This window comes from Leuresthes tenuis, unplaced genomic scaffold (assembly GCF_036924035.1).
Source record: "Leuresthes tenuis unplaced genomic scaffold, fLeuTen1.0.hap1 SCAF_15, whole genome shotgun sequence".
Lineage (NCBI taxonomy): Eukaryota > Metazoa > Chordata > Actinopteri > Atheriniformes > Atherinopsidae > Leuresthes > Leuresthes tenuis.
Window position 1 is genome coordinate 32992022 of NW_027325369.1, and position 63866 is coordinate 33055887.

General features: G+C 45.5%; 3 protein-coding genes and 1 long non-coding RNA gene across 5 annotated transcripts in view; 3 read left to right on the forward strand and 1 right to left on the reverse strand.

Moving 5' to 3' along the window:
- Window positions 1-6691, reverse strand: part of dio2 (iodothyronine deiodinase 2) — an 8448-nt gene extending 1757 nt beyond the window's left edge. Inside the window, exons 1-3 of one of the 2 annotated variants that reach the window (XM_072365434.1) lie at window positions 5552-5926; window positions 4674-4939; window positions 1-2472 (exon numbers count right to left, since the gene is read on the reverse strand). The exon at window positions 1-2472 is cut by the window's left edge and continues 1757 nt beyond it. In XM_072365434.1, coding sequence (XP_072221535.1) covers window positions 1882-2472; window positions 4674-4817 — 735 coding nt within the window. In that variant the 5' untranslated portion in view covers window positions 4818-4939; window positions 5552-5926 and the 3' untranslated portion in view covers window positions 1-1881. Of the gene's footprint in view, window positions 2473-4673; window positions 4940-5551; window positions 5927-6149 lie in introns of those variants that run through there. The other variant, XM_072365433.1, reaches the window with a different exon arrangement.
- On the forward strand, window positions 4375-6727 carry LOC140270302 (uncharacterized). The gene is made up of 2 exons (XR_011907700.1): window positions 4375-4908; window positions 5509-6727. It is a non-coding gene; the product is annotated as an uncharacterized lncRNA (long non-coding RNA).
- Window positions 6728-24950: 18223 nt separating this feature from the next.
- setd3 (SET domain containing 3, actin histidine methyltransferase) lies at window positions 24951-44945 on the forward strand. The gene is given in 14 exon segments (XM_072365182.1): window positions 24951-25057; window positions 30822-30945; window positions 31334-31426; window positions 31529-31677; window positions 31846-31918; window positions 33502-33758; window positions 37611-37669; window positions 37969-38041; window positions 38043-38084; window positions 39314-39388; window positions 40043-40209; window positions 42328-42413; window positions 44025-44185; window positions 44264-44945. Coding segments are annotated over 13 exon segments (1785 nt in total). The 5' UTR covers window positions 24951-25057; window positions 30822-30842; the 3' UTR covers window positions 44711-44945.
- Window positions 44946-45706: 761 nt separating this feature from the next.
- LOC140270096 (uncharacterized) lies at window positions 45707-47185 on the forward strand. Its single transcript, XM_072365183.1, has 2 exons — window positions 45707-46222; window positions 46292-47185. Exons 1-2 carry the CDS (start codon window positions 45726-45728, stop codon window positions 46509-46511), a joined length of 717 nt encoding a protein of 238 aa, XP_072221284.1. The 5' UTR covers window positions 45707-45725; the 3' UTR covers window positions 46512-47185.
- Window positions 47186-63866: the final 16681 nt, after the last annotated feature.

Genomic DNA, 63866 nt, shown 5'->3' on the forward strand with positions numbered 1-63866 from the left:
AGTTATGGAAGCTGTTTTCATTCAAATGTCCTGCCAGGAACAGCAGGCTGCCTGCATCTGTGATCCGTCTGTGTCTAAAGAAACGATGGTTAACCACACAGTCTAAACTCGATAGAAAAAGCCGGGAATGCGTTCTCCTGTGGCCGATTATCTGTCCAGGACACGATGAAGATGGGACCAACTCCCTGTAAACAGGTGCAACAATGCACCTGCACCTGAAGAGGTCACCTGCTGTTATCCAAGAAAGGAGATGGGCTGCAGAGAGAGCTGTGACCTCATCTCACAGCTGCTTTAAAACTTTGCACTGAGCTCAGTGTTGGACCACTTAATGTACTCAGAAACCCTTAATGGGACACATTAAAGCTGAGAGATTTCAAATGAATGCTCAGAATGGGAGGAGACGTCTGCACACGTTACTGTTCAGCAGTGAGCTGCGGTCTGGGCAGCACCAACCCAATTAACACGAGTCAAATGGCCCGGGGCAACAGGTTCGCTGCACCCAGACTGTTCCTTTCCACTGATCTGGAGCCAAAGCACAGCAAAGCGAGGCTCCAAGCAAAGGTAAATCACACCTGATTCAGCAGAGGTGCGTACAGGCTCAGGGAAAAAGCTGTCATTCAGTAGTTTAGCAGCTGTTATGTTCCAGTATTCAACCTCAGAAACAGAAAGTCAAAGGACTTTAAAATGTATTCTGCAGCTTTCTGCACTTCCAGGGTCACCGAGGAGTCAAATGCTTGCAGTAAACGATCCCACACTACAAGTTAAGATGAGTAACACTATCTGTAATCATTCAGAGGGTTCTCCATGTCTAATGAAGTGAGAATGTTGCGGCTCTGCAGAAGCTTCTGGGAGGAATAAAGCCTGTGGCTCCTGCTTTACTCCAACAGTGGAAGCAGAGTGTGACACAGCCGTAAATGTTCAGAGTAATGAGAGAGACAGGGCTGCCCCTAACAAAGACAAAGCTCTTCTGAGGAAACTCACATGACATCTGGGATGAAGTATGACAGAAACTATGTATGTGTTGTCTTAGTCAGCTGGAGGATGGGTTTATGGGCCTGATGGGACAACAACCGAGCTTTCTGTCTGTAGGAATAAAGGTCAAGTCAGCTGGAGACCAAATAATGCTCATCAGAAAACACGATGTCACCGTGAAGCTGAAGGGTGGCAGCAGGTTTGTGAGAGAGACCCTCAAAGGAAACGTATCAGCTGTTGGATTCTCCAAGCATGGAGTCAGAGCAACAATATCAGTGCTGAGCAAAGCCAGAGAGCAGGTTGCAGGTTGGTGGGTCTGAAAAAGCTGAAGAATCTTTACTAAAACGGTCAGTTAGCAACAAGTGAAGAGCTCTGCACAAGTCCCCCAAAAGCTGCAAAAGGCCCACATTCAGTCCACTTTGATTCCATGTTAAAAACAGAAAGCTGGAGCACAAATTCTACATGAATGAACCCAAAAGGAAAGAAGAAGCAGTTCAGAGTTGCATCAGCACTTATGGTCAGTGTGTAGATCAGGTCCAAAAATAAACCACGAACTCCTCACTTTATCAAGTAGGCTATTTCTAAATTGGGTTGCTGTGGTTCTTTATTTGAATTTCGTTTGCAGATCATGTAAAACGTGATTTTTGCAGTAAAAACAGATGAAGCTCACACACTGCCAGCTTCATTTGTTCCATCTGATTAACTCGCCGTCCTGTGGACGCGGATCATCAGATTCGGGTTGCAGAAAGCTGACGTCACCGGCAAAAATAAGTCACTCTGCAGTTCCAGAAGATCATTGTTTGCAGCTTGATGGCAGATGAAACGTCACCACGACACAGCTTTTATATCTGGGCTCCAGCCTGAAAACAAAAAGCCACGTGTCCTCCTCTGTGCGCGACCCGACTGCTCCTACCGTCCACCGTAGCTCTGTTCCAACCACTGGCGCACATCCTTCAGGTTGTAAAAAAAGGGTCCCTTCCCCCCCAGGTAGGAAATCTTTCTTTGGTGCACTATGCACACGCGCTCATTGGACACACCGTAGGCCACATTAGCGTTGTTGTCCATGCAGTCAGCCACTAACTGGCACTGAGGCGGCAGGGAAAAGTGCTCGATGAGTTTGCGCGCCGCGCCCATTCTTTCCTCCAGGTTCTGGTGTTTCCGGAAGCTGAAAGAGCAAGGGCCCATCGGAGGGGCCACCCAGCCGTCGGACGGGTGAGCCTCGTCAATGTACACTAACAGGAAATCGGCCACGTCACAAAAGTCTTCCACTAGCCGCCGAAAAGCTGGCAGGTGGCTGACGAAGGGGGGTCAGGTGGCAGAGCCAAAGTTGACCACCAGAGGGCGATCTGATGACTCAAAATCCAGAAGGTGACACTCGTCCCCAGTTGGGGTCCTGGCTCCTCGTGCGCCATTAGACATATTACTGATAGTGCTGCTCCACCGGGGCCCATCGGGAACCTTCACCACCTTGGAGTTTGGTGCCTCACAGCCAAGTTTCACCTGAGGAAGTAAAAATACTGACGTTTACTTCTCATGGTCTCAGACAAAGAATGATAATAATAATCCCAACAGGCTTCGACATGTGCTGAGATCAAAGGAGCGACATCAGGCTAATTTATCCGATAGATTCCAGTTTGTTTACTGGAACAAACTGGAATCTATCTATGAAACCAGCCTTCTTTACACACAAGAGATCAATGGAGCACCCCAGGGCTCTGTGCTTGGGCTGATATTTTCCACTTTGTGCATGCCTCCATGCTTAGATCATATCACGAGGCAGCATGGTATAGATTTCCATCACTCCTGCATAGTTATGAAACCATGTGGTTTGGCTTGTCTCAAAGACGGAAATTCCTTTTTATCCTAAATCCAGACAAAACTGAGCTTATTGTCTTTGACATCTAACCATGTAGTCACCCTGGAAGGCATCACTTTGGCCTCCAGTACAACTGTGAAGTTATCTATAAATAAACCGTTTTTAGGAGCACCTTTTTTCTGAGTAATGTTGAAAATAATTTGGACCATCCTGCCTCAGATTAACGTAAAACTGTAATGTCGTAAAGTTATACACATCTATGAGTGGGAAGCTGTGGCAGCATCAAGCCTGAGAGCTTTTATTACAGCTGCAGAAAGTAGATCCGACTTTAAACAGATCAGAAACTGTCCACAGGTCATTTCAATGAAATAAAATCTATTGTCCATCTATTAGTGGCACACAACCCTCCTCTGTGGATGTGTTTATCTTTCAGTTATCACCATAAACTCTGACAAGCAACCGTTAACATACAGGCAGCAGAATTGGATTTGCAGAGTTTAAGTGGCGGATGGTTTTTTGGAGGAGGCTGTGGTCATCAGGCCTCCGTACTGGACTGCAGCCGCTGTGACATGCAGAAGGTTTATGGATGCTCCCTGAGTTATAACAGAGGATTTATGGATCACACAAGAGAAGCAACGGGTCCACAACTAAAAATCATCCCATCTGGTCTGGTTTAATTTCAAGATCACCGGCATGAGAGAGAGAAGGAAAAGAGCCACAATAACCCAACCCAAACACTGAGGTGTTGGGGAGGAACTGGCAGAATGTGCAGATCTCCTCCAAGACTCTGACAGCCTCAGAAAGCCGAAGCAAAAGGCAACGCTTCACTGAATCTGACATTCTGCACGGCTTCATGAATTTGTGTTTTCTGTTCATCTGAGCTTCATGTTTGATTTGGCTGCAAATGCAGAACAACGGGCTCCTCGGAATCAGTCAATCGGAATCACTTAAAGAATAAGAAAATATTGACTTTGGACGTGAACAAAGGACAGCGTCTATCAAGAAACTGCTTGGGGGGGGGGGCTAGCTGGAAATATGTCACACAAGTAAAGACTCGATTACAGAGAAGTACTGTCTGTGGATTTCTGAGATCAAACTTCCCAGAAGTGACCTGCAGGCTGGACTAATGTGAAATAATGCGCCCCTCCCTGCTCCTTCTCCTGCTCCATCATCTGTTTCACACTCAGAGGAAGCCCCCCATGTTCATAAAGTAGTTAAGCTTTAAAATGTACCGAATCGGTCCATCCAGGTGCAGTAAAATCAGAAAAAACAAGCACCGGGGGGGTTTAAAGTCACTTAAAAACACGTAACTGGCATGAAAAAGACAATAAAACTTTGGCAGTCGCTGCAGACGTTTTGGGTTTTTTCTACAGAGTAAATAAATCTGAACGTCTGAATCAAATCAGTTAATGATTTCAAACCCAGAAGCAGATGTTGCATTAAGTGCAACTGGTGCCAGATTGTGTGGAAAGAATTAAACTCTGGTGCAAAAGGTTAAATCCAAAGTTAAACAGTGCATGTGGTGCTGTAATAATTTACCAGTAGGACTTTCTGACTCTTTCTGCAAAAGAAGAGGAAATCTGAGTGAGCGGGTAATAAATCTGCAGATCAAACGACGTCAAGGCCTCAGCTTTTGTGCAGTTTTAATAGAACAAAGACAAAATATTACGCGTTGACAGGCAGAAAATCAGCTTTTTGTCTTCAATAAAACTCCTCTCACTTTGAATTAAAGGTCAGTTACACGGCTGCAAATAAAAAGGCATCAGAGTCCTCCTAAAGAGAAGGTCTCCCACCAGTTTCTCAGCATAAAATGATGATTTATTGACTTCATTATCAGATTATTGTGTCACTGAAACAGCCTCAAAGCTGTGCATTAGAAACAGACCTGATCATGTGGTGAAATCCCTGACTGGACCTCCTGCATCACCATCAGATCCATGGGATGATAACAGAATGAAACTGATTCCCAGAAGCTCTTTTTCTCGTATCTTGGACTCAGACTGGCAACAAATGGAGTCCAGTGGAACATTCCTTCGGCTCGGCTCCATAAAAGATGGAGTTTTACACCTTTAAGCTCTCTGCTTTAGGATCACAGGTCATGCCTTCAGCTCTTTCTACAGGTGATGCTCAGCAGAAATACTGTTTGCTTATCTGGAAGCAGAAAAAGGGATTCTGGAGCTGTGGTTGTGGTTATTCTGTATAAAACTGGAATTATCAGTCAAGATTATTCATTTTACAAATAACTGTGATGAATTATTTGTTCATTTTTATACTGTAAACCTGCTGATAATCTAATAAATATCATCTTATAATAGAATCATATAAATTAGTATGTGAACATTAGTCTATTTGCCTTTTAAGCTTGCTTAAATGAAAAGTTACGTGGCATTTGTGACATTCTGTGTCGAGTCAAAGCTACGAAATAGAAGAAAACAAAGTAAAAGTTTGACATTTTATCAGTTTCAGCCACCTGTTTTCTTATAGGTGGAAAAAGGTGATGACAGTTCAGCCTCACTGGGATGACAGGATTAAGTGTGACAGGTCTATCTGTGCCTGACCTGCCTTTATTGATTAGATGAAAGATCTCTGCTGTTTCGGTCCACATTTGCATGTTGTTAGCTTAGCATGGACTTATTGTTTAGTAGTTTTTATGTTTATAGCTGTAAATATGTGTGTTTTCACACGTAATTTGAAAGAAATGCTCATCCCTGCCTCCACAGTTAAAACGCTGCCGAGCTGGGTTGAGGTGAAGTGAAAACTGACCAATCACAGCCCATGGATGCTGTGTTCTCCAGGCTGAAGCCTTAAAGCACCTGTGCTGGTATGGATGTGTTTTATCCGGGCATCTCTGAAGCAGAAGGACTTTATTTCAAACCCTCTTCTGCTCTATAAATGCATCCCCCTGCAGAGAAAAACCTGAGAACCAGAAACAATCTGGAGCATCGTGGTTATTCAGCTGTTTAAGTCAGAGCTGATGCACCTCAGCAGTAAACTTTTGAGCTTTATCTACATTATTTTTAATTGTACCGACAGTGTAACATTTTAATAAAGTGCACAACCTTGAACAGAATGCGATCTGATTCATCTCATAAAGTAAATGCATGAATATGAATCAGTCAACGTGAGGGACAGACGGATTCTCCAAGAGGACACTTGCTGCTGCCGGCGGAGATGTGCGCAGGTGGTGGAGACTGCACCTACAGTCCTGGCACAGATTACCGTGCTGCGCCACTGTGCCCCCCTCCCACTCACAAAGTACGAACTGGTTACAACAAGTTCTGCTCTGTGAAATAACGCAGGACTTCTGGCCAAAGCGGGCTGCATCGTGCGTCCAACAAACGGACCGGCGGCGGAACCTTACCTGCTTGTAGGCGTCCAGGAGGAAGCTGTTCCAGATGGAGCGCAGCCCGGCGGAGGTCAGCATGCGGCGCCACTCTCCGCAGCCGGCGGACCGCGAGCAGCTGAGCAGCGACACGACGCGCTTCACCAGCACCACGGAGTCGTACAGCGCCAGGAACAGACAGTTGGAGAAGAAGCCGGGCAGGATCTGGAGTGTAACGAGCAGGTCTTCACTCGCCGTTCGCATTTTCACTGCCTGCGTTTAAACGACGATTCAGTAGAGAACCTTCACTATCCTCAGCGCTGTTTCATGCAGCTTATTTGCTGCCTTCATAGTACTTGATCTGCTTCGAGAATTGCGCCAGACATTGACCATGCACTGAAAGTGCGTGAAATGTGTCCAGTTTTCTGCGCCGTGCCACCCTTCGGCCCAAGATGTCCACGGATTAGCACTTATCTGTGAAAAGGATGGTCTCTGTAGTTAATGTTAAGCCTCACTGCTTATCTTTGCAACAAGATCCTGACGTCAGATGTGAGGCATACTCTCTGTCTCCTCCTTTATCTCCTCCCTCAGCTGAGTGCACGCCGACTTTATGAAGACACAAATCAATGTTTTCCCTCCTTTGTCCCCGCGGTATGAACAGAAAAATAAAGGAAGAGAAGAAATGAAACTGTGCTTTTTCTGTCTTTTCTGAGTTTAACTTTACAGTCTCAGGTTGGATGATATAACATCCACCTGATTTTTGCTCGATCCCACAGTAATCCCTTGTCCACGTGCTTCTATCAGCTGCTGATGAATGACGGTTCTTGATGCAGCGTCTGAGGGGTCAGAGGTCACGGGGTCCAGCTTAGGCTTGCTCCCTCGTCCTTTACACTGAAACTCCTCCAGATTCCCTGAATGCTTTAATGATATTCTGCTCTGTAGAGGCAGAAATATGCAGATCCCTTCCAGTCTTTCTCTGAGGAACATTGTTTTAAACACAAACTGGAGCTCCTCTGAACATCTTTGCCTTCATGGAGGCTGCTTTAGGACTAGATCATGATGACATCACCTGTTTAAAATAACATTATTATTCTGTTTGTACCTGATTATTAGCTCTAAATCCCTTCCATGCCAACTTTTAGAAGGTGTTGGAGCTCTGAAATGCTTAAAGAGGTGTTTCGTAACAGATGAAATGAGACAACTCATGAAATATTTTGTGTTCCTACTGTCTGACGCTGCTGCTCCATCAGGAACCTTCACCCCCTCAGGAGGAAGTAGAAATACTGACGATGTCTCAGACGATGAATGATAATAATAATCAGAAAAAGGAGAACCTGTGTAATCTCACTGCAGACATTCATATGGAGCAAGGGCATGAAATCAAGGCATCATACCTTCAAATGGAAAGAACGAATATTGGAATTTTCCATCATAATCATATGATTGGTTATGGCTGTCACAGATTTGATTTGATCATAACTCATGCATATTTTCCTCCAAACTGTATTAAGATATACTATTCATAGAATATGAAAATAATATGTCAGGTTTTCTGAGAATGGAATATATATATAATCCATTTTAAACAAGGAAAATCAACTCTATTGAGACAAATATAGAAATGTAGCAACATTTTTATGTTAATAACAGAGATTATCTTGTTATAGTTTAATTGGTCAAGGATTGGAATATATTGGGTTGGAGGTAAATATGATTTATTGGAAGCTGTGAGGAGTGGAGACCAGACTGTCCTGGTTAAAAGAAAATAAAACGGTCTCAGAAGAAGGTTAAAAGAAAAAGAAAATGGACGGTTTTCCTGTGGGGTGCAAATAGAAACTCCAAATCAAATAAAACGGTCTCAGAAGAAGGTTGCTGCACGAATTCTGCAGCACTTGAGCCATGTTTATCAGTGATTTGCACGTTTCTGAAGCTCACTGTTCAATGATGGACGGATCTATAGTTGAACTGAGGTGGGGACGTTGTCCAGCTGTCAGGTTTCAGCTACAATCTGATTTCCTGCTGAAATATAATCCTGGTCCTGAAAAGGATTATTTTGGAGGGGTCTTACGTCTGATTTCTGAGGCCTTTTAGCTGAGTTCAGACCTTCTTTTTATGGGAATCTGTGTTGCAGTGATGGATTCATACAGTGAGGAAGACACTTTCAGCATCTTTCATTCAGCTTAAACTCTGCCAGTGTTGAATGGACTTAATCTGGAGTAAATATTTCAACATACAGACCTACTTCCAGAACAATTCGGCATGCTGTTTAATATGTAAATCTGAACAGAGCATCTCATTCTTGGGTGACTGTACCTGCTGAACAGTTTGAGCCAGCTGGTGTCGTGCGTTTCATTTCGTTTTAATGATTCCGGTCGACTTCGGGAGGCTTTGTTTCCACAGAGCCTGCATTTGTGATATGTGCAGAATCTGTTTTCTGTTACTTCATTAATACGCCAAGGGGCGGAGCCAGAAGACCACATGCTCAGTGGAGGTGGAAATATGTCGGTGTTCCCCCCACAGAAGTAGTGGAGGTGGTGGCTTCAGAAAGGGAGCCCAGACCCAGTTAAGCAGGATGGATGGATGGATTAATGGATTAATCGATCGATGGATGGATTAATGGATTAATGAATGGATGGATGGATTAATGGATGGATTAATGGATGAATGGATTGATTAGGATGGATTAATGGATGGATGGATGGGTGGATTAATTAATGGATTAATGAATGGATGGATGGATTAATGGATGAATGGATGGATAAATGGATTGATTAGGATGGATTAATGGATGGATGGATGGGTGGATTAATTAATGGATTAATGGATTAATGAATGGATGGATGGATTAATGGATGAATGGATGGATAAATGGATTAATTAATGGATTAATGGATCGATGGATGGATTAATGAATGGATGGATGGATGGATGAATGGGTTAATAAATGGATGGATGGATTAATGGATGGATTAATGGATGAATGGATTGATTAATGATGGATGGATGAATGGATGGATTGATTAATGGATGTATTAATGGATGAATGGATTGATTAATGATGGATGGATGGATGGATTAATGGATGGATGGATGGGTGGATGGATTAATGGATTAATGGATGGACTGATGGATTAATGGATTGATTAGGATGGATGAATGGATGATGGATTGATTAATGGATGGATGGATGGATTAATGGATGGATTAATGGATTAATGGATGGATTAATGGATGGATGGATGGATGGATGGATGGATGGATGGATGGATGGATGGATGGATGGATGGATGGATGGATGGATGGGTGGATTAATTAATGGATTAATGGATTAATGAATGGATGGATGGATTAATGGATGAATGGATGGATAAATGGATTAATTAATGGATTAATGGATCGATGGATGGATTAATGAATGGATAGATGGATGGATGAATGGATTAATAAATGGATGGATTAATGGATGGATTAATGGATGAATGGATTGATTAATGATGGATGGATGAATGGATGGATTGATTAATGGATGGATGGATTGATTAGGATGTATTAATGGATGAATGGATTGATTAATGATGGATGGATGGATGGATGGATTAATGGATGGATGGATGGGTGGATGGATTAATGGATTAATGGATGGATTAATGGATGGATTAGGATGGATGAATGGATGATGGATTGATTAATGGATGGATGGATGGATTAATGGATGGATTAATGGATGGATTAATGGATGGATTAATGGATTAATGGATGGATTAATGGATGGATTAATGGATGGATGGATGGATGGATGGATGGATGGATGGATGGATGGATGGATGGATGATGGAAGGATGGAAGGATGGATGATGGATGGATGGATGATGGATGGATGATGGATGGATGGATGGATGATGGATGATGGATGGAAGGATGGATGGGTGATGTTTGGAAGGATAGATGATGGATGGATGGATGGATGGATGGATGGATGATGGATGGATGGATGGATGGATGGATTAATGGATGGATGGATGGATGATGGATGGATGGATGGATTAATGGATGGATGGATGGATGGATGGATGGATTAATGGATGGATGGATGGATGATGGATGGATGGATGGATTAATGGATGGATGGATGGATGGATGGATGGATGGATGGATGGATTAATGGATGGATGGATTGGGGTCTGTTGTTTCAGGGTCACTATGAATGCATATGTATGTCTTCACCAGCATAAAAAGTATTTCCTGCTTTTCATAAAAAGTGTAGTCATTGACATTATAAAGTAAAACTGGGACTGATATTATCTGACATGCTGAGCTCCAACAGGCCAGGAGAGCCTCACCTTGTCATAACCCCCAGATACTCTAACATCACACCTCACCTGCGGGATGAATAGTTTACTAACGTTCTGGCTTTTTGCTCTCCTGTAAAACATGTTATCATACCTTCAGGCATATTCATATTCAATAGATACAGCTAACCTACCTGAATCATCCTTAAATCAATCATTTAAAATTCAGTTTCTTCGATATTCTGCTCAAACCACTTTAATAAAGCTGAAAGTTTAACCCCATTCTGTAAGTGACTTGCTGTCAGGTCAGATAAGCAAAGCTGGAATAACACGAGTTCCACAGGTTGCTGAGTTCAACATGTGGCCTAGATTAGATCAGAAATTACACATGAGGAAAAGCAGGAGCTAGTTTACTGCTAATTCGTGTTTACTGAATAAGTTTCTACAATTTAACAATAACTGAAGAAGAACGCTATGCTCCAAGGCTCTCTGTGACACTTTAGAGTTGATGTTCCAGGCTGGATTAAAGGTTCTGTGCACCGTTTGATTTTAGTTAACATCTTTAGTTTATTCAAGAGTGGTTTTTACGTTAAATAAAAGAGATAGTGAGAGAAGTACAACAAACACCTTTGGAAATAGCATGTGTCACCCACCCCCGCCATTGTTGAAATGAGTGTGCTGTGTCATATCTGTCTGCCAAGCAGCCAACAAGGTCAAAACGTAGCCAAACACACAGCCGCCAGCATGTGAATGAACTCTTCAAGTCTGACCCCATCTTTCGTAACATTATATAAGGTTATACAACCTGCACAGACTTACTCATTGTTACATATTTGCCCAGCCAGGGATTGGAGTGATGGGGCTTGTAATAGAGTTCAGAGCACTGAGACACATTTATCGATCTCTTCCGAGTACAACCCCCTTTCTCTCTGCTGCTCTGCCCACTCGTGTCCACTGTAGCAGCGGACAAAACAACAAAAATAAAAGTCCAGCTCAGTGTAACAAGTTATTGTAAGCATTTTATTCAAAATCATCTTCTAATTTCACCATATTTAATCTAAAACTGATGCATTGCAGCTGGAGTTTAGTTCAAAGTAATCTGGTAAAGAAAACAAAATTATCTCAAAATTCCCACAACACATCCTCTATTTCAAGGATAACTTCATCTAACATTGCATAACCACACTGTCAACAAATCCTGCATGTTGCCCCTCCCTCAGGTGAAGACCAGTCAGTTGGACGCACTTGGAAAGGCACGAGTCAATCAATAATAGTGATGACCATTTCATAAAGTTCTAGTCAGAAAACGTCAGATCGCTCTGGGTTAGACGTGAGTTGTAGTTTGATTAGTGGGAGTAGAACGGTATTGATTTACCACTCGATCTACCTTCCAACCCACACCTAAAACCAAGAACTGTTCACAGGAAACAAAATGATGAGATCTCAAATACAAGTGACTGATGTGAGTTTCCTCTGAAAGGCTTTTCTTTAGGGAAAGGCTGAGGGGCTCGGTTATGGTCCAGTAGGGACTCCTACACATATGGTTAAATTTATTTTGTATATCTCCCAGAGAAGATGGAGGAGATGGCATCAGATCCAAGTCCCTGATGTTAGCTACAAAGAGCTTAATGGAACGGCTCCATCTACTTGAATGCTCTTGCAAAGGCTTCTGTCCCAACTGGGTCCCTCCGTTGGTCCCAGGATTGTCGTCTAGCAGCTCCTACACCACGCCTAAGACAATCCAAACTCTGTTCATGTGTCGTCCCACGATGGTGGAATGACCTACCGAGCGCTACCAGAACAGGGGCGTCCCTGTCTATCTTCAAGAAGCTCCTGAAAACCCAGCTCTTCAGAGAGCATCTCCTATCCCAGCACTTACCTTGTACTTCCCTCCCCCCTCTATCTCTGCACTTTATCTTTCTGCACTTCCTTCTATGCCTGCACCCTATCTCTACTCTGTCCCCTCTGACAGAGTCGGACTCCTGGGTTCCTTCTATGTAGCTTATTGTTAGCTTATTGTTAGCTTATTGTTAGCTTTTTATATATCTGTTATATCTTCATTTGTAAGTCGCTTTGGATAAAAGCGTCTGATAAATACAGAAACAGAAACAGATGGCCATCAGATCTCTGCTCAGATGAGCACCACCATGATCAGGAGTTAAGATCCAAAATGGCCAGTTGGAGACTCAAAATAGCTCTGCCCAGAGAGCATATCCTTCTTAAATCCCACAGAAAGATACAGTCAGTGAATGAAGCGATAAACAGCACAACAGGGGGAACTCTGGGCAGGAGATAGAATCTGCCCGTGTTTGTTTGTAGCCTAGCATCACAGCTCCACTTTCCCCTGAACACCCACAGGAATCAGGCAAAGGTAAAGAATATAGACCACATGAAGCCAAGATTGCAAAGGTTCTCCTCATCTTACCCTTAGAGCGCTACTGGGAAGCAACAACCACTCAAAATAAATGCATTTTACAGGTTGCACCTTCATAGCAACGTGCTGTTTATCATCTGCTGTCTTTTTGTCAATATTATGGCAGCTGATTCTTCTTATAATGGGGAAACTTTTCAAAATATCACATCTGTGGAGATATGGAGATATGCTTTTTAATTTCTTACCATAAGTGTGTCAACAACATGCAAAATGATCTGACATTTGAATTCACTGCTCTCAGGTACTATCACCACCTCTGAGGGTGTGAGCTACAGCAAGATGAAGGGATCCGTATACATGACAGTCGTGGATAATTAGGCTGAGTACCGTTTGACTGTTTATGTCAGCCTCACACAGCAGGACCGAGGAAGCTCTCTTATTATGGTAAAATCAATCAGCACTGTCTCTTTTTGCATGTGAGGTGTCTCTATGGTAAAATGGTGAACAGACTTTGCTAATATGTCACTTTTCTAGTCAAGTTGACAAGAAAAATGTGGCACTACAAGCCAAATTCACCCACTGACACACATTCCTACAGCACAGCTTAGTCTATATAATGTTACAGGAAACAATGCATCAGTAGACAACTTGGGGCTCAGTGTCTTGCCCAAGGACACTTCAAGGACAAGGGCAGGCAGTCCAGGGACCTCTTCCTCCTGAGCAACAGCTGCACCTTTGTCTCTATGCATGAGGTTACAGTCAGTAAACAGGTGTTGCTGCTTTTTGGACCAGTTTGAGAAAAGCTCTGACATACCAGAGTCCCGAGTCAGTGTCTGTTTTTAGCTCATATTGGCCTATGATCTGTTTGCTGAGTACACATCAGGCTTTGGTAAAAAGGTAATGGAATATTCCAGTAGATACATTCCCAGAACATGTAGTATACTGAGAAGGTGAACCATACCTGGAAAAAAGTTGATAGCAAATAAAGATATAGTAATGTGCTCAGTAAAGAAATGCTCTGGCAGGTTTTTTTAAACAGCAAGTTCAAGATACCCAGGATACCTTTTAGGGGTCTGACTTAATTATCACCAACAGAATCATTCATGTTGTCACATGTCTGGTTAGTAATCTGCTAAATTAGCCTGAGTTTTCAGGCTCTGGCTCTGAGGATGTCTGTGTAAAAAAGGTGCATCACAGACAGACAGATCAGCTGTTACAGAAGGTTACGGAGAACTGAACGTTCCTTATGAAAGCCGAGCCTAAGCAGAATCAGCTCTGCTGTTTCTGTAGTGAGTTATGGAGGGCGTGGGATGGATTATACACGATGGAGCACGTCTTGCACAGCAAAACAATATAAATTACTGGTGGAAAACAAAAACACTTTCTTCCTCCAATGTTTGAGGCCAAGTGGACACAAATATAAGAATATTTCCCCTGTTGTGATGAGTAAATGTTCGAAAAAAGAACATTTTCCTTCTAGTTCTAGCTGATATGATTACTTTGTTACAACTATAGACTATAAACCATCTTCAAACATGCATTATAGCTGAAATCTGTCTGAAATGTTCCACAGATGCTCTGGAGCGGTGGCATATGTGAACACAAATGTCTGCAGCATTCGCTCTGAACTTCCACCAGAGATCTTCCACCAAGGCCCCAACTTCTCATCTCCAGCTCATCAGCAGCTGAGATAACATTCAAACTTAGTGGTAAATATTCCAGAGCATTAAAACATTTATGTGAGTCAGTGTGTGCCGATAAGAGATGCTTCATCATATCTCTTATTTCTTACTTATTACTCTTGTGGATATGTAGAAAAACATGTTGTTTGGATATCAACAGAAACTCATCTGCTGTTCTCTGTTGGAAAGAAAAGACGCTCAGTGTCTGCATTCCTGCCTTTACAGACATTTTTATTTCTATTGTAATCATGCCAATCCAAAGGCCCGTTAAAAGTCTTAAAGATCATCAGGACTATGTCCCTGAGACATTAAATAGGCACCTAAAATGGTTCTGATTCGATGTTCTTGGACCTACATGTTTATGCATTTAGCAGAAGCTTTTATCCAAAGCGACTTACAGATAGGCAGAGTAAGGGGTAAGGGGCCTAAGGACCCCTACTTTCAGGGTATTTGAACTCAGGTCTCCCACATAGAAGGTGGCAATCATACCACTACACTATCCAGCTCAGATCAAGAGAGAAAGATGGAGTGAGAAGGATTGTTGTCCCTGAAAAACAGACCTGATTTAATTCCCCAGAGACAGTTCCCATGAAAATAAGCAGTTTTCACATCTGTTGTGTCTGAGAAGCACCACAAGGGTCGAGTGCACCGAGGACTGGGCTGTGAACTCACTTTAGGAGCACTTAACATCAGTTATCACTGGTAGGGGATCACGGATAAAAACCTTTTTTAAATAAGTAAAACTAAACTGAAATTGAGTTGAATTTAACTTGGAATAACAGGTACAATTTCCTGCATTGTAAGGGAACCCTTGATGGCTTTGGCAGGTGTTTACAGATGTGCACGTGTGTCTGTGGATGGTTTTTGTTGGTATTATAGACAAATCTGTGGAAGACACAACTAAGGAGTTTCTAATTAAGGTGTGCAGAAGCACACATCCTTACTGCCAATCAAATAATGCTGTTCTGTGCCAGTTTTATGTCTAAGATATGCAAACAGGTGTTGCTTTAGATGCCAATATTAGATACCAACATAAAGGGAAGTAAACATCCTGGAGGGTTTTAATATGAATGAGTAGCATGATCCTTAAGATCCTTTTTATGTCATTTTATCTGGTTTTAATGTCATGTTTCACATCAAATGCAGGAAGGTTTCAGTGGAGTACATCTGCCCTGGTCGTGATACTTTCAGGGCTATCAAAGCAGCAGTAGAAAAGAAACTTATTGTTGTGTCATTTGTTCAAAGTGTGGTTCTCTCCTCTCTCTGTGCTCATTATAGTTTAATGTTGACGCAGCTACTAAACAACTCATTTTCAAAAGATGAAAATCCTGAGATCCAGTCGGCCATAAAATGATTGTTTTAGGAATTTAATGAACTACATCCTTCTGAAAATTGAGGGTCTTGGAGGGTTGACAAAACAGGAGAATGGCAGCTCTCTGACCTAGTTCTCATGTGCTGCTGCTCTTTAACGTGGAAAATAACATCCAAAATGCTCTTTTTTTTTCAGTGAGACCAATCCATTACCAGTTTTTGGTATTACTGCATCTTCTATCACCCCATAGAGTCCAGCCTTTCATTAGCCTGGCTGTCTATTATACTTTTCTACTCTTTTCTGGCATCTCTCAGGGCCTCATTATTCTACTCAGTTACTTTTCAGCATGTGGTAAATTCTTGGTACATTAGAAAAATGAAAAGAGATTAACTGAAGGCAAGACATCGGACACAGAGCCACACGCTACTCTCACAGCTGAATTCAGTTAAACTCACAGTTTTTAGTATTTAGTGAAGCAAGTTAATGTACAACTCTGGCTTTTATGGTTTTGGTGGTTTTTAGTTTTGGGTCATGATAAGCCATGCTGCAGGTAGCATCATCTCATGCTTGTTACTTCCAGGAAGAGGCTGTTCGAACCCTGAGAAGCTGACACAAAGGAAACCTATTTCTTGGCTGAACTGTATAGATACAAGCAGTGGAGCTTAATAAATGTGTAAAATGTAATACGCTGGAAGGGATTTATTGTGGATTTGTACAGCCTTTAGCTGTATTTCAGAATAATTCTAAGTTCCTGTGAAATTCCTTTATTTTGAACATAACATTAACATTTACACCGAAATAGAAACGCATATCTAGATTATTTTTATCACAACACAATGATGGGGATGTAGAAGTGTTATATTACCCTTTTATGTTTTTCAACAACTGCTGGTTTTCTGCTTTCTTCAACTTCAAGATTTAATGATCTCTTTAAAAAAACAAGTCAGTAGATCCAACCATTTATCCATCATCCATCATCCATCCATCCATCCATCATCCATCATCCATCCATTAATCAATCAATCAATCAATTAATCAATCAATCCATCATCCATTAATCAATCATCCATCCATCCATCCATCATCCATCCATCCATTAATCAATCATCCATCCATCCAACCATCCATTTATCCATTGATCCATCCATCCATCCATCCATCAATCAATCAATCAATCAATCCATCATCCATTAATTAATCCATCCATCCATCCATCCATCCATCCATTGATCCATCCATCCATTAATCAATCATCCATCCATCCAACCATCCATTTATCCATCCATCAATCAATGAATCAATCAATCAATCAGTCCATCCATCCATCCATCCATCCATCCATTGATCCATCCATCCATTAATCAATCATCCATCCATCCAACCATCCATTTATCCATTGATCCATCCATCCATCCATCCATCAATCAATCAATCAATCAATCAATCAATCAATCAATCAATCAATCAATCAATCAATCAATCAATCAATCAATCAATCAATCAATCAATCAATCCATCATCCATTAATTAATCCATCCATCCATTAATCTATCATCCATCCATCCATCCATCCATCCATCCATCCATTGATCCAGCCATCCATTAATCAATCATCCATCCATCCACCCATCCATCCATCAATCAATCAATCAATGAATCAATCAATGAATCAATCAATGAATCAATCAATCATCCATCCACCCATTCATCCATCCATTAATCAATCATCCATCCATCCCTCCATCCATCCATTAATCAATCAATCAATGAATCAATCAATGAATCAATCAATCCATCCAACCATCCCTCCATCCCGCAGCATTTGTTCCCTTTTATAAATCTGATTGTGGCTCAAGTTTCCAGCAGAGCTTTGCTGACAAAGTACCGCTGTGGAAACTGGAAACTAAATCTAAAAGGTGATTAATAGTGAAAATAGTATTTATATATATATATATTATATTTCCACTGGGTTTTAACAAAGTTTTAATAAAGTTTTAATAAAGTTTTAATAAAGTTTTAATAAAGTTTTAATAAAGTGTTACTCAATTCAATCCAGTTGCTGAGAGTCCTTTTCGTTCTGTGGGTTGGATCTAAAACTCACTCGATGGTTTCAAGATCTGCTTTATTTTCAAGCCTTCAAGCACCAACATAACGTAACTACACATATATAACATATCTACATATATAACTACATATAGTGTGGGCTGTACAGTGGTTAATCATTTATAATGTAAAGAGATTTATATGAACAAAGCAGAACAGGAGGCGAGTAACAGTCATCTCCTCGTACTTCCCCAACAGCTCAGCCACAAACAAGCAGCAATCAATGCAGGCTATATAATCATGTGACTATATAATTACACCTTCGCTGTTTTTTAAAGTTCTTATTCGCCTAAAATAACATCTGCAGCACATCTGAGACCACAAAAATGGAATATCCTGAATTATTATTGAATCACTTAACTGCTGAATTAGCATTACAAATGCAAAGCTGTCGTTTCCACCCTTTTTAAAATGACTCCAGTGACATCACTCCAGTGACATCACTCCAGTGACATCACAGCTTACAGGTTTAGATTGAATGAACAAATAAGGCTCATTTGGAAACATTTTGAAGTCCTGCTGAGAACAGAGGGATGCATGCAGAGATGTGGGAGGCAGGCAGGTAGTAAGGAAGTAAGCTGAAGTCATCCAGGCGTCCATACTGGGATGAACAGGCATTTGAAACAGGTTTCTGCAAAAGCTTCTGGTTTAATAAAAGGCTTAGTGTGGGCAACAAGTCCTCTGAACACAGCCCAGAGATAAAGTCATCATCACCAGGCCCAAGCTAACATGTTAGCCCCACTGGAGCAGCATCAAGGAGCTGTGGCTTAAATATCTGGAGCTGCTGAGTAAAAGTCATTCCTTCAGTTGGTGATGATGTCATGACCTCTGGGCTCTAAGAGTTACTCTGACTTTTGCTCTCTTGGTTTTCTTTTGTTGTTTCCTGTTATAGATCCTGATCACTTGTTCACTTCCGTTAGTTTTACTACTTCCTGTGTTACAGCTTGTCTGTTTTCAGGTTCTTTAGCATGTTTTCAGGTTTCCAGGTCATGTTTTTCCCCTTAGCTTCACTCAGGTGACCTGTTTTCTGTTCCACAGCTGCACCTCATCACAAATCCCCCCCACCCCCATCACTACTAGCCTTAGCTCCATAGTCCTGTTTATTTAATGATTCCTTTGCCATAGTCTTGCTTTGTTTTGCCTTTTCATGTTTAAGTATTTTAGCTCCTCTGTTTTTGCCTTTTGGAATAAACCTTTGAGTTTTTGAAGCCTGTATCTGAGTCTCTTCTCCTACACCAACACACCTCCCTTCTCCAGCTGCTCAGCTGTCACCTGATGTCAGTCCTTCAGTTTATACTCTGCCGGGTTTCCTTCGCTTACTGTTGGATTGTCTGTGGTAGTTTTACCCAGTTTCTTCAGTCTGTCTTGGTTGTGCTTTTTTAATTCTTCTACTTTCTGTTCGTTCTCTCTTGTCCTGCAGAGCTTTAGTTTAGTTTATTAAAGCTTTTCCTCTTTTCTTTAATTACTGCTGTGATTTGTGGTCAAACTCATCCATCTGAGCTCGCAGTCTCGCATTGTATCTGACAAATAGGATTTACCAAATCATCCATCCATATTTTAACGCCTTATAATCAGTGGTTAAAACCTAGCTTTCCCTCTAAAGCAACACTTGGACATTTTCAGCGATTTCTACTTATTTTGCCGTCTTACATCCAGAAAATTCTAGTATTTGAAGGACTGTAATTTCTGAGGAAAGTCATTATCGGTCATAAAAACAATCTATATAAAAACTGACGTCTGTATAATCTGTTAAAATGTGAGCCTGCCATTTATTTAACATTTCATGAGTCATTCTATCAGGCCGTTACTGAATTACTTAACTGCTAACATTTAAAGCCCCTGCATGCTGCCACATTAGCACCGCTTTAGATGTTAGGACTCATTTTTTCCATTTCAGAACTCTTTCAGGCTGCAGAGGACATTTAAATCTAACAAAGCCAGCTCAGGGTTTCACTGTTTAGGCCACGAAATAATGAGTTTTAGTGAAACAAGACTTTTTCTGCGAGTGAGGAACATTTTAATCACCTCCAACTTTCTCAGTCACTCACATTTAGGTGGAGTCCAAAAGTCCAACATTTTCAGCACAAAAATAGCTTCGAAGTGTCTTTATTCCTCTTTTTTATGAGATATTTCTTTGTTCCGTATCCAGTAAATCAAACGAGGTTTGGGTTTGAGTCACTCATCAACCTGCAGCTATTGTTTGCCAAAAGAAATCTGAAACATTAGAGTTGAGTCTGAGCAGGATGCAGAGATAATATGTTTATATTATGTTATTCTGAACAAAAAAGAAAAAGACTTAATCAGCTTATAATCAGTGGTTAAAACCTAGCTTTCCCTCTAAAGCAACACTTGGACATTTTCAGCGATTCCTACTTATTTTGCCGTCTTACATCCAGAAAATTCTAGTATTTGAAGGACTGTAATTTCTGGGGAAAGTCATTATCGGTCATAAAAACAATCTATATCAAAACTGACGTCTGTATAATCTGTTAAAATGTGAGCCTGCCGTTTATTTAACATTTCATGAGTCATTCTATCAGGCCGTTACTGAATTACTGCTAACATTTAAAGCCCCTGCATGCTGCCACATTAGCACCGCTTTAGATGTTAGGACTCATTTTTTCCATTTCAGAACTCTTTCAGGCTGCAAAGGACATTTAAATCTAACAAAGCCAGCTCAGGGTTTCACTGTTTAGGCCACGAAATAATGAGTTTTAGTGAAACAAGACTTTTGCTGCCAAGTGAGGAACATTTTAATCACCTCCAACTTTCTCAGTCACTCACATTTAGGTGGAGTCCAAAAGTCCAACATTTTCAGCACAAAAACAGCTTCGAAGTGTCTTTATTCCTCTTTTTTATGAGAGATTTCTTTGTTCCGTATCCAGTAAATCAAACGAGGTTTGGGTTTGAGTCACTCATCAACCTGCAGCTATTGTTTGCCAAAATAAATCTGAAACATTAGAGTTGAGTCTGAGCAGGATGCAGAGATAATATGTTTATATTATGTTATTCTGAACGAAAAAGAAAAAGGTTTAATCAGCTTAACATCAGGGTTACACTGAGGGTTTCACAACAGTTTGTGGTAATTGGATCCAGTTGTAGCCCAAGCAGGAAAAGACAATGAATGCACCGTTAGACAAAGGATAAAGCCTCACGTTGGACTTTAGAGTGTCAGCGTAAAGGTCGTATTCACTGATGTAAACTTATTAGAAGAAGCTTGTTTTGGGCCAACATTAGCAGCAAATCTGCCAGAGGCTAGGCACACTTTTCACTTAGTTTTTAAGGCCTCTTGTTCCAGAAGAAGGGAAACTCTGTTCTAATAAAGTTGACAAAAACTATCATATGCACCTTGGCAGAGAGTGACAGCGGTATTGACCTGTCTGGAAGTACAGACGGACAGCAAACATCCAAATAAATAGAGACAACGGTGATCTACAAAGCAGACAGGAAATCAGCAAGACGGTTCTTGTTATTTAATCTCCTTCAATCTGATTTATTTGATTTAATGTCTGGTCAGTGTGTCCTTCACAGGTTATCTTTTGAAATGTTCTGCTGCAACCTCCAGCCTCCTGATTGGCCAAAAACCCACTGATGAGCAACATGAGTGGATGTCATGTGAATTACAACATTTTTCAGTGTTACGCAAGAATCCTCAGTTTTACACATGATATAAATTCAGTTTTACCATAAGAAGCTAAAGTAATTATCCAGACACAAGCAAAAAGCCGATAAAAGTTAGAGCCCAGCGAATAACATCTGGAACGGTTCGCTTTAAATTCAGGTTATCATTATGAAAAATTAATATTTTGCATTGCTGTTTGTGTTCCAAATGTTTAAAAATAAAAACAATAACTGTAAAAATGTCAAATACATGACAAATACTATCTTATTTTATCTATTTTATGATTTTATGCACATTTAATGATTTTATAAAAGGTTTTTTCACCCTCTGGGGTCAGTGTCGGCTCACATGAGCTGATATTTCTGTCTCTTCGATGGATATCAGGACACTTATTGGAATATGCTCATGATGTTTACAGGATAATGCTGCCCTCTAGCGACTGAAATCTTCATTTCCTTCCAAAGACAGGGGATATTGGACAATCTTTATTATTAAACGTTTTGTTTCACTCCTCCACAAAGCGGACCTTTGTCTAACTTTTATTTTCTAAATCAAAGGAAAGCTAAGAAACAGCACCAACAAAACTAAGAGATGGTTAAAATAACTCAGCAACACATCAGGTAAACTTTATTTATCCCTGAGGGGCAATTTAAAAGGAATAAAGCATAAAAAGCATAAAAAGAGAGGCAGCCAAACAGATGAAAGTTAACTATAAGTGCAACTATAAGAATCCTACAGTCTGCTGATCATATGAGGAAGTGAGAGTCCGAACAGGCCCCCCCCCATGATCTATGAGCAGATCTCATTCAGCGCTTCCTGTTTTGCAGGATGATGGAACCAGCAGGTGAAAGAAAAGGTCATTTTCAATGAAGGCATCGCAGAATGTGGTGAGAAAGTCCTTTCTGATCCCAAATGACTTCAGCTTCCTGAGTAGGTGCCGTCTTTTTTAGGAGGAAGACCTCAGTGTTCCCAGATATTTATATTCCTCCACTGTCTCCTTCTGGATGATGGTGGTGCTGGCCTCTGCCATCTGCCTCTGTTTGGGAGAAAAGGTTAAAGTCATCTCCTTGGTCTTATTTTTGTTAAGACAAGAGCTTCAAAGCTGAGCTGTGATGCTGTGTGTGGCTGGAGAGCAGAGACAGGAGGACTGTGGAGGTGAGGAGGCTGTCGGAGGAGGTGCATCCTCTGTGAGGTTGGTGAGGAAGTCTCTGATAGGTCTATAATCCACAGAGTGAGTTGGTTGAGATGGAAGCGTGTGATTAGCTTCTCAGCCAATATGTGAGGCTGCATGGTGTTAAATGCCGATGAGAAGTCTGGCTGTGGAGCTGAGGTTTCCAGATGCTTATGGATGGTATCTGAGATGAATATTTCTGCATCATCAACACCTCTGACAGCCCGGTAAGCAAACTGCAACGGGTCCATCATAAAATCAGTTACCTTGGTAATGGGATCCTTGATGATCCTCTCCAAGGCCTTCATGGCCAGAGAGGTGAGAGCCACAGGTCGAAGGTCACTCAGGACCTTAGTGGCGCCCACCTTAGTGCTTCTACATCACAGGGACTGTGCTGCTGGTCAAAGAGCCCTGGAACAGATGCTGGGACCTCCCGGCTCAGCACCGTGCCGTAGGGTCCACCTGCAGATGTTATCTGGGTTTTATTAGTCCTTTTGAGGGCTCTCACCACCTCTGATGTGTTGATGGAGAGGACGGAGTCATCGGGTCTGAGTGTGGAGATGATTGATTCTCGCTGGGTTCTGTCCTTTTCAGATCCTTTTCAAAGACAGAGTTGAGGTCATTCAGGAGTTGAAGGTGAAGCTGCTGCCTGCCAGCTGGATGGACTCACGGCTGGTAGAGCCAGAGGTCACTGCTGCCATGTTCTGGAGGCCCTGCCAGGCTCCTTGTTTTCTTATTTCAGCTTGGCAGTCTTTAAGGTTTGCTTGACCTCTCTGTTGACCTCAGCCTCAGAACATGTGTAAGGGAACTGCAACAGATAACCGGGACCTTTCTGAGCCTGGCTGCAGTACTGAGAATAGTTCTGTGGTCCTGCTCTATTAATGATAGATAATAAGCAGCTCTGGCTCTGTAACGGGCAGCACAAGAACCTCTTATTATTAATCATTGTTATTAATATCATTAATCTGTTTTTAAAGTTTTTTTTTTTAAAACACACAGCTGTGAACTAGACCAAGGAGCCTCTTCTGACTGATATCCTTCATTTTCAGAGGGGCAACATGTTGTCTGCATAGCTTTAGCTCCGTCAAGAAGATCATCAAGATGTGGAAGAGTAAGATTTAGTTAGCTGCTCTCTGTTATATATGCTGGGTTAACATCTTAAAAGTCTTTTAAGTGTTCTAAAGTAATAATGATAAGAAGGTTATGAAGAAATGCTGTTACCTTTTCACTCTTAATGCCATTCGTTAGCACAAGATCATGAGTATGATTAAAAAAGCGAGTAGGTCTGTGCACAGCTTGAGAAAAGCCAGTTGACTCACTTAAAATTGTGTTTAAGTTCAAGAAAAAAACATATTGGGAGTTTACATAGAATTAACACCGAGGGAGAATTTAATTCAAAGCGTATAGATGAAATTACAAAGTGTTTTTACGTGCTTGTGGAAAATAGAATAAAAGAATTGTTTAATTAAAAAAAGGGTCATTTCCAGGAAAATCTTGTGATCAGTTTTGTGGTAAGTTGTGGTTTAACTAGTAATTACCAAGAAATGTGGGAACCTGTAATTGGAAGTGTTCAAATCAGTCCATCGAAAAGTTTTGAATCATTTGAAAGTCTCCTTTATTTGAAGTTATATCATAAATTAACATTTTGTTAATGTTAATCAAATGATATCTGCTGTTAGTTACAGGAGTTGTTGAGTAAAGTATTTAAAATTCTCACTGGAATCATCTTCCTGGTTTGATCTGTCATTCAACCAATGACTGCAGCTCAAAGATGACCATTTATGGTCGATTAAGCTGTCTAAAAGTAAGCGACCAATTGAAATGCACGGTGGGAGGGGCTACATTCATGTACATATCTTGTTGCATTCGTGGTAACTTGGAAATTAGGCAATTCACTTGGAAAAACGTCATTTTCACCCTTAGCTTTGCTTTGCTGTTTGTCAGAACGTATGTAGCTTGGTATCTTAAGTAATAGAATAAGCAAGTGTGTGCTTGATGTCATAATTTTGAATATTCTGTTTGATCATTCAGTGATATTGCATAATTTTATTGTGTTTGCTGAAGCGCTGCATGTGGTAGCTAGGGTAGAAAATGTTAAGCTTTCTTTTGCTGACATTTAAGTCCGTTACATTCTGAAGTTCTTTTATTTTAATGTTATAGTATTTTATTTATTTATTTTAGTCGAAAAACGTTGAGTTTCCGGGTGTCCGAGAATGCAGCATTCTAGCTGCGAGTGCAGCTCCTCGCGCTAGCTGTCCAACAACCAATCAGAACACCAGGAGCACGGTCGTTGATTTTGTTGTGGGCGTACGTCACACCGACCCCAATCACTCGCTCCTCTCAGTCAAGATTGGTTTCAGCGCAGGAGAGGAACTGCTGCTGTCTGTCCTAAAGGTATGACTGAAGTGGAGGAAATGCTAACGGGTTGGTTTGGCAAAGTTCTGGGCTGTTGTCGACTGTTGCTCCGCATGGTTGTGCCCCGGAGCTTGTTGAAGCTAGTTAGCAAGCAGGATGTAAAACTCGGGCTAACCACAACTTGACAGCTTATAGCTAACCGCTAGCTTGCTAATGTTGAGCAGATGAATGAGCTCTGTGCCTTTCCCTGCCCAGTTGCATGTACGCCTCTCCTCGGATGGGCGTGAGACCTTTATGACTTAGCTGCTGGCCGTGGCTATAATAAACTCGGGGTCAGCATGAGGCGGCATTTAGCTACATGTTGCCAAAAAGGAGCTGAAAGTAGCAACAAGCACGCTGCTAACATCGGTGCTAGCTTGGTAGCAGAGAAGTGGTTAAAACTTCTTCGGTAGCTGCCGCTCCTTTGGCCTCAGTTTTGTTGAGTTTGCTCCATTTAAGCTTGGACAGATCACGATCTGCCTCAGATCATTAAAAATGTAGATATAATATCGCCGATGGCTGTGGACACGACATGAATCCATCTGACAGCCATGAAAACCTCAGCAGTGCTCAATGAACACATGGCGTCACATTATTTGATCACTTTTAGTCAAATGAAGCAAGAAACCACTCCGACCGCAGCTTTGTGAGAGATAACAGCAGATCTGTTGTAATAGTTTGCACAAGATTGCACAACTATTTCGAATAAAGTGCTCTGCGAGTGTTGAAGTCACCAAACTTGTGTGCAGAATTTGAAAAAAGGGCAATTCCGTGTCTATTTAAGGCTGTTTCTTCCTCTGAGAGATTTCCCTGGAACAGTTTCTGCCTGTGAGCAGTTGCGCAGTGATGTTGGGGCCCAGGGAGCAACAGTCAGGCCCCTGCAGCCCCCCTCGTGGATTAAACAGTTGATAAATATCTACGAGTCCGATTTAGGCTCAAAGTAGTGGAAACAAGACGATAAGGATAAAAAAGACAAGTCAAATGGTCTGCATTTGTGTGCTACCTTTTAATCACTTATTTCTGAATATGGACAGCCCCCCAGTTCGAGTGCAGTACTACTTATGACCACTAGGTGCTCCTCAAAAACATCTGTGGCTGCCATTGAAAAAGTGTCAACTTCTCCAATAAATTATTCTGACATTGCATTTTTGGTGCCAGTAGTTGGATTCTTATGAGTGGTATCAGATATTAGACCTCAGTGGGTTCTGTCCAGTCAGATTTCATCAGGTCGGCTCAGTTTTGGTCTAAAAGCTGCCTCCTGTAGTCATTACTGAGGCACTTTTCCTTAACCCAACTGGCAAATGAGATGAAGTTAAGTGAAGAAGTGGGTGGAGGAATTTGGGAGGTCTTTGGAAGAGACGGCAGTGGCTCTAAAAAAAAACAAAAAAACACTTTTAGATACTTTGTTCAAGAGGTTTTTATCATATTTATCTGGGGAAATATCATTTATATCATAATCAGATACAACAAAGAGGCTAATAATGAATCTTATTCGGTACAATTGGATTAAATTATTGGAGGATCACTGAAAGGACGACGTCGTTTCAGTTTTTAGTTCAGAAGTGTTTTCTATCCTTTGGGAGCGATCAAAACGCTACAGAGTTCAGCAGCTGAGGAAAACCCATCTGCAGATCAAAACTCACAGTTTAGAAACACGTTCCAGTATTTATTAGTCACGCACACAGGATGTGGTGAACGTGCACAGATGTGATATCCATTATTTATGTTGTAAACGATGTGCTGGCGCTTCAAATAAGTGTGTCGATGTGTGTCCCAGCAGGCTGTAGCGTTCACAGCTGAGACGGTGCCATTTCTTAAAGAAATCAGCATCATTTACATGTTGCTGCCTGTAATGGAAAAGCAGTCAACAAATGGAGCTGTATTGTCCCGTTTAATGGAAAAGTGCCAGGTAATTTCACTCCGTTTGGAACAAAAAAAGCCCCCATTATAAGAAACTCAGTACTTAAAACAGACTGATGTCATCTGCTGTTTATGATAATGTGACAAGAAGTTTTCCAAGTCAAGGAGTAAATCTCTCAGTAGCTGGAGTCCATCCAAACAGACAGAAATATTCAGAAAACCTGTCGTATTTGTGTCATTTCATCCGCTGACTTTGGATTATTCATGAGAGTTGTTTTAATCTGATAAAAGCAGTTCATGGTTTGTGTGTTTGAGCCTGATTCTGCTCAGGAGGAGCAGAAGAAGAACACGGATGCTTGTTTTTTAAGGACAGACTTGCAGAAGTGTTGCTGTTAGAGGTGGTCCAGATCTGCACAATGCTTAAATGAGTAGCTGGACTGCAGACTGATGCTCTGTCATGGGACCCAGAATATAGTGTGGATAATTAACAGTGTGCACCTCAGCAGTTGGATGCAAAAGGTGTCATTAGGAGCCAGTTAAAGCTCAGACTTGGTGTTTCCTCGCTCTGAATGAAGCATCATGTGATTAATTCATTCTTCTGTAAACTAATAATGAGATTTCTGATAAGTTCATGCACTGCGGTTGCTCTTCACCTTTTACAGCTCAGCTACTGTAAAATGTTCTGTTTGTGCCTCTAACAACCTCTGAACAGCTGTGGGAAAGGTGGAGGAGGTGGGAAGACGTGAGATGGTGGACGTTTGTGTTTTGGTTTCTGAATATTTGAACATCTGTTGTTGAGGCTGCAGAGCTCAGAGATAACAGTCAGACACAGAACCGTGGTGAGGAGCTTTATAAGCTCTCCCACTTCAGGACGAATGGCTTGTGGTGGTGGACCCCCACCCACCGCCACGGCCTGCTGTCAGGACCTTTTAGAAACTAAAACCTTGCCTGTATGAAATAGGTGGCTGTAAACTGGTTTTTGACATTTGGTCAGTTCAGAGGCGCCTTGCTGCTTGTGTGAAGCTGATTGGACTCAAACTGCAACTTCTCTGCAGAGTGAAATCTTATCGGTTTTGTACTGAGATGCAGGAACAGCTGTTATTCCATGAAGCTGTGGATCGTCCTCAGATAAGCAAACTGAGCTGGCAGGCCAGACTGGGTACCTGTCCCAGGTGTGTAGTGTCCCAGGTGTGTAGTGTCCCAGGTGTGGGATGTTCCAGGTGTGGAGTGTCCCAGGTGTGGTGTCCCAGGTGTGGGATGTTCCAGGTGTGGGATGTTCCAGGTGTGTGGTGTCCCAGGTGTGGAGTGTCCCAGGTGTGTGGTGTCCCAGGTGTGGTGTCCCAGGTGTGGTGTCCCAGGTGTGTGGTGTCCCAGATGTGAAGTGTCCCAGGTGTGAAGTGTCCCAGATGTGAAGTGTCCCAGGTGTGAAGTGTCCCAGATGTGAAGTGTCCCAGGTGTGGTGTCCCAGGTGTGGTGTCCCAGGTGTGTGGTGTCCCAGATGTGAAGTGTCCCAGGTGTGTGGTGTCCCAGATGTGAAGTGTCCCAGGTGTGAAGTGTCCCAGATGTGAAGTGTCCCAGGTGTGAAGTGTCCCAGATGTGGGATCTTCCAGGTGTGGTGTTCCAGGTGTGGTGTCCCAGGTGTGGAGTGTCCCAGGTGTGGGATGTTCCAGGTGTGGGATGTTCCAGGTGTGAAGTGTCCCAGGTGTGTGGTGTCCCAGGTGTGGGATTTTCCAGGTGTGGTGTATCAGGTGTGAAGTGTCCCAGATGTGGGATCTTCCAGGTGTGGTGTTCCAGGTGTGGTGTCCCAGGTGTGGAGTGTCCCAGGTGTGGGATCTTCCAGGTGTGGTGTTCCAGGTGTGGTGTTCCAGGTGTGGTGTCCCAGGTGTGGAGTGTCCCAGGTGTGAGGTGTCCCAGGTGTGTGGTGTCCCAGGTGTGGTGTTCCAGATGTGGGATCTTCCAGGTGTGGGATGTTCCAGGTGTGGGATGTTCCAGGTGTGAAGTGTCCCAGGTGTGAAGTGTCCCAGGTGTGAAGTGTCCCAGATGTGGGATCTTCCAGGTGTGGTGTTCCAGGTGTGGTGTCCCAGGTGTGGAGTGTCCCAGGTGTGGGATGTCCCAGGTGTGGGATGTTCCAGGTGTGGGATGTTCCAGGTGTGAAGTGTCCCAGGTGTGTGGTGTCCCAGGTGTGGGATTTTCCAGGTGTGGTGTATCAGGTGTGAAGTGTCCCAGATGTGGGATCTTCCAGGTGTGGTGTTCCAGGTGTGGTGTCCCAGGTGTGGAGTGTCCCAGGTGTGGGATCTTCCAGGTGTGGTGTTCCAGGTGTGGTGTTCCAGGTGTGGTGTCCCAGGTGTGGAGTGTCCCAGGTGTGAGGTGTCCCAGGTGTGTGGTGTCCCAGGTGTGGTGTTCCAGATGTGGGATCTTCCAGGTGTGGGATCTTCCAGGTGTGGGATGTTCCAGGTGTGGGATGTTCCAGGTGTGGAGTGTCCCAGGTGTGAAGTGTTCCAGGTGTGGGATGTTCCAGGTGTGGGATGTTCCAGGTGTGAAGTGTTCCAGGTGTGGGATGTTCCAGGTGTGGGATGTTCCAGGTGTGGTGTCCCAGGTGTGAAGTGTCCCAGGTGTGGGATGTTCCAGGTGTGGAGTGTCCCAGGTGTGAAGTGTTCCAGGTGTGGGATGTTCCAGGTGTGGTGTCCCAGGTGTGGGATCTTCCAGGTGTGGTGTCCCAGATGTGGAGTGTCCCAGGTGTGGGATGTTCCAGGTGTGGAGTGTCCCAGGTGTGAAGTGTTCCAGGTGTGGGATGTTCCAGGTGTGGGATGTTCCAGGTGTGAAGTGTTCCAGGTGTGGGATGTTCCAGGTGTGGGATGTTCCAGGTGTGGTGTCCCAGGTGTGAAGTGTCCCAGGTGTGGGATCTTCCAGGTGTGGTGTCCCAGATGTGGAGTGTCCCAGGTGTGGGATGTTCCAGGTGTGGAGTGTCCCAGGTGTGAAGTGTTCCAGGTGTGGGATGTTCCAGGTGTGGGATGTTCCAGGTGTGAAGTGTTCCAGGTGTGGGATGTTCCAGGTGTGGGATGTTCCAGGTGTGGTGTCCCAGGTGTGAAGTGTCCCAGGTGTGGGATCTTCCAGGTGTGGTGTCCCAGATGTGAAGTGTCCCAGGTGTGGGATGTTCCAGGTGTGGAGTGTCCCAGGTGTGAAGTGTTCCAGGTGTGGGATGTTCCAGGTGTGGTGTCCCAGGTGTGAAGTGTCCCAGGTGTGGGATCTTCCAGGTGTGGTGTCCCAGATGTGGAGTGTCCCAGGTGTGGGATGTTCCAGGTGTGAAGTGTTCCAGGTGTGGGATGTTCCAGGTGTGGTGTCCCAGGTGTGAAGTGTCCCAGGTGTGGGATGTTCCAGGTGTGGAGTGTCCCAGGTGTGTGGTGTTCCAGATGTGGGATCTTCCAGGTGTGTGGTGTCCCAGGTGTGTTGTCCCAGGTGTGGGATCTTCCAGGTGTGAAGTGTCCCAGGTGTGGTGTCCCAGGTGTGAAGTGTCCCAGGTGTGGGATGTTCCAGGTGTGGGATGTCCCAGGTGTGAAGTGTCCACAGCACTGAACTGGTTGAAAGTGGTTCCACTTTGCAGGTTATTAAAACCCACAGGAACAGAATAACATGAAAACATTTCTGCTAATTTTTTGTAAAACCCTGTTTTATAACTTCTGGTGTCCCACCATCTTTTTTCCTGTCTGCATGTCCAGAAAAGCGATGCCGCCGTCGTTCTTCTTCCTCAGTTGTTTTTTGTCGGTAGCATCGATACCGAACAGATTGTAAAGCTGACATTAGGAGTAGATGAAAAAACAAAGACTTTATCATTTCTCTGCATGTGTGGAAATGACTCCAGCCGTGTTCCTCTGATAGGTTTAAATGTGATTCTGTGTTCCTGCAGCCCAGTCGTCCTTCCAGCATCATGGGAAAGAAGAGTCGAGTAAAGACTCAGAAGTCGGGCTCTGGGGCCAGTACTGTGGTGTCCCCGAAGGAGATGATGAACCTGATCTCTGAGCTGCTGCAGAGTACGTCACCTTCCACTCACACCATGATCCTGTGTTCACAGAAAGGGTTTCAGTGGAGCTGCTCCTCTTCAGCTCTGCATAACAGAACCTTACAGAACCCTACAGAACCCGACAGACCCTGAGCTGTCGGACCTTCTGTCCAGAAGAAAGAACATTAAGTTTTAATGTACAAAACTAACTTCCAGAAAACTGGGAAGCAGAATGCAATGAACCGTTATTCCACTGATCAGCTTCATTTTATTTAAAAACAACCAAATTCAGAATCTGAAGCAGCAACAGCTGAGTTCCAACACTGAGTTGCTGCTTCAGGTTCTGTTTTCTAAAACTAAGGTTTTTAATGTGTTGAGCATCAGCTGTGAAACAGAGTAATACTGATGTGTTTTCCCAGAATGCAGCAGTGCTGCGCCCTCTGCTGGTAAAGAGTGGGAGGAGTACACCCAGATCAGAGGCTTGGTGGAGAAGATCAGGAAGAAGCAGAAAGGTGAGCCGACGCCTCAGCTTTTCCACCACAGTCTTTTCCTGGATCCCACGGAGCTGAGCGAGGGAAGTGGAACTCACTCAGAGTTCTTTTCTGTGTGTTCAGGGATGTCCACTCTGTTTGAGGGTGACAGGGAGGAGCACTTTGCAGAGCTGATGTCCTGGGCTCAGGAGAACGGGGCGTCCTGTGACGGCTTCACCGTCGCCGACTTTGGGACGGAGGGCTACGGCCTGCGGGCCACCAGAGACGTCAAGGTGGAGCTCGCTCTGTGATTTCTGACAGCTTGTGTGCTTCTGAGGTCACTGCTGAGGTCACTCTGTGTGTGTGTGTGTGTGTGTGTGTGTGTGTGTGTGTGTGTGTGTGTGTGTGTGTGTGTGTGTGTGTGTGTGTGTGTGTGTGTGTGTGTGTGTGTGTGTGTGCAGGCGGAGGAGCTGTTCCTCTGGATTCCCAGGAAGATGCTGATGACGGTGGAATCATCGCAGAACTCTGTCCTGGGTGAGAATGAGAAGCCCATCGCTGTTTGGGGGATGGATTAAAATGGTTTTGCTTTAGCTGAAGAGGTGAAATGAATCGTCAGCAGACATGTTTACGGTCTAAAAAGTTTGGAAGTAGTATGTGAACCCCGGCAGTCGCCTGGACCCCGCAGACTGGTCTTTACTGCAGCCGCCATCCCAGGCTGGATGTGAAGCTCTGGGCTCGGTTTTTATTACCCGACCCGGCTTTGAGGCGTCATTAGTTCAGTGCAGAGAGCAGCTCACACGGGTCGGCTGTATTTAGCAGCTTTCTGTGTGTTTGCCGCTAGGGGATTTTTTTTAATTAAATCGCGATTTAAATTTCGATTTTATCTCAATCTTAAATTAAAAAGTGAAAAACAGACAGAGTTGCAGAAGTAATTTTTGGCTGGCAGCTCGTACCGCGGCTCAATAACTTGAAGCAGGCGTTCGAACCTTTTCTACCGTCTTGAACGGTACCGATACTTTGCAAAATAAAAGCTAACTGCTTCTGTTACCTCTTTCTATCGCTTGCTTGACTTGTCACAGCAGTGCCTTTCTCAAATGCCTGTGTTAATGTTGTCTGTTTTGGTCTTAGCTAGCTGCTGCCTACGCTAGCTGCTGCTTACTCTAGCTGCTGCTCATGCTAGCTGCTGCTCACGCTAGCTGCTGCTCACGCTAGCTGCTGCTTACTCTAGCTGCTGCTCATGCTAGCTGCTGCTTACTCTAGCTGCTGCTCATGCTAGCTGCTGCTTACTCTAGCTGCTGCTTACTCTAGCTGCTGCTCATGCTAGCTGCTGCTTACTCTAGCTGCTGCTCATGCTAGCTGCTGCTTACTCTAGCTGCTGCTTACTCTAGCTGCTGCTCACGCTAGCTGCTGCTTACTCTAGCTGCTGCTTACTCTAGCTGCTGCTCACGCTAGCTGCTGCTTACTCTAGCTGCTGCTCATGCTAGCTGCTGCTTACTCTAGCTGCTGCTCATGCTAGCTGCTGCTCACGCTAGCTGCTGCTCATGCTAGCTGCTGCTTACTCTAGCTGCTGCTTACTCTAGCTGCTGCTCATGCTAGCTGCTGCTTACTCTAGCTGCTGCTCATGCTAGCTGCTGCTTACTCTAGCTGCTGCTCACGCTAGCTGCTACTCACTCTAGCCGCTGCTCACGCTAGCTGCTGCTTACTCTAGCTGCTGCTCATGCTAGCTGCTGCTTACTCTAGCTGCTGCTCATGCTAGCTGCTGCTTACTCTAGCTGCTGCTCAAGCTAGCTGCTGCTCACGCTAGCTGCTGCTTACTCTAGCTGCTGCTTACTCTAGCTGCTGCTTACTCTAGCTGCTGCTCACGCTAGCTGCTGCTCACTCTAGCCGCTGCTCACGCTAGCCGTTACACTGTTTTATGAACGGAGATGTGTGCTGCAGACGAGGCAGGAGACAAAAGCTGTGCTTGTTGTCACATTAGTCTATTTAATATGAACTTCTGCTTCATAAATTCAGAGGTTATGCTGTGGCAGCTGCACAGAAAGCTCTTACAGTGTCATGCTGAAGTGGAAATCCTTTAAGTCACATCTCACCATATGACGGATCCCTCTGTGTCTCAGGTCCTCTGTACAGCCAGGACCGGATCCTGCAGGCCATGGGCAACGTGACACTGGCCCTCCACCTGCTGTGTGAGCGGGCCGATCCCGCTTCCTTCTGGCTGCCGTACATCCGGAGTCTTCCTCAGGAGTACGACACGCCGCTGTACTACCAGCAGGAAGACGTGCAGCTGCTGCTGGGCACACAGGCCGTGCAGGACGTCCTGAGCCAGTACAAAAACACGGCGCGGCAGTACGCGTACTTCTACAAGCTGGTGCAGGTACGCAGACACACATTCACGTGCTCATCGGGGTGTTTTGTGTGGCTTTAAAGGTGAACGACAGGAAGTTGTTGCAGCTGATTCACGGTGCTTCACAGGCACATTCAAACATGTCACAGGTTGGTCCGCTTCAACACGTGGAGCAGCGGCCTTGGATTTGTAGACGACCTGCTCTGATTCCTGAGCCTCAGACAGGAACCTCCTGGAAATAGCCTTATTCCCAGGCCTCTCTGGCCCATCTCTCCCAGGACCGGTGACGTAAATGCAGCCTGGAAGAAGCCAGTCTTGTCCCTGAAGTCCTCCACGGTGACCAGCAGGTGGCGACATCGGGCCTCCGAGGACAGGAGGCAGAGGCTGAACCACAGATGAACTCATCCCCTGATCGTCTTCCTGCTTTTGACTTAAATCAGCATCTAAACCTCTTTGAGGCGTAATTTAAATTAAACCATTTTAACACAACGCAATCTCCATTTTGACACCAGCGGTCCCCCCAATGCAATCTGGAAACAGATTTAGTTTAACTTTACAAGCGATCACAAGACTTTTTCTGTCCACTTTATTATACCAACAAACGTAATAAGATAGAGGCAGTGAATATATGATGAAATATTGGTTAACAGGCTCTGACAACAGATAGCGGGATGCTAATCTGAAAATATGCTAATGCCCCATTATTAATCTGAAGCTCAGCTTTGATCACATCTCTTCTCTGAAGTCCGCCTCTTCGTCTGATATCAAAGACACAACAAAAGAAGAGTTTCTCAGAGAATTCACTTTTCTGTCGGCAGCTAATTGTTTTGTTTTAATGAGATGAAAAACTACTGTTTGCATAGAAATCCGGTCTGTTTCTGATGGAAAAGTTCTGTGGAATTGCGTCTCAGGTGGCTCGTTTGACCATTTATTACCTTTTTATTTTCATGGCATCGTTGATTTCTCTCTTCACTTAAGTGTGTTTTTGACATTGGCTCCAACCAAAAGGGGAAGTTACCTTCCTCTGAACACAAACTCCTCCAAATACTCCGTTAAAACGAGCAGAAGAGCTCGCTTATTGGACCCGGGTGATGCGAAGGGTCCCTGTGGCCCATGTGGCTCTACAGGATTCAGTGGGAGGTTTCCTGAATCTGTCCTCCGAGCCTCCGCCACCACAGACTCTGGAACTGTGACCGATGCAATGAAAAGGAGGAGGAAGGGTGGCTTTGTTGACTTCCTGGGTCCAGTGGTGGAAAGGCTTTTTTTAATCTGTTTTTATACGTCAAACAGATGATTAATTTGAGCTTTCCGGACTCCCGCAGCTCAAATGATGCAGTGCATACGACTCTGCCCAAACCTCGTGGTGTTTGGGGAGGTTGGGGCCCGTTATAATGTGTCAGCCGGTGCTGGCGGTCATTTGCACATCCAAAACATCGGCTGGATGGAGAGACAGGACAAGGCGGGGGGGGCGGGGACGTGAAAGGAGGTACATTCAGGTCAATTCAATTCAAAGCCAATGTGACAAGCTAATTTTCCAGCCCGGTCATCTGAGGAGGAGGAGGAGAGGAGCGAGGAGCTGAGGACTAAACGGGGAGGAGGGAGGTGGGAGGAGATGTATCACAGATGAGAGTATTGGGCAGACACACACACCTCTGTAAACCACATCAAGCTGAGAGCAGAACCGTGAGGATGTTTGGGAGGCCTGCAGCCTCATTTAATAAAAGACTGAGCTCACATTGAGGAGTTTGGGGTTGTGACAGATTCTGATCATCATAAAAATGGTGAATCAGTGGTTCTTCATGTGATAAAATCTGCACAAAGGTCTGTGTTCTGGTGAGTTTCTTCAGAGAGATCCCTCCTCTTACAAAGGTTTTACATACATAAGAGAGGAGGAATCATCTGAGGAAAATCATGGCAGCACAGCTTAGGTTTGCAAAGCTGCATCTGAACAAAGCTCAAGACTTCTGGAACAATGTCCTTTGGACAGACCAGAGCAAAGTGGAGATGTTTGGTCCTAATGCACAGCAGCACGTTTGGAGGAAACCAAACACAGCATATCAGCACAAACACCTCATACCAGCTGTCAAGCACGGTGGTGGAGGGCTGATGATCTGGGCTGGTTCTGCAGCCACAGGACCTGGGCACCTTGCAGTCATTGAGTCCACCATGAACTCCTCTGGATACCAAAGTATTCTAGAGTCAGATGTGAGGCCATCTGTCCCACAGCTAAAGCTGGGCTGAAACTGGCTCATCAACAGGACAAAGATCCCAAACACAGCAGCAGATCTACAGCAGAATGTGTGAAAAAGAAAAGAATCGAGGTGTTGCAATGGTCCAGTCAGAGTCCAGACCTCAGCCTGACTGAAATGCTGTGGTGGGACCTTAAGAGAGCTGTGCAGAAACCAAAGCTGCAAACCTCAATGAGCTGAAGCAGCGCTGGAGAGAAGAGGGCCGAGATTCCTCCAGAACCAGGAGAGAGACTGATAACGTCCCACAGGAAACCATCACTGCTGCTGAAGCTGCTGGATCAGGGGTTCACTTAGTTTCACACTCACTGCTGCTGAAGCTGCTGGATCAGGGGTTCACTTAGTTTCACACTCACTGCTGCTGAAGCTGCTGGATCAGGGGTTCACTTAGTTTCACACTCACTGCTGCTACAAGCTGCTGGATCAGGGTTCACTTAGTTTCACACTCACTGCTGCTACAAGCTGCTGGATCAGGGGTTCACTTAGTTTTACACTCACTGCTGCTGAAGCTGCTGGATCAGGGGTTCACTTAGTTTTACACTCACTGCTGCTGAAGCTGCTGGATCAAGGGTTCACTTAGTTTTACACTCACTGCTGCTGAAGCTGCTGGATCAGGGGTTCACTTAGTTTCACACTCACTGCTGCTGAAGCTGCTGGATCAGGGGTTCACTTAGTTTTACTCACTGCTGCTGAAGCTGCTGGATCAGGGGTTCACTTAGTTTTACACTCACTGCTGCTGAAGCTGCTGTATCAGGGGTTCACTTAGTTTTACACTCACTGCTGCTGAAGCTGCTGGATCAGGGGTTCACTTAGTTTTACTCACTGCTGCTGAAGCTGCTGGATCAGGGGTTCACTTAGTTTTTCACTCACTGCTGCTGAAGCTGCTGGATCAGGGGTTCACTTAGTTTTACACTCACTGCTGCTGAAGCTGCTGGATCAGGGGTTCACTTAGTTTCTCACACCCTGCGTCTGTGTTTTGTTCCATAAATAAAGACACAGTGTTATATATTCATCTGAGGTTGGATTCACTGACTTTTAACACCTGCTGAGGAGCGGGTGCACTTTCTTTTTCACATGACGGGGTTTTTGTGGAGGAACAAAGTGAAGATGTCCAACATTAAGGGGTAGAAATAATGATTAATTGTGTTTTTATTGTTCATAATCTGATCAGTTTTGGCTCCTGACTGCAGACATGTTGTGATGGTATTTTTACCCCCCCCCCCCCCACCCCCCCCCCCCCCCCCCCCCCCCTCTGCTGCCTCGGCTCAGGACACTTTTTAATGCCTGCGGTCGGTCCTTTAAATGAAGGAAGCGGCAGCACATGCACACACATGCACACACACTCCCAGGAACACACACACTGATTCCAGCCCAAATTGATGAGGCAGATTTATGACGGCTGCTGGCCACAACAAATTAAGTTGACAGTGATGTATGTGGGGGGTCGAGTGTCAGGCTGCACTAACAGACCACACACACCGCTGTGGTGGCCCCCTACTCCCAGCCCTTCTTGTTAGGCGTCCCTGTCAGGCAGCCCCCCTCCAGCATACCTGCATAATGAAATTCTTCACACTGATTTGTGTTTTTCTCCTTCTCCCCTGGTTTTCCTCGTCCACCTTCCTCCCTCCATCCTCAGACGCATCCCGCTGCCAGCAAGCTGCCCCTGAAGGACAGCTTCACATTTGATGACTACAGGTCAGTGAGCGGGTGGGACTTTGTGCACGTCTTCCTCTACATGTTTGATTTGTGTGAAAACAATCCAGCCTGAACTTTATCAGGTTCAGTCCTGTGTTTAAAACCCGTTCTGCTCGTCCAGAAGCAAATTAAATGGGGACAGTTTTAGATATTTTCCTGCAGCTGGATGCTAAAAGTAGAACTAAATGTCAGATTTTAGAGAGCTGACAGGGAGAGCCGTGCACGTGAACCTGTGTTGGAGCCTCTGAGTCCCGATGCAGTGCAGTAACAAGCTGGGCTTGGATGATTGTGTGTGACAGGTGGGCCGTGTCCTCGGTGATGACCCGCCAGAATCAGATCCCCACTGAGGACGGCAGCCGGGTCACTCTGGCCCCTCATCCCTCTGTGGGACATGTGCAACCACACAAATGGACTGGTAAGGCCTCCATCTCACACCCAGACACACGTGCACACAATCACTAAGATGATTTAACCTCAGTATGAAGAAATGAGTCGTTAATGATTCTAGGATGAAGGGAAACTTCCCCCGAGTCGGACGACCCTGAGAGAAAACATCAGTCCTGCTGCTTCCATTGCTGTAAAATATTCACAGCTCTTCACTTTTTGAACACGTGGAGTTAGATACTAAGTTTTAGGGCTGGTGCATTAACTGCATCAGCAGAAAGGAGGAAACAGGAGGACTGACATCAGACGACAAATGGAAAAGGCCTGCTGGTTATGGGGGGGGGGGGGGCTGTGGGGCTACTTCCAGACGGATGATCAGCAGTAGGGCTGAGTGATTATATCGATATTTTGTTTCCAGATAAAGTATCGATTTTTTATTTTGTTTTTTATTTATTTTATTTGTTATTAATATAATTTTTTTTAACAGGTGTTGGAAAAATTATAGAGTTATACTATGAGAAAAGCTGCAAGAATAAGAATTCTGTGATGGGGGGGGGTCTCCTCCCCAACTTTTCTCTTCTCATAATACTATGATCAAACAAAAGTGTTTTGACTGCATGAACTCGTCTTTCCCGTAATATTAAATGGTTTTTATTGAAAAGTCAGACGTTACAATTAGTGAAAACACAGAGGGGAGGGGGGGGGGGGGTCACATCACACAAAACAGTGATAAATTAGTTCATAAAAATGTTCTATAAAGTGCATCTCAGTGGTTTTTATGGCTTTTCTGTTTATAGAACATAGGATTGTTGTAATTTATTGTTTGAGCTCCTTCTCAAAAAGAAGATGGTTTGTGATCAGAGAATTTGGATTTGTGTTTCTGGTATTTTTATGGTATTTTATGGTAAAACGAGCAGGTTGATGATGTAATATTCACAACATAAACATGAGTCTGAAGACACGTTTGTGACATGTTTGTTTGTTTCTGTTGTCCTTCCGGGTCAAAGGTCGGACCATCAGTCCAATCAGTGACGATTCATGTCAAATCACTCTGTCCCAGTGAAATATTTCAGAAAAAGATGCATATTAAATCGTATAAAATCGTGAGATTAGTGTATCGCTACAGCCCTAATCAGCAGTGTGTCTCCAAAGCCAAGAATCTTTTTCCTTTTGCCAGCAGAATTGTGTACACAGCATGAAATGTGGAATAATTTGGGGTTCAGGTGACTTTTTTAAAGCTAATTTATGTTCTGCCCACAGATCACAACTGGCTACAACCTGGAGGACGACCGCTGCGAGTGTGTGGCGCTGCAGGACTACAAAGAGGACGAACAGGTGAGGAGACGCTGCCTCTCAGCACGAACTGTGGGAAGTAAAACCAGGATGAAGCGCTGGAGGGATCCTGCATCATGCATCTGTCTGATATCTGTTCTCTGTGAGGATTTTATCCATCTGAAACTGGACCGGAGACCTGCTGCAGAATAAAATGTTAATTTAGAAAATAAGATATGGAGCAATAAAAAGAAAAAAACCATTAATTTGCAGAAAGGGACCAAACTGTTTTATAAAGATTGTTAAAAAATGTAAATGTTCATTTTTGGTCAAAATTCCACCTGATAATGAATTCTGTCAAATGTATAAAAGTTAAAAATATTTAGTTAAAGGGGCAAATGAGACAAAAATGCCAAATATAACATATTGACATGCATGAGATGCATCTGGACCTTCAGCTGATCCATCTACTGTTGGCCCAAGCCTCATCAGAAATGGGCTCCATGGAAGGGTGGCTGTCAAGAAGCCGTTCTTAAGGAAGGGAAACAGGGAGAAAAGGCTGAGCTGTGCCAAATGACACAAGAAGTGGACTGAAAATCAGTGGCAACAGGTCTTATGGAGGGATGAATCCTCCCCAGAACCTGGACCTCAACATTATTGAAGCCTAGAACAGAACAAACTCTGTTTCTGCCTCATTCCGATTTTCTCTTTCCTCAGATCTACATCTTCTACGGCACGAGATCCAATGCTGAGTTTGTCATCCACAACGGCTTCTTCTTCCAGGACAACGCTCACGACAGAGTGAAGATCAAACTGGGCGTCAGTAAGAGCGAGCGGCTGTACGCCATGAAGGCTGAGGTGCTGGCTCGAGCCGGTATTCCAGCGTAAGTTACCTGTTCCAAACATCTCTGAAGCTCTTAATGTGGGCCAAAGACGGCTTCGGGCTCTCCACCAGCTTCATAAAGCTGACGTTTCAACCAATTAGACCTCACTTTGGCATAATTGAAGCACATAACATAAATGTTGCAGCAAATCTCTCTTCCTCCCCACCAAGTATCAGTTTGCCATCCTCCCCAACACTTTCATCACCAAGAAGCTTAATCATTTTATCATTAGCCTCTTAATTTTATGCAGCATTTTTAATCAGACGCCTTTAATCTCTTATTGATGACGGTCTAAATCTCAACAGTGGAAATTAAGTGAAACAATCCCCGTTGTTGCCGCGGCGCTCTTTTAAACCGACAGATCCACTCGTAGATCATTTTCAAAGGAGAGAGCAGCAGATTCTGTGTGGTTGACACGTGGAGCGGCTGCTATCAGCGGGAACCTTCCTGCTGCTGGACCGAGGGCCGCTTCATGGGAAGATAAGGCAGGGCCCACAGAGCCGGTGGCTTTCCTCACAAACTGCCTGATGCACCTCGTGTTTGGTTGGCCCTCGCAGCTCAGAGGGAGCGTTGGAGGTTGCAGGTTAACGTTAAATCGTATTTCCGGCGTGTATTTGGCCTTAAATAGTTCCAGACCTGAGAGTTGGTTCAGTTTTTATCGGCTGCTTAATTCAGGCTTCCTGTAGTCATGGAAACCCTGGACTGACCTCAGTTTAAGTGAATCTGCCGCTTTGTTTGATGATGGATTAAAAAGGAGAAAATTGTGTCCATGGAAAATATTTTGGTGTTTTTGTTAAATCTGCAGCATTTATCTGTGTTAAATGCTGCAGATGTTTCTGGATGTTAAATAACTAAATAACTAATCCTTAGACTGAATCTTTAATGATGCCACAGCTGCAGGTTTAGACAGATGATCTTTGATCAGTCTTCGATGCTTTTATTGCTCCAATCACAGTTTTATAATTAAATTAATCAAATTTCAGTGAAGCTCACAGTTCAGAATGTTTTCAGCGTATTAAATGTGATAAAGAAAGTCCTTTTAAAGTCGTAGTTAGTTATAGTTATACTAGTTATACCACCTGTCATAATTAGTGATATTTTGTTATAGTTATACTACATGTTGTAGTTAGTTATAGTTATACTACTTGTCGTAATTAGTCATATTTAGTTCTAGTTAGTGGTAGTTATACTACCTGTCGTAGTTAGTCATAGTTAGTTATACTTATACTACCTGTTGTAGTTAGTTATGTTATACTACCTGTCTTATTTCGTTATAGTTAGTTATAGTTATGCTACCTGCCGTAGTTATAGTTATGCTAGTTATACTACATGTCGTAGTTAGTCATGGTTATAGTTGTACTAGTTATACTACCTATCTTAGTTGGTTATAGTTAGTGGTAGTTAGTTATAGTTATACTACGTGTCGTAGTTGGTTATAGTTAGTTATAGTTAGTGGTAGTTATACTGCCTGTCGTAGTTGGTTATAGTTAGTGGTAGTTAGTTATAGTTATACTACATGTCGTAGTTGGTTATAGTTAGTTATAGTTATACTACATGTCGTAGTTGGTTATAGTTAGTTATAGTTAGTGGTAGTTATACTGCCTGTCGTAGTTGGTTATAGTTAGTTATAGTTAGTGGTAGTTATACTACATGTCGTAGTTGGTTATAGTTAGTTATAGTTAGTGGTAGTTATACTGCCTGTCGTAGTTGGTTATAGTTAGTTGTAGTTATAGTTAGTTATAGTTATACTACCTGTCGTAGTTAGTCATGGTTATAGTTGTACTAGTTATACTACCTATCTTAGTTAGTTATAGTTATACTACATGTCATAGTTGGTTATAGTTAGTTATAGTTAGTGGTAGTTATAGTTAGTGGTAGTTATACTGCCTGTCGTAGTTGGTTATAGTTAGTGGTAGTTATAGTTAGTGGTAGTTTTAGCACAGAGCTCTTTTCAAACACTAGATTTTTGTGGCTAAAGAACAACATGAGGAGATATTTGCTGAGTCATGAGTTAGGAGCTGAGCCGACATGTGTCACTGAAGTAAAAACAGCTGAAATCTTTACATTTAAAGTGTTGATCTCAGGTTTGTTCCTGACATGTCGTGTGTTTACTTTCAGCTCCTGTATATTTGCTCTCCACTGTAACGAACCCCCCATCTCAGCCCAGCTCCTGGCCTTCTTAAGAGTCTTCTGCATGACCGAGGGTAAGAAAGCCAACACACAGCGACACTTTGGGAGCTACCGGGACAGCACCGGCTGAACTGCTGGAAGCACGGTAAAACTATGCGTGCCGCATGCTCGATGCTCCTCTGAGAGCGCCGTCAAGCGACTGCTTCCTCTGCGAGAGCTGGAGGAAGAGGAGGAGGCACAGGGGAAGAGCAAGGCCTGTCCGTTCCTCAGTTGGTTAATTGATCAAGGCAGGCCACCAGATGTGTGGAAGGAGCAATCCGCTGTGGGGTTTGCAATATTCATCGGCATGTATGCAGAAAGGCAACAGTGTGATGAATCCCCAGTCACACAAGGCCACACCCTCCTCTGCCACAGGACTCACTTTCAGGACCCCGTCTGCTCCATTATTCACATTTTAGCTGCCTGTTAATTTTTAAAAGGCGCCCTGATGCCTTTGGATATGTGTGAGAGGATATCAGCTCTCATATGCATGTGTGTAAGTGTGTCAACATTTCTTAACAGATGTGACATGATGGAGAAGTGTGCTCAGGGCGCAGCACTTCTCCTCTTTCATGTTCAAGTCCGAGATGAAAGCCGGCAGGAGAGAAGAAGCACACAGATGCTCCTTAACTTCCTGACATGATATGATGTAAAGCCTGGCGTGGAAGGTCACCAGTGGCTCTTTATCAGCTCTTTGAAAGGAGTTTGATTCAAAATCAAACTGCTAATCCTCATTCAGATAAATTCAGAGCGTCTCTGAGAAGAAAAGGCAGAATAACCTTCCTGTTTAAACGATTCAAAGCTGAAGGAAACTGGTTGATGTTAACAACCATCGGACGGTTTCTCACGGCCTTCCTGCAGTTTGTTCTCAGATGCTTCGGTAACTCTGGAGATGATCTGCTCCTGGTTAGCGCCCTGAATGTTTCCACACACCAGAGGGCGGAACCAGCTCTTTGGGTTCTGTCTGCAGATCCGTCCTCATGTCGCGACTCGTCCAAACTGCATCCAGGAAGCTGGTAGAGCGGCTGTGATTGGCTCAAGCAGGCAGGTGGTCAGCAGGGAGCGCTGGGTTTGCTTTTCCTTTGCGTGGCACCGGAGGAGGACGGATCTTAACATGTTTAACTGCAAGAAGTGGAGATCATGACTCCAGTTTGATGAATTCTCATCATTTATTCGCTGCTCTGCTGTTTAAAGCTGAGGTTACAGTCAGGAGTCTGTGTTTGTTCATCAGAAATATCCAAATGAAACGTTCAGGCTTTCTGTCTTTGTATTCGAGGAGGACTTCACTCGAATGTCTCCTCACACGATCGATCAGCTGCTTCTGGAGCATCGATATTAATTAAAGCAGCTGGGAAGAACCCCTGAAAATCCTTTGTGCTGTGGGTGTTTGGACCTTTTCCTGCACAGAACACAGCTGACGAGGTGTAAAGCTGATGGTTTAGTTGCAGTAAACATGTCAGTCTGTGTGAAAGCAGCCTGGCGACAGTGGGGGGGGCATCTGGACTGTTTCAGATGGAGTTCTGAAGCTTTTTAGGCTTCGTTAATGTGAAATCTGCAGGTTTACGTCTTATCTGCTGGTGCTGATGATGTCATCACCGTGTTAACTGACGCAGCCCGACAGATTCTGACAGCTGTCTCGGTTTCAGAGGAGCTGAAGGACTACCTGCTCGGGGATCGAACCATCAACAAGATCTTCACTTTGGGCAACAGCGAGTTCCCCGTCAGCTGGGACAACGAGATCAAGCTGTGGACCTTCCTGGAGACCAGAGCTGCTCTGCTGCTGAAGACCTACAAGACCACCTCAGAGGTCAGAGGAGCGCTTTGGGAGGTTTTTGGTTGATCGTCTCAGTTTGTTCTCTCATTTCTGCCGTCTTTCCTCTTCCAGGAGGACCGTTCCCTGCTGGAGAAGCCGGATCTGTGCCTTCACTCTCGCTTGGCCATCCAGCTGCGCCTGGCAGAGAAGCAGATCCTGGAGAAGGCGTCGGCCAGCGGTCGGGCCAAACGTCTGCACTTCCAGAAGAAGCTGGAGGAAGGCGCTCTGTTGCCACGCTTTGAGGAAAGCGATATCGCTTTGTTGGAAAATAACGACACAGATGCAAAGCTGCCCATAATCCTGCGTAAGCTGGAGGAGGTGGAGGAGGGCCAGGTGGAGGAGCACCTCCTGAACGGGGGGAAGGCGCTCTATGGGACGGGTTTGGAAGCTAACGGGGAGGAGGAGACTCAGAAAGTCAGCAAAGATGTCGACTCGGCTTTGGCCTCGACTGGAAGTTCAGAGCAGGAGGCGGCTAACCTAAGTGCCAATCGGACTGAAGACAATCCCAAAGAGAACTGAATAAATGTGTTACCCGTACTGCCAGCTCACGCTATTTATTTATTTTTGTGTCTCTCGAGTGACTCAGAAATATAGAAGCAGAAAATGTTGAACCCAGCGTGGCGTTGTTTAGTTGTCCGCCGCTGAGCTCTCAGCCTCCTGATTAAAATTAGCTTTCGGTTAAGTTTGAAACGTAGATTTGCATCAAAACAGCATCCAGCAGGTAGTTGAGTGAGGAGGGGAGAAGCTCCAGAGCCAGAACCCTTCATGTGTGCAGCAGCTTTTAATCTTCTTCTCTGGTGCTGCTGTGCAAAGATCATCACTGCCCTCCCTGTTTTGGAGTGAAACTCATTTCATGGTGAAATGTACGAGGCTTTGTGTCTGAGTGGGAAGGTTTTATCTTTGTGAATGTATCGTGGGGTGAAGCTGCAGCTTGGTTTTGTTGCTGCTGATAAAGCCATAAACAGCACTGAGGACTGTGAACAGGAACGTGTGTTCTGTCGCTTCCTTTTTGGACACTTTTTTTAAACTGTTCAACACGACACTTTGTATGAAAAACAAGGACTGTCTTCTGGTTTTTATTGTCTGTCAGACTCTGAGAAACGGGCCTTAGCCTTCAGCAGGTTTAACGTTTTTACGCCACGGTAGAAGGAAGAAATATTTTAAAAAAAGCCAAAGATGTGTTGCAGGTCCTCCACAAACACTGTCCCAGTTAAAGTTCCGTCTCTTTCTTTTTAAGTGGGCTTTAGTGACGAATTGATGAGTCAGCAGCTCAGTTACAGCTGGACCGCTCCGTTTAACCGGACCCCGTAGAGCAGAGTCCGGTTAATGTGTTCAGCTGCCTCCAACCTCAGTGGGAGGTGCTGTGAGACGCCGTCTTTCAGCTGCTTTAACGGTGATTCTGTCAGAGGAGGCTGTGGTTCTGAAATCAGGATTTTATCAGAGCAGAGCGGCGGTCTGAGAACGCTTTGACTACCAGACGACTCCCGAGAGTCTGGTCCAATAGTTGATCCTGTTTCAGTAAGCTGAAGCAAAGATGAGACGTTCACTCTCTAACGCCCCAACGCCGTCCGGCCACGCCCCTCACAACCACACAACCACAGCCACGCCTCTCACAGCCGTCTCTTACAGCCACGCCCCTCACAGCCACGCCTCTCACAGCCACGCCTCTCACAGCCGTCTCTTACAGCCACGCCCCTCACAATCACAGCCACGCCCCTCACAGCCACGCCTCTCACAGCCGTCTCTTACAGCCACGCCCCTCACAATCACAGCCACGCCCCTCACAGCCACGCCTCTCACAGCCGTCTCTTACAGCCACGCCCCTCAGCCACGCCTCTCACAGCCACGCCCCTCACAGCCACGCCTTTCACAGCCGTCTCTTACAGCCACGCCCCTCACAATCACAGCCACGCCCCTCACAGCCACGCCTCTCACAGCCGTCTCTTACAGCCACGCCCCTCAGCCACGCCTCTCACAACCACAGCCACGCCCCTCACAGCCCCGCCTCTCACAGCCACGCCCCTCACAGCCGTCTCTTACAGCCACGCCCCTCAGCCACGCCTCTCACAGCCACGCTTCTCACAGCCACGCCCCTCACAGCCGTCTCTTACAGCCACGCCCCTCACAGCCACGCCCCTCACAACCACAGCCACGCCTCTCACAGCCGTCTCTTACAGCCACGCCCCTCAGCCACGCCTCTCACAACCACAGCCACGCCCCTCACAGCCCCGCCTCTCACAGCCACGCCCCTCAGCCCCGCCCCTCACAGCCACCTCCTGTCCTGTGTTTCACTCTCTTCTTCTTCTGTTCCAGACTTTGATGATAAATAATATTCTACATTATCTGTCACATGACACATAATTTTCATGTAAACTGCAGCAGACGAAGTATCCGAAGCCCTCTTTCCTTGACCCCGTGATGTTTCCTGTGAGGTCGAGGAAAACCTGAGCGGAAGGTGTGAATGGGCTGATTCTCAGTTCCAGTTTCTGTGAATGAGAGCCGCTTTATCAGGATTAACTGAAACTGTTTAATATCCAGCCCGTCTGAGCCCAGTTCAGTGTTCACATGCAGGAGGGATTCACACCAGAACCACATCACAAACGCATCACCAGCACCACGCCGTCATCTGAACACCATCAGCATGGCGCCTGCACTGGATCCTGGTAGAAAACATGGTGTGAGGGTAAGTTTGGCGCACTGTTGCATGCTGGGATGGGAGCGCCACCTTCCAAGGACAGCTCTCCCATTACCTGTGCCTACGACCATCGCTGCCTGGCTCTACTTCCTGTTCTGTTTGGCCTAAAATGGTCAAACGTGGTGGAAACTGATCTTCCCGACAGACACTGAATGCACCATCTGCTAATTGTGCTGAAATCTGACAACTGCAACATGGAATAACTTGTGCTTTTGGCCAGTTTATTAAACAGATGAAAGTATTTTCAGATACATTCAGCGGTGTGTTGGAGTCACTTCGTTGATAATAAATCCGTGTTTTGACCCTGAAATGCATTCAGTATTTTATTTTCACTGCTTTGCTCTCAGCGGACGGCTGATTAAACTGGGGTTATGAACATTAGAGTTGGACTAATGTTATTTTAGGTCCACACAAAGCAGCACTGGACACCCAGACTGATCCCAGAACAGCGACAGCAGAGGAAGAGCGGGAAAAAGCACCAACTCTGCAGAAATGCCCAGCAGCGACACGGCTGCAGCCCGCAGCCCGCCACCATACGATGATGTCACTAACCCATGTGACTGTGCTGCAGGGTAAGAATCCAGAATAATGAGTTTGCTTGAACTGTGATGAAATGTTGAGGCTTGAGTTTAGATGGAAAAATGTTCTCATCTGTGGTCTGAGTAGCTGTTAGCTTGGCAGACTCTCCAAATCGAGAGCGTTCTGCTGTTTAATGGCAGTAAATACTCCTTTAAAACCCCAAATATCTCTTTAACATGCTGACTGTGGCTGCTGCAGAGCGTGAATTAGCTCTAAGATGCTCTACGTGTCACAGAGCTCCTTTTATAGGTTTCTGTTTCCAGGTGCTTCGGCAGATTGCGACCTTTGACCCGCCACTCCTTAACTAACGCCTCTAAAAGCAGGATTGTGGGCCGCCTGGCCGCTGCCTTGCTGTGACATCACTTCCTGTCTGTGGGGAATGGAAGCAGAGAGAAAGACCAAAGGTATGTAACAGCCAGACCTGATCTGTGTCCAACCAGAACTCATAAATGTGGCTGATAAATGTGAATTTAAGACATCGATCGATTGGATCTATTGCAGCCAACAGATGCTCAGAAGCACGATTACTTTTTCTCGTGGTCAAGCTGGCGGTGGCAACCTTCTCGAATGTCTCCGCCCTCGTTTTTGCAGCAATTTGTACCTAAATTGGACCTAAATGACCTTTTTAGGAGAAAGTAAGTAACAGGTGTCCCTGTTCATCATTGGTTTATATCTGAAAAGCTCCTCTTTGTGTTTCTCTTCTCTGGTGAGGTCCATTTGAACTCTTTTGTCTGTTCTTGCATCATTAACACGATCCTTAATTTCTCACATGTATGAAACCTTCTCACAAAGCATCGTCCACAACCGCTGCTTCCTCCACTTTCTTCTTCTTCTGATCGGCTCTCTTCTTCTATGTGCCGTTTTATGGATTATCTGCCACACGAACAGATAGAAATCCTCTTCCTTAAGGCAGTAAAAACAGAACAAATCCCTTAGATGCTAATAGAAACAAAGTTTCAATCCTTTTTTCTCATAGATCTTTGTTTTTCTTACACACTGTAGCTCAGCTTTGTCCATCTTTTATTTCTGTGCTTCACTGTTGGGACTAAACTTATCAGGAATAAACTTATATTTTAATATTTTAAACTGATTTAAAAGCAAATATGAAACAGTTTTCTGTGAATTTAGAGCCTGCTGATTGGCTACTTTCGCTGTTGGACTAAACTTATCAGGAATAAACTTATATTTTAATATTTTCCTCATTTTAAACTGATTTAAAAGCAGATATGAAACATTTTTCTGTGAATTTAGAGCCTGCTGATTGGCTACTTTCGGTGTTGGACTAAACTTATCAGGAATAAACTTATATTTTAATATTTTCCTCATTTTAAACTGATTTAAAAGCAAATATGAAACATTTATCTGTGAATTTAGAGCCTGCTGATTGGCTACTCTCCTACAACGACTCACCAAATTGTCGCTGGTGTCTCCTTCTTTCATTTCTTCCTAATATCCGGTGTTTTTGGGATTATGTTGAGACATATTTGATGTGTGCATCACCACAGATGGAAACGCACTGCTGCTGTCGGTGGGCTTTGGTTGATTTGTGAGCTGGGATCACTTCGTGTTAATGTTGAGCCTTATGGAGACGTTGCCTGTTGTTAGCTAACAGAGGTGTGAGGGGGAAGTCATTAGATTATCCCCAGCATCACGTTGCTCTTCCAGCGGTGTGCATTAATCTTCATGTCAGCTGCGAGCACTTTGTCCAGCGCTGAGTCCTCCTTCTGAAACGCGTCTTTCAGTATTTTCTGTAACTTAATGAACTGTAACGCTGTGTCTGTGTGCACCACAGTTAGAGATGGAGGTTTAAGGAGTTCATTTTCTCAGCTGTCCCAGAGGGAGGGAGCTGCTTCCTGGCTTTGACCAGTGCTGGACGGGCCCATTGTGTTCCTGAGGAGCAAGATCTCACCCGAAAGATTAAACCTCATCTTTCAGCTCTCATGTTCTCCTGCAGAGACGAGGTCACCATCTACCGCTCCTCCCCCTTCTCCTTTTGTTGGGGGGGATTATTCAGTGTATTTCCCCGGTCTTTTGCCCCCTGGCCCTATTAGGAATTTATAAAAGAAACATTATCTTGAATCATTTAATTCGGAGCAATTAAATTTTGAAGTGCAGTATTTATAATTCATGGCAGAAAAAGATAAAAGCCCTTTAATCCTTGAATATATTATTATAATGGGCACTGGGATGGGCGGCAGAGAGTGAGGCATGTCCACTATTGTTAGTAGTCCATGTGTCAGTGCTGAGAGCAGAGCTGGGACCAGCCGTTTAAAGGTTGGCATGAATAAGAAACATCTGTATTAATGCCGAGTCAGCGGCTCATGTCCAGGTCCACAGGTGTCTCACTGAGGGGGGGCGGCACTGTGTTTGCATGCCACTCAGCTGGAAGTGTCCATTCCTGTGATAGTCACCATAGCGTCTAATAAATATGTGAAACTTTACTCTGTTTTTCCCCCCTCTGGAGTACTTTGAAATATTTACATTTTTTCCGTGGATTTCAGAGCGAGAGGCTTTACGGCGTCCCGAGAGTTTGTTGAACGACGAGCTCCAGGCTTTACATTCAGCCAACACTGGTTTGAACCAGCTCAGCTCAGCTTTTGTTCTCATTTCCCTTCATGCAGGACATGCAGATGCACCAGCTGTCAGTTTGAGTGGGTGCAACACACGTAAAACTGATGAAAAACACGAGACGAATAATGTAAAAGTGACATAAGTGCAAGAGACAAGACCGCCGAGAATCACCTGTGCAGTGACTGCAGCAGAAGAAGAGGGGAAGCTGTGTAATGTACGGACAACACGCAGAGCAGGGCATGCATCTTTTAATGTTTCACAGTAATTCTGTGCACATGTTCCATCAAACTGCACGAGAGCAGCCATCAATGAACCGGAGGTCGACAACCTGTGAAAACAGGGAATTTAGTCAACTTATTTCCACAATGAAAGTGGAGAAACTCCCACTTCCACGGCACAGAGGTTCACGTCTTTCAGCTTAAACCGACGGCTAATAACAGGCAGATAAACTCTTCCCTCTCCCGCTTAGATTCAGGCACACAGGTCGGGGGGGAAAAGGGAAAAAAACTGTCATTTATAATGAAACAAGCTGCCAAACGACTCATTTGATTTGAACTAAACATCTTTTTATTGAGGCAAGAATAAATAATAAGCCCACTTGTGCTGTTTAGCTTTAGCTTCTGATTTTATTTAGCTGGAATAAAGCTTTATTTTCTTTCATTAAACACTGGTGCACCTGCACTCATGATGATCTGTACTCTTTACCAGAGATGCTGCCGCTCTGCGTTTCCGTCTGTTCTGATTGGCTGAAAGGTGAGAGGCTGCATGCGTGGTTATGAGCACGTTTTAAAGAACTGAACCCGTTTTTAATCCATCTGAAAAGAAATGCATTTCCTCCTGTTGAGCATGAATGAAGCACTTTAAGTTGGACTTTTAACCATCATTAGCAGCAGAAAGGAATCCTGCTGAATGATTTTCTTTTTTTGCTCTTTTTCAGCTGTTTGACTGAACAGAATCTCTCTGGAAGGCAGTTCTCACAGCAGGTGAGTCCAACCATGTTCACCGTTAGCCTCATGAAATCAGTTCTTCCACACAGTTTGACAGACAGAAAATAGGATTTCTGCAGCAACAAGGTGATTCCCAAAGAGCTATTAGCTGAAAACTTGGCATATCTCAGCATGGTGTGCAGTGTGTCCTTAAAACATTTGAGGAAACTGGACAAGTGGAGGACAAAAGAAGAAGTGTCAGGCCTAAAAAACTATCTACAGCAGATGAACAGGATCTGAAAGTGATGTCCTTAAGAAAGAGGAAAAAATCCAGCTGTGACCTGACAGGACCTGAGAGATGCATCTGGACCTTCAGCTGATCCATCTACTGTTGGCCCAAGCCTCATCAGAAATGGGCTCCATGGAAGGGTGGCTGTCAAGAAGCCGTTCTTAAGGAAGGGAAACAGGGAGAAAAGGCTGAGCTGTGCCAAATGACACAAGAAGTGGACTGAAAATCAGTGGCAACAGGTCTTATGGAGGGATGAATCCTCCCCAGAGCCCGGACCTCAACATTATTGAAGCAGTGTGGGATCATCTGACAGAGAACGGAACAAAAGGCAGCCCACATCCAAAGAAGAGCTTTGGGATGTCCTTCAAGAAGCCTGGAGAACTATTCCTGAAGACTCCTTAAAGAAATGTGGAAACTTAACAAAAAGCGACCAACAGAAAAGATCAACTTCCACTTCCACTCCTGTCTCAGAGTGTCTCTTCAGTCAGAGGGTTTACCCTCCTGCAGACCCCCGTCCTGCAGACCCCCGTCCTGCAGACCCCCGTCCTTCAGGCTCAGACTGGAAACAGCATTTTGTAGCCGAGCTGCATTTTGAATGGATGATGGTTAAATGTTGCTGTTTCAGGCTGAATGTAAGTCCCTGCAGGAGAACTGCTGCCTGCTCAAAGCTCTGCTGCATGAAGGCAGCTCAGTCAGGCTCAGCTGCTCGATGCTGGAGTAAAATCAGTGTAAATGAAGGAGAAACTGACGTGCACGAAGCCTGAGCACGTGCACGAAGCCTGAGCGCGTGCACGAGACAAAGCAGTGATGGAGAAACCCAGGGAAGTATCGAAAGAGGGGATTCAGATGGAGGCGGGGGGGTGAAGCTGGACCTGGATGCAAATTGTATGTAGACAAGGGCCATAAATCCTCCATGTGTGAGTGTGCAGACGTGCACAAATGTGCGTGCACGCTCACACTCTCAGGCCTTTACATTAAATTTCACTACAGCAGATATGGCCTGGACTTGTCTCCTTGTGTCCTTGTCTCCTTGTGTCCTTGTCTCCTTGTGTCCTTTCCTTTCTTTACTGTCCTCCTCTGCTGTGACCTAAAAACAGAAAATAGGGTTAAAGATTTCTTTCTTTCTTTCTTTCTTTCATTCTTTCTTCTTCTTTCTTCCTCCCTCTCTTCTCAGGGAGAGGGAACATCATTCTCTATTCTCCAGGTCAGAGAGGGAACAATTAAGTGTGGAGGGCGCTGGGAGTCGCTGACAGGTGATGAATGGCCGGGCTGGCTGCAAGTGACAATATGCAGACAAGCCAGATCATTTGCAAATGGATGTGGGGAGATGGAGGATGGGTGGAGTGGGCTGGGTTGGTGGATGGAGGCGAGTAAAGTCAGGGGCAGGAGGAGGAGAGCTGGAGGGGGAGGGGTTAACCCTTCCAGGATCATTTCTCAGCAGTGAGAGGAGGTGGAGGAGGCGCAGCCACCTGCGCAGCAGAGAGGCTCATTTGTTAGAGCTGATGGAGGCCTGCAGACAACAGGCAGCCGTGGGGAATTCACTGCAGGTAGCATCAGCACTTCGCTGTTGACTGATTCTCTGTGATGTGGTCAAAGTCGGCGCCTCGGCTCTGCTTCACAACACAGACACCTTCAAGTTAGAAAACAGCACCTTTCTGTTGGTTTTACGGGCTCAGATGATGAGTTCAGGAAGCATCATTTAACCAAAGGGAGAGAAATAAAGCTCCACTTAGCATGATTCATGCCTCCAAGGTCAAGTTGGTTTGTTCCACCCAAGCAGCTGCAGCAGAGCTCGCTTTTCACTGGCTGGATGGATGTTTTGTGTCTCCAAATGTAGAGATTTTAAGCTTTGTAACGTCGTCTTTTACTGACTTTTAAGAACTCCACGATGTTAGCTCTAAACCAAATGTGTCTGACAGCAGAGCAAAATGTTATGTGAACCTTAACCGAGGCACGGGTTGAACCTGGATTTCAGCCTCCTCCTTCTCAGATGGTCATGTGACGCCTAATGCAGACGTTACCTGTAAAATATGAGAAACTCTGAACCGGTAGATCTGAAATTATACAGGATTTATTTGCCAAATGCTGAATTATTTCCTTTTTTTGGCCTTTTTCAGCTGTTTGACTGAACAGAATCTCTCTGGAAGGCAGTTCTCACAGCAGGTGAGTCCAACCATGTTCACCGTTAGCCTCATGAAATCAGTTCTTCCTGAGAAGACGCAGACTGTAGGAACAGTTTGGTCGTGTCTTTGGTTCAGCTCTCAGCATCTGCCGCCCACAAATAGAAAGTGTTTGCATGCAGGCCGAGCTGCAGAAAGGCTGCAGAAAGGTCGGTGTGGTAGAGACCTCAGCTGATGGGCAGCTCTGCAGAACTGTCCTCAAACAGAGGACAGACTAACCACAGCTGGAAATAACAGCTGCACCTTTTCTGTCTGTTAATGTCTGTGATACAGCAAGCTTTGGTCACACTTCATCTGCCTGTTTTTACACCGAAAAATTCAGATATTCTGCTGGAAAAACTTCACAAGGTGATCAAAACTGTAGATAAATAGTTTTTAACTGGAGGGGGGAAGCTGGGGGACCCAGAAATAACCAAAACTAAACCAAGCCAAGCCGACTGTATTTATAAAGCACTTTAAAAACAGCAGCCACTGACCAAAAATGAAATATAAATTAAATAGATACAGTATGAAATAAATAAAAAAAGAAAACACCAATAAAAGCATTGATTAAAACAATAAAATCAATAGAAGAATCTCTGAAAACGACACGAACCACTAGAACAGAAGCTTCATATTCAAGAAAAGTGAAGAAAAGTGATTAAAAATTAATAAAAATGAATAGAAATTAATAAAAATGAATAAAAATTTATCAAAGTGAATCAAAGTGAATAAAAATGAATAAAAGTGAATAAAAATGAATAAAAGTGAAGCTTTGGTCCCCCTTCATCTGCCTGTTTTTACACCTAAAAATTCAGATACTCTGCTGGAAAACCTTCACAAAGTGATCAAAACTGTAGATAAATGTGTAAAATAGTTATTTGTATAATCAGTGCTGGAATGGCAGCGATATTTACCATCAGAACCAGACAGATGAGCAGAAACGTCCCGTCCTCTCCTGCCTGGAACATGGTCGTAATGGAAGCTATTTTTCAGTGAAGAAGCCTAAAGGCTGTTGTCTGAAAGTTGGAGGGCGAAGCAGAAGCTTCCCTCCGGCTCCTGGACATAGGAGCTGTGCTGCAGATCCAGTGCAGCTTCACTGGTGTGTTCTGGCTTCTTTACAAAGACCTCAGAGGGAATGGCTCCGGCCCTCATGAAAACTGAGTTTTACATCCATGGATGTGCGGGTTGGTGGTGAGAAACAGGCCATCTGACTCAGAGGATGTTCACTCAGGTCAGGTGTAACTTTAAAAACCAGGACATGAGTGAGACCAAACCAGCATCTGTCCTACTCACCCTCACACATGGCTGTGTGGCGTTGCCATGGCTACCTCAGTGTCTCCTCTCCTGTTAACTTATTCATGTCCCTTCTCTACCTTTACCGCCTCACACACACACACACACACACTTCCTAATTGAGCTGTGGGCAGAAACTCTACTTAGTCACCTGACATGTAGATCAATCACTTACTTGATCCCTAACACCCGTAACAAGACGTGTCTGCAGGACATCTCAGTCACACACAACTGTGGTGTCCTTGCTTTGCATTTTACATCCATCTATCTATCTATCTATCTATCTATCTATCTATCTATCCATCCATCCATCTATCCATCCACCTATCTATCTATCTATCTATCCATCCATCTATCCATCCATCCATCCATCTATCTATCTATCTATCTATCCATCTATCTATCTATCTATCTATCCATCTATCTATCTATCTATCTATCTATCTATCTATCTATCTATCTATCTATCTATCTATCTATCTATCTATCTATCTATCTATCTATCTATCTATCTATCTATCTATCTATCTATCTATCTATCTATCTATCTATCTATCTATCTATCTATCTATCTATCTATCTATCTATCTATCTATCTATCTATCTATCTATCTATCTATCTATCTATCTATCTATCTATCTATCTATCTATCTATCTATCTATCTATCTATCTATCTATCTATCTATCTATCTATCTATCTATCTATCTATCTATCTATCTATCTATCTATCTATCCATCCATCCATCTATCCATCCACCTATCTATCTATCTATCCATCCATCTATCCATCCATCCATCCATCTATCTATCTATCCATCTATCTATCCATCTATCCATCCATCCATCCATCCATCTATCCATCCATCCATCCATCCATCTATCTATCCATCTATCTATCTATCTATCTATCTATCTATCTATCTATCTATCTATCTATCTATCTATCTATCTATCTATCTATCTATCTATCTATCTATCTATCTATCTATCTATCTATCTATCTATCTATCTATCTATCTATCTATCTATCTATCTATCTATCTATCTATCTATCTATCTATCTATCTATCTATCTATCTATCTATCTATCTATCTATCCATCTATCCATCCACCTATCTATCTATCTATCCATCCATCTATCCATCCATCCATCTATCCATCTATCTATCCATCTATCTATCCATCCATCCATCCATCCATCCATCCATTATGATGTTGTTCTACATAACAATCTTATTTTCCTGGTTTGTGTGACTTTTATCATCAGGCTGAGACACACGTGCACGCACACACACACGTGCACACACACACGTGCACACAACATTTTTGGGATTATTTCAGGTGTGCAGTGAGTCCAGGATCTGCTCCACATCCATTTTTCTCTTCCTTTTGCTCAAATCTTGATTGGAAAACATTAAATTTTGATCTTGAAATCAGGAATATTTAACTGAGGTTATTTATGTTGTTTTTTCACACATTTTCTACATTTTTATCTTCATTTATTTTTACTGTCTGACCGTAAAACTCCAATATAACCTTTTAAAAAAGTGGCTGTGACCCTGAAAACTACATAAATCTGAAAATAAGCTTATTTATGACATATGAATGATATGTATCTTTATTTTCTATAATTGATGTGGAATATTTGTATATTTTTATTTACGGTATATATTTAGTGATTTTATATCATTTTATATTTGATGGTTTTCACTCCTTTCCCTCTTTTCTTCTCTCTGGATCTTTTTTTTTTTACTCAGTGGAGGAAAATCTGGAGGTTTGATTGCTCTGTACTGCACTGTGAGAGCTCACGTGCACTGCCGTGCACTGGCGTGCACGTGCAGCCTGACCAGCTGCCAGAACACAAAACAGAAGAGCTCTGTTTAGACATTCGGTTGGGGGGGGAGAAGCTGTGCTCTCGGTAAGAACATCATTCTGCTGCTGCGTCTTTATTCAGCAAACAGCTGTTTGTAATATTGTGTTTTGAGCATTTATTGAACCCCTGACGCATCGACGCCGTCTGCATGCAGAACGCAGGAGACGGAGCGCGCAGCGTGTCGGTACAGATGTAAAACAAACTGGACTCGGGTGTAAAATAAGGAGGGTTGGAGTCGGGAAGTGCTTGAGTCTGCAGCCGACCTCAGTTTGATTCAAGTCTCGTGTGTGAAACTCTTCAGTTTCTCACAGAGGTGCTCAGAGTGACTCCCCGCCCCCCCTTTTCTGATCTTTGTCCTGGTTATGGCGTGATGGCCTGTCAGGAGACGCCGCTGAGAGGACCGGGAGTCGACAAAATCAGCTCAGATCAGACCTGATCCCCTCACACGCGGTCAGGCGCGACGGTGCGCTGACCAGCGAGCGGTGAAGAGGCCCAGAGTCGGTGTCCCACCTTATCTTCATCAGACCTCCCAGGCCTGACCCAGAATCCTCCAGACCTGCCACACAGCGCTGCCTCTGACCACATCAGTGATTACTGCGGCCCGGTCGCTCAGGTGGGCGCAGTGCGTGTGACATGATGGCTTTGGCACCGTGGGCTCCTCTGCCCAGCAGCCTGACTGTCAGGCCAAATATCTGAGGACAGGAGAAGAAGAGCGAGAAGGGGAGGATGATAGATGGAGGGAGGAGAGTGGAAAAGAGCACGTTACCATGAGAAAAATATCCAAGTTTCCAAATTAAAACCTGCTGAATTTGTCACGTTAACCCAGTAAAGTGTGTGATGGAGCTGCTGCAGGAGGAGAGAGAGCATGTCCAACCTGAGGATGGCCACCAGGAGAGGGCAGCGGAGGACTGCTAACAAAGCTGAGCTGCTCAGTTAACCCAGACAGCAGCAGAGAGGTGGTCAGAACCACCCACCGGGTCAGAACCACCCACCGGTCCGTGTTTACCAGAGAAAACTGGAAAAGGTGTTTTCAACCAGCCGGAAATCTGTTAACATGGTGTCCAATCGTGAAGGTGAAGCTGGTCATTCCTTCATTCAGTGGGAGGTGGGACATTAATCCAGTTCCTTTTAGCAGCAGAACCAGCACCAAGGGAGGGGGGCGGCTGCCCCAACCGGCTGGGGAGCAGAGAACAATCTAACCCTGAAACATCCCATAGTTCTGCTGCTATAGGCCCAGCCTGCTGGGGGACCTCATCTGTCCCACCTTTCCTCACTTTGCTCTCTTTTTCCCCCTGTTTAATTTCTCAGATGATTTTATATCATGTGACATTATTGTGGTTTTTAACTTGTGTTTCCCTGTTCCAGCAGGTATCCTTTGAATGGTGTTATGGTGTTTTTCCTCCTCTTTTCCCTCTTTTCTGTCTTCTCAAACCCCAGCTGGTCGAGGCGGATGGCCACCCTTCCTGGTTCTGGTTCTGCCAGAGGTTTCTTCCTGGTTCTGCCAGAGGTTCCTTCCTGGGTCTGGTTCTGCCAGAGGTTTCTTCCTGGTTCTGGTTCTGCCAGAGGTTTCTTCCTGGGTCTGGTTCTGCCAGAGGTTTCTTCCTGGTTCTGGTTCTGCCAGAGGTTTCTTCCTGGTTCTGCCAGAGGTTTCTTCCTGGTTCTGCCAAAGGTTTCTTCCTGGTTCTGGTTCTGCCAGAGGTTTCTTCCTGGTTCTGGTTCTGCCAGAGGTTTCTTCCTGGTTCTGCCAGAGGTTTCTTCCTGAGTCTGGTTCTGCCAGAGGTTTCTTCCTGGTTCTGGTTCTGCCAGAGGTTTCTTCCTGGTTCTGCCAGAGGTTTCTTCCTGGTTCTGGTTCTGCCAGAGGTTTCTTCCTGAGTCTGGTTCTGCCAGAGGTTTCTTCCTGGTTCTGGTTCTGCCAGAGGTTTCTTCCTGAGTCTGGTTCTGCCAGAGGTTTCTTCCTGGTTCTGGTTCTGCCAGAGGTTTCTTCCTGGTTCTGCCAGAGGTTTCTTCCTGAGTCTGGTTCTGCCAGAGGTTTCTTCCTGGTTCTGGTTCTGCCAGAGGTTTCTTCCTGAGTCTGGTTCTGCCAGAGGTTTCTTCCTGAGTCTGGTTCTGCCAGAGGTTTCTTCCTGGTTCTGCCAGAGGTTTCTTCCTGGTTCTGCCAGAGGTTTCTTCCTGAGTCTGGTTCTGCCAGAGGTTTCTTCCTGGTTCTGGTTCTGCCAGAGGTTTCTTCCTGGTTCTGCCAGAGGTTTCTTCCTGGTTCTGGTTCTGCCAGAGGTTTCTTCCTGAGTCTGGTTCTGCCAGAGGTTTCTTCCTGGTTCTGGTTCTGCCAGAGGTTTCTTCCTGAGTCTGGTTCTGCCAGAGGTTTCTTCCTGGTTCTGGTTCTGCCAGAGGTTTCTTTCTGGTTCTGCCAGAGGTTTCTTCCTGGTTCTGGTTCTGCCAGAGGTTTCTTCCTGGTTCTGGTTCTGCCAGAGGTTTCTTCCTGAGTCTGGTTCTGCCAGAGGTTTCTTCCTGGTTCTGCCAGAGGTTTCTTCCTGGTTCTGGTTCTGCCAGAGGTTTCTTCCTGGTTCTGGTTCTGTCAGAGGTTTCTTCCTGGTTCTGCCAGAGGTTTCTTCCTGGTTCTGGTTCTGCCAGAGGTTTCTTCCTGGTTCTGGTTCTTCCAGAGCTTTCTTCCTGGTTCTTCCAGAGGGTTCTTCCTGGTTCTGCCAGAGGTTTCTTCCTGGTTCTGCCAGAGGTTTCTTCCTGGTTCTGGTTCTGCCAGAGGTTTCTTCCTGGTTCTGGTTCTGCCAGAGGTTTCTTCCTGGTTCTGGTTCTGCTTCCTCAGGTGGGAGCACTTCCTCCAACAGGTTGGTAGAAATGTTCTTGACCACCAGTGAAGCTTCTATATGGATTTCCTCAAAAATCCAGAAACATTGAGCCTTTTCTCTCCTGCTGTTGACCTTGTTTTCCTGCTGCTGGATGATAAACTTCACTAAGACCCGTTTGTCCTTCACCGTCCCCACATCAGTCCAACAAAAAGCCGAATTACTGCCTCTGACATTCAGCTGCCGTGACATTTGGTAAAAGTCATGGTTGAACAAGGCAGCTGCTGAGGCCCACTAAATAACCCGTTACAGGCCGAGCTAAACTATAACTGATCTCCAACCACGAGTTGCTGCTGTTTTTAACATGTTGATGTGAGACTGCTTTCAGTTTAATGTCAAACAGCAAGAACAGGTGTGAGCAGCCGCTTCTTCGTGCTCTCAGGCATCTAAATAACTTCATATTTCCACGTTTAGAGGTGGGGGGTCGGGTGCTTTGAGTCCCAAACCCGAATGTTTCAGAGTGACTTTACTTTCTCATCCATCATCCATCATCTGCCGCTTATCCGGGGGTCGGGTCGCGGGGGCAGCAGCTTGAGCAGAGAAACCCAGACATCCCTGTACCCGGCCACTTCCTCCAGCTCTTCCGGGGGGACCCCGAGGCGTTCCCAGGCCAGCCGAGAGACATAGTCTCTCCAGCGTGTCCTGGGTCTTCCCCGGGGTCTCCTCCCAGTGGGACGTGCCCGGAACACCTCCCCAGGGAGGCGCCCAGGGGGCATCCTAACCAGATGCCCGAGCCACCTCATCTGACTCCTCTCAATGCGGAGGAGCAGCGGTTCTACTCCGAGCCCCTCCCGGATGACTGAGCTTCTCACCCTATCTCTAAGGGAGGCCCAGACACCCTGCGGAGGAAACCCATTTCGGCCGCTTGTATTCGCGATCTTGTTCTTTCGGTCTCTACCCACAGCTCCTGACCACAGGAGAGGATGGGAACGTAGATTGACCAGTAAGTAGAGAGCTTCGCCTTCTGGCTCAGCTCCTTCTTCACAACGACGGGTCGGTGCAGAGCAACACTGCAGACGCCGCACCGATCCGCCCGTCAATCTCCCCTCCATTCGTCCCTCACTGTGAACAAGACCCCGAGATACTTGAACTCCTCCACTTGGGGAAGGATCTCATTCCCGACCCGGAGAGAGTATTCCACCCTTTTCCGGCTGAGAACCATAGTCTCGGATTTGGAGGCTGATTCTCATCCCAGCCGCTTCACACTCGACTGCGGACCGCTCCAGTGAGAGCTGAAGGTCACGGCCTGACGACGCTAACAGAACCACATCATCTGCAAAAAGCAGAGACCCGATTCTGAGGTCGCCAAATCGGACCCCCTCAATGCCCTGGCTGCGCCTAGAAATTCTGTCCATAAAAGTTAGGAACAGAATCGGTGACAAAGGGCAGCCCTGACGGAGTCCAACTCTCACCGGAAACGTATCCGACTTACTGCCGGCAATGCGGACCAAACTCTGGCACCGGTCATACAGAGACCGAACAGCCCCTATCAAGGGGTCCGGCACTCCATATTCCCGGAGCACCCCCCACAGGACTCCACGAGGGACACGGTCGAACGCTTTCTCCAAGTCCACAAAACACATGTAGACTGGTTGGGCGAACTCCCATGCACCCTCCAGGAGGGTATAGAGCTGGTCCACTGTTCCACGGCCAGGACGAAAGCCACACTGCATCTCCTGAATCTACTTTCTCATGTTATTTTTTATTCAGCTCTCCTTTCACTCATTCCAGTTTGCACGGTACGAGGTGCTTGGCTTCGGTTAGTAAAATATCGTAGCTTGTGTTCAAACAGCATTAATTTATCCTCCTCTTGTATTACCGGCAGCTCGCACCCCCCTCAAAAAATTGTGGACACATGAGCCAGACCTCCCACTGAATCCCTTTAGTTAGAAAGTTGAGCTGCAGGAAATCTTGTTTTTCACATGTTGCTGTGACACCTGGCAGCTTGGGGTGGTGCGGTGGGGTCTCTCAGGAGGAGGGTCTCCACTGAAGAGGAGAGGAGTCACAGTCCAAGAACATGCATGTTAGGCTCATTGGTTTCTAAACTGACGGCAGGACGAGTTTCAGCATGTGGGGTCGTCCTGTGATGGAAGCCATGTTTGAGTCTCCACCGAGGATCTGTGGGTTTATGTGAGGACTGTGACAGTCTGGAGCTGCCTTCAGATCTGGAGCTGCCTTCAGGTCTGGAGCTGCCTTCAGGTCTGGAGCTGCCTTCAGATCTGGAGCTGCCTTCAGGTCTGGAGCTGCCTTCAGGTCTGGAGCTGCCTTCGGGTCTGGAGCTGCCTTCAGGCCTGGAGCTGCCTTCGGGTCTGGAGCTGCCTTCAGGCCTGGAGCTGCCTTCAGATCTGGAGCTGCCTTCAGGTCTGGAGCTGCCTTCGGGTCTGGAGCTGCCTTCGGGCCTGGAGCTGCCTTCAGATCTGGAGCTGCCTTCAGGTCTGGAGCTGCCTTCAGGTCTGGAGCTGCCTTCGGGTCTGGAGCTGCCTTCAGGCCTGGAGCTGCCTTCGGGTCTGGAGCTGCCTTCAGGCCTGGAGCTGCCTTCAGATCTGGAGCTGCCTTCAGGTCTGGAGCTGCCTTCGGGTCTGGAGCTGCCTTCAGGCCTGGAGCTGCCTTCAGATCTGGAGCTGCCTTCGGGTCTGGAGCTGCCTTCGGGTCTGGAGCTGCCTTCGGGCCTGGAGCTGCCTTCGGGCCTGGAGCTGCCTTCGGGTCTGGAGCTGCCTTCAGGTCTGGAGCTGCCTTCGGGTCTGGAGCTGCCTTCGGGTCTGGAGCTGCCTTCAGGCCTGGAGCTGCCTTCGGGTCTGGAGCTGCCTTCGGGTCTGGAGCTGCCTTCGGGTCTGGAGCTGCCTTCAGGTCTGGAGCTGCCTTCAGGCCTGGAGCTGCCTTCAGGCCTGGAGCTGCCTTCGGGTCTAGGTCTGGAGCTGCCTTCAGGTCTGGAGCTGCCTTCAGATCTGGAGCTGCCTTCAGGTCTGGAGCTGCCTTCGGGTCTAGGTCTGGAGCTGCCTTCAGGTCTGGAGCTGCCTTCGGGTCTAGGTCTGGAGCTGTATTCGGGTCTGGAGCCGCCTTCGGGTCTGGAGCTGCCTTCAGGTCTGGAGCTGCCTTCGGGTCTGGAGCTGCCTTCGGGTCTGGAGCTGCCTTCGGGCCTGGAGCTGCCTTCGGGTCTGGAGCTGCCTTCGGGTCTGGAGCTGCCTTCGGGTCTGGAGCTGCCTTCGGGTCTAGGTCTGGAGCTGCCTTCAGGTCTGGAGCTGCCTTCGGGCCTGGAGCTGCCTTCGGGCCTGGAGCTGCCTTCGGGTCTGGAGCTGCCTTCGGGTCTGGAGCTGCCTTCGGGTCTGGAGCTGCCTTCGGGTCTGGAGCTGCCTTCAGGCCTGGAGCTGCCTTCAGATCTGGAGCTGCCTTCAGGTCTGGAGCTGCCTTCGGGTCTGGAGCTGCCTTCGGGCCTGGAGCTGCCTTCAGATCTGGAGCTGCCTTCAGGTCTGGAGCTGCCTTCAGGTCTGGAGCTGCCTTCGGGTCTGGAGCTGCCTTCAGGCCTGGAGCTGCCTTCGGGTCTGGAGCTGCCTTCAGGCCTGGAGCTGCCTTCAGGTCTGGAGCTGCCTTCGGGTCTGGAGCTGCCTTCGGGCCTGGAGCTGCCTTCAGATCTGGAGCTGCCTTCAGGTCTGGAGCTGCCTTCAGGTCTGGAGCTGCCTTCGGGTCTGGAGCTGCCTTCAGGCCTGGAGCTGCCTTCGGGTCTGGAGCTGCCTTCAGGCCTGGAGCTGCCTTCAGATCTGGAGCTGCCTTCAGGTCTGGAGCTGCCTTCGGGTCTGGAGCTGCCTTCAGGCCTGGAGCTGCCTTCAGATCTGGAGCTGCCTTCGGGTCTGGAGCTGCCTTCGGGTCTGGAGCTGCCTTCGGGCCTGGAGCTGCCTTCGGGCCTGGAGCTGCCTTCGGGTCTGGAGCTGCCTTCAGGTCTGGAGCTGCCTTCGGGTCTGGAGCTGCCTTCGGGTCTGGAGCTGCCTTCAGGCCTGGAGCTGCCTTCGGGTCTGGAGCTGCCTTCGGGTCTGGAGCTGCCTTCGGGTCTGGAGCTGCCTTCAGGTCTGGAGCTGCCTTCAGGCCTGGAGCTGCCTTCAGGCCTGGAGCTGCCTTCGGGTCTAGGTCTGGAGCTGCCTTCAGGTCTGGAGCTGCCTTCAGATCTGGAGCTGCCTTCAGGTCTGGAGCTGCCTTCGGGTCTAGGTCTGGAGCTGCCTTCAGGTCTGGAGCTGCCTTCGGGTCTAGGTCTGGAGCTGTATTCGGGTCTGGAGCCGCCTTCGGGTCTGGAGCTGCCTTCAGGTCTGGAGCTGCCTTCGGGTCTGGAGCTGCCTTCGGGTCTGGAGCTGCCTTCGGGCCTGGAGCTGCCTTCGGGTCTGGAGCTGCCTTCGGGTCTGGAGCTGCCTTCGGGTCTGGAGCTGCCTTCGGGTCTAG

Coding starts and splice junctions, on each gene's coding strand:
- LOC140270096 (XM_072365183.1), top strand. CDS start 45,726: ATGAGACGTTCACTCTCTAACGCCCCAACGCCGTCCGGCCACGCCCCT. Junction 46,223..46,291: donor CAGCCACGCCCCTCACAGCC/GTCTCTTACAGC, acceptor CGCCCCTCACAG/CCGTCTCTTACAGCCACGCC.